We start from the raw sequence: 72,089 nt of genomic DNA on the forward strand, positions 1-72,089 counted from the left end.
CATTCTGCAAGTGAGTGACCTCTCCAGGTCACTTGATTCACTCTCAGAAAAAATTTGCAAATTAATAAATCTAAATGTTGAGATATGTACACCTTTACAAAAAAGTTATATGCAAATACCTTCACCAAAAGTATTTCATTCGAAGGCAAAGATATGAACTGTCACAGCGTGCATGTCACCGAGTTTAGCATCCCCCCGCGGTGGGCGAGGGTCGCCCCTCCAGCGCGGGCTCCGGTACCGCCCCGCACCCAGCGACCCCAGCCGGGCGCGGAGCTGGTCTCACAGGACACGCGCAGGGGGACGAGGCGGGGGCGTGGAGGCTGTTCCCGGAGCAACCAATCAGCAGCGAGGCCCGGCGGTGGCGCCAGTGACGTAGAGCCGCGCTTCCCTCCGCCCCGCTGCGGGCCGACGCTTGGCGCCGTCAGCCGAGCGGGCTCGAGCGCGAGGGGAGAGGGAGTAGGAGGGCTTTGGGGCCGACCGGCTGTCGAGGGCGGCGGGTCGCGGGGAGAGGGGGAGTGGGCATGCGCAGGAGCTCCGCGGAGGGCGGGGGAGGAGGGGCCGGGCGTGGGGAGGCGCGCGCGCGCGCACGAGCGGCCCGCTGGCGGCCGCGGGTGGAGGGGGCGGTTCCTCGAGTGTCGGCGACCCGAGGGCGGGTAGGGGAGCGGCAGGTGCCGCGGCGGCCGCCGCCGCAGTGTCCTGCGGGTCTCGCGTCTCCTTTTCCTCCGGCGGAGATGAGCTGGGCCCCGTCGGGGGCTGCACCTGCCGGCTGCCCATCACCCCGGGCCTCCCGGCGTGACCTCGGCCTCCTCGCGCGTCCGGCCCCCGCGGTGCGGCGCTGCCCCTGAGAGGGAGCGGCGGCGGCCTCCTCCGCCCGAGTCCTCGCTCGGGGGCCGCGCGGGGACAGCGCCCGGCCCCCTCCCCTCCTCCGTCCGCGGTCCTCAATGTCTCCCCGGCGGGGAGGGGGCTGCCCGGGAGACACGCAGAGCGGCCCCCCCACGGAGGCCCGGCGGCGGCGGCGGCAGCAGCAGCGACCGGCCCGGCGCCCCGCAGCCTTCCCCGGCGGCGGCGGCCTGGAGGAGCCGCGCACCCGCCGCCGCCCCCCGAGCCTCGCAGCCGCCGCCCGGCGCCCGAGGAGAGGGCGGCAGGCGCCCCCCGGGGAAGATGAAGGCGGAGGGGGGCGACCACTCCATGATCAACCTGTCGGTGCAGCAGGTCCTCAGCCTCTGGGCCCACGGGACGGTGCTGAGGAACCTCACGGGTAATTGATGCGCGCGCTGGGGACGGGGATGCGGAGCCGCCCCTGCCCCTTTCTCCCTCCGGAGCCGGGGAAGCGCTCCTGGCCGCCCCACCCCCGTGCGCACCGCTCGGGAGCGCCGGGTCCCCGGTCCCGGCGAGGAAAGTGTTAATCGCATCCAGTCCGCGCGTGTTCCGGGGGCGCCGGCGCCCGCCACCGCCTTCCCTGAGTGGCCGGGGTTGCATCCACGACCCCCGCCTCGGCCCGGCGCGGGGGGCCTGCCTCTGGAGTACGCGCGGAGTAGCTTTGGTGCCGAGACTTGAGCACAGTTGGCTTTTATTTCGTTACCCTCCTCCCCTCCCCCTTCCACACACACACCACTTTTTGCTGTTTAGATCTTTATTTATTTATTTATTGTTTTTGGTTTAGCTTTTTTCTTTATGGCAAAACTCAAACCAGATGTAGAACTTGAATTCCTCGTTCACAATGTTCAATCTGCTTCACCGTTAATTTTTTTTGGCAATATAGATGACTAAGTAGATTATAATGGGTCAGGGGCTGGGCCAAGGTCTAGTCTAGTGCATAATGAGCATTCGCTTTATATATCTCCTCTTCTCCCCATTTCCTTTTGTCTGTCTCTCTCTCTCTCCCTCGGCCTCAGCTGCTGCTTCTGTGACATTTGATAATGTGAATTTGCCTTCATTCGTTAAGGCTTGGGACTTAACTACATGTTAATAACTACAATTTCTGATTGTAAAAGTGAGCAATAATACACATAATATTTTAATCTAATCTGTAGGTTTTCTTCCTGAAGAAACTTCTGGTTTTGTTAATGTTATGTTGAAATGCTTATATTAAACTCTGAGTTCTGAATTTTGAAAATACCCCCCAAAGAGTAATATTTGCAAGACAAAGATTAAATTGCAATTTGGTGATTCCTCAGTTCCTGATTTTTAGAGGAAAAAACCTTATACTAAAGATTTAATTCTTAGAAATGTATAAGGCAGTTAATTTTGATTGAACATTAGTATTTCAAAAATGCATTGTGTCAAACTGATTAAGAGTGCTATGAGTATTTTATAAATATAATCTATGTTGACAAGATGTCCAATATAATATATAGGTTGTATATAGATAACATTTCTATAACAATTCTTTATCATACCATACTTTATATAAAGATGTTCATAGAGAAAAATTTTACGGAGTTATGTACCACAAAGGACAACTTTAAGAACATTAGTTTCCTTGAATATGGAAACTATGAAATTAAGGTAGATTCTGGATTGACTTTCGAGGTTTAACTTATAGCAAACTGTCTTTAGATGATGGTTGCAGGTCAGGAACATGTTTTTATAGTTCTGAAAACCTAAATTGACAAAGACCATTTCATGATTCAATTGAATTTAGAGATAAACTGTTTCATCTTATTTATGGCTTTCTTTGCGTTTATGCACTGTTTTAGATTTCAAACATATGAATTCTGTTTATTGGAGTGAAGTGAAAAGTAAGGACTTAATAAGAAAATGTATTTATACAGCATCTCAGAGATATTGATGGTTCAGTTCTAGACCACTACAATATAGCGAATGTTGCAATACAATGAGTCACACATTTTTTGGTTTCCCACTGCATATGAAAGTTACATTTATACTATACTGTAGTCTATTAAGTGTGCAGTAGCATTATGTCTAGAAAAACCAATGTACATATCTTAATTAAAAAATACTTTGATCATATGAACCTTCAGGAGTTATAATCTTATTGCTGGTGGCTGGTTTTGCCTCCATGTTGATGGTTGCTGAAGGTTGGAGTGGCTGTGGCCATTTATTAAAATAAGACAAGAATGAAGTTTGCCCCATTGATCTCTTCATTTCACAAAAGATTTCTCTAGTGTGCAGTGCTGTTTGATAGCATTTAATGCACATTTTAAAACTTTCAAAATTAGAGTCAATACTCTTGAGCCCTCCTGCTACTTTATCAGCTGAGTTTTATGTAAAATTCTTAATCCTTTGTTGTCACTTCAACAGTATTCACATCATCTTTACCAGGAATAAATTCCATCTCAAGGAACCACTTTCTTCTGGTCTTTCCCTTGATCTAAAAAAAAAAAAAAAAAAAAAAGGAGAAACCACTTTTGCTTATCCATAAGAAGCAACTAACTGCTCATCCATTCGAGATTGATCATGAGATTACAGCAATTCAGTCACATATTCAGGCTCCACTTCTAATTCTCTTGCTGTTTTTGCCACATTTGCAGTTATTTCTTCCCCTGAGATCTTGAACCCCTCAAAGTCATCCATGAAGATTGAAATTAACAACTTCCAAACTGCTGTTAATGTTGATATTTTGACCTCCTCCCATGAATCATGAGTATTCTTAATAACATCTAGAATGGTGAATTTCTTTCCTTTCCAGAAGGTTTTGGGTTTACTTTGTCCAGATCCATCAGAAGAATCATTATCTGTAGCAGCTATTACCTTACAAAATGTATTTCTTAAATAGTAAGACTTAAAAGTCAAAATTACTCTGTGATTGATGGACCACATAATGGATGTTGTGTTAGGAGGCAGGAAAACAGTAATCTTCTTGTAGGTACATCTCCATTAGAGCTCTTGGGTGACCACGTGCCTTGTCAATGAGCGGTAATATTTTGAGAAGAATCTTTTTTTCTAAACCGTAGGTATCAACAGTGGGCTTAAAATATTTAGTAAATCATGCTGTAAATAGGTGGGCTATCATCTAGGCTTTGTTGTTACATTGATAAAGTACGGGCAGAGTAGATTTATCATAATTCTTTAGGGCCCTAGGATTTTTGGAATGGTAAATGAGCATTGTCTTCAACTTGAAGTTACCCGCTACATTAGCCCCTGAAAAGAGAGTCAGCCTGTCTTTTGAAGCCAGGCCTTGACTTCTCTCTAACTATGAAAGTCCTAGATGTCATCTTCTATATAAAGCTGTTACATCTACATTTAAAATCTGTTGTTTAGTGTAGCCACCTTCGTCAGTGATCTTAGATCTGTAAAACTTAAAAATTGCTGCTACTTCTACTTCAGTACTTGCTGTTTCACCTTGCACTTAATGTCATGGAGACAGCTTATTTCCTTAAACCTCATGAACCAACCTCTGTTAGCTTTAAACCTTTCTTCCACAGCTTCCTCACCTTTCTCAGCCTTCATAGAATTGAAGATAATTTGGGCCTTGCTCTGGATTAGGCTTTGGCTTAAGGGAATATCATAGCTGGTTTAATCTTTCAATCCAGACCACTCAAGCTTTCTCCATATCAGCAATACGAATGTTTTGCTGTCTTCTCATTTATGTGTTCACTGGAGAAGCACTTTTAATTTCTTTCAAAAACTTTTCCTTTGCATTCACCATTTGGCTGTTTGGCACTAGAAGCCCTACTTTCAGCCTTTCTTATCTTTTGACATGTCTCCCTCACTAAGCTTAATCATTTCTAGCTTTTGACTTGAAGTGAGAGACACTTGACTCTTTCTTTCACTTAACACTTGGAGGCCATCATAGGGTTATTAGCCTAATTTCAATATTGTATCTCACAGAATAGGGAAGCCTGAGGAGAAAGACAGAGGGAATGGCCTATTGGTGGAACATGAGAACACACACGGCATTTATCAATTCAATTTGACATCTTATATGGGCGTGGTTCATGGCACCCCAAAACAGTTACGATAGTTACATCAAAGGTTACTGATCACAGATCACCAAAATAGATATAATAAAAAACTTTGAAATGTTGCAAGAATTTCCAATATGTGACACAGAGATGCAAAGCAAACACATACTGTTGGAAAAATGGCACCGATGGACTTGCTTGATGCAGGGTGCCACAGACTTCACTTTGTAAAAAATGCTGTATCCGTGAAGCACAATAAAAGGCAGTATGCTCGTATATGTTAATAACTAGTTTAGCTCATCAAAGGGTATTTTGAGAAAGTTAGCTTTGGGAGCCATAGAGTAAATGTAACTTACCTCTTGGCCAGATTTAACAATATTTTAAAGTATTTAAGATTCTAATCGTTTTAGCGGCTTCCTGTTCCATCAGTCACCCATTAAGTTGATAATAATAGTCATTAATTCAGGGTTAGCTCCACTGTCTCCCAATATGATCTTAATACTTGTCATTTGCTCATCAGACCTTGCCATTTCATACAGTACTGAACAAACAAAACTGGGATTGAGGTAGGACTGAGGGAATGAGAACCTCTGCTAGGAAGTAACTAGGATCTGAATATGCAGAATTCTGTGTGTCAGGGTAAAAATGAAGGAAACATTAGAAATATGCTTCTTTAGTGGCTTAGTGTACCACATGTTAGGAACCACATCATTCTAAAAAGGGGCAGTGTGAGGCCGGGCACGGTGGCTCACGCCTGTAATCCTAGCTCTCTGGGAGGCCGAGGCGGGCGGATCGCTCGAGGTCGGGAGTTCGAAACCAGCCTGAGCAAGAGCGAGACCCCGTCTCTACTATAAATAGAAAGAAACTAATTGGCCAACTAATATATATAGAAAAAATTAGCCGGGCATGGCGGCGCATGCCTGTAGTCCCAGCTACTTGGGAGGCTGAGACAGAAGGATCGCTTGAGCCAAGGAGTTTGAGGTTGCTGTGAGCTAGCCTGACGCCACGGCACTCACTCTAGCCTAGGCAACAAAGCGAGACTCTGTCTCAAAAAAAAAAAAAAAAAAAAAGGGGCAGTGTGTAAGTGGTAACATTGTGATGTAGTTCATTGTGGCCTTCTCCATGCCAGTGACTTTGGGGATCCCTTATGCATTAATATTTTTAATCATTAGTCAAGAGATGTTACCTACAGTGCCATTTACAACTTAGTCTATTAAAAAGAGGCAAGCAAACAACTCCTAAAGCAAAACAACTACCATTTATCAAGTACCTGCTGTGCATCAGGTACTTCACATGTGTTATTTCTAATCTTCCGAATAGCTCTTCAAAGCACATTTACAAGGAAGCTCAGAAAGGTAAATTAAGTTGCCTCAAATCATATAGCTTGTAAATGGCCAATCTGGGTATTTAGACCCAAGTCTTTGCCTACAGTATTGTCTTTCCCCTTTACCATGCAACTTTAGCTACTTCCTCTTTATACCCTTCAAGCAGAACTAATTTCTTGCTTCATCTTGCTACTTCTGTTCTTTGTACATACTTCTTTTGTATATTTCAATTACATGATAATTTTTTTATGTTTTTTTTAACTTATTTTTATTTTTTATTTCTTTCAGCATATTATGGGGTTACAAATGTTAAGGTTATGTATATTGCCCTTGCCCCTCCTTTCCCCTCGAGTCAGAGCTTCAAGCGTGTCCATCCCCCACTTAGTGTGTATCACGCTCATTATGTATGTATATACCCATCCCTTCCCCCCCACCTGCCCAACACCAGATAAATGTTATTCCTATATGTCCACTTAGGTATTGATCAGTTAATACCAATTTGCTGGTCAGTACATGTAGTGCTTATTTTTCCATTCTTGGGATGGTTCTCTTAGTAGAATGGGTTCCAGGTCTATCCAGGAAAATATAAGAGGTGTTGTATCACCATTGTTTTTTATAGCTGAATAGTACTCCATGGTATACATATACCACATTTTATTAATCCACTCATGTATTGATGGGCACTTCGGTTGTTTCCACATCTTTGCAATTATGAATTGTGCTGCTATAAACATTCGAGTGCAGGTGTCTTTTTCATAAAGTGACTTTCGTTCTTTTGGGTAGATGCCCAGTAATGGAATTGCTGGATCAAATGGTAGATCCACTTGTATTGCTTTAAGGTCTCTCTGTATTGCTTTCCACAGAGATTGAACTAGTTTGCAGTCCCATCAGCAATGTAGGAGTGTTCCTATCTCATCACATCCATGCCAAAATTTATTGTTTTGGGACTTGTTAATAAAGGCCATTCTCACTGGAGATAAGTGATATCTCATTACAGTTTTGATTTGCATTTCCCTGATGGTTAGAGATGTTGAGCATTTTTTCATATGTTTTGTTGGCCATTATTCTGTCTTCTTTTGGAAAGTTTCTGTTCATGTCCTTTGCCCACTTTTTGATAGGGTTGTTTGATTTTTCCTTGCTTACTAATTTTCCTGAATTCTAAATAGATTCTAGTTATCAGCCCTTTATCGGATATGTAGCTTGCAAAAATGTTCTCCCATTCTGTCTGTTGTCTGTTTGCTCTCTTGACTGTTTCTTTGGCTGTGCAGTACATTATAATTTTTATTTGTCTCTTTTGGACTGTGCGGCTTTTAAGGATTGGACCATTATCTTACACATCTTTGAATTCTTATGCCCTAGCAGTATAGTACCCAGCACATAGTATATGCTAAAGACATGTTTATTGAGGTGAGTTTTTAAAATAATTTTTTAAAATGGTTTTTAACAGTTGCATGATTTAAACATTCTACCTTACATTGTTTTTTTTTAGTTACATCTATGAGTAAACATGAGGAATGAGGTATTTAAGCAACTTTTATTGATAACTGTGATATATACCTTTAAAGTATACACATGCTTATTGAATGCAGTTTTTTGGAGGGGGGAGAGCTGGGTACCATGCTTTCATGTATTTTATTCAATCTTTTCAACAATCTTGAGGGGATTATTGTTTATTTTTATTTTATAGATTCAGATATTGAAGCAAAGAGTAACTTGCTTAGAGCTGATAGCTAGTAAGTTTAAAAGTCATTACCTTTTTCACATAACACATACTATTAAATCAGAAGACATTTTTATCATCATAAAAAACTTGTAAATGAAACATAATAGAAAGGAGCATAGTGTAGAGCTAGAGTGATACAGATTTAAGAAATGATTATACAAAGAGTAGGTTAATTAAATACCATACGAAAGGGAAATCTACTTTTATTTCTGTTTTTTTCTGTGTATAAACTAACAGGTGTGATGTTATTCTTCTCTTTGTACCTTATCCCATAGGCAAAATGGGAAAATATATTGACCTTTGGAAGGCAGCTATGCCCACCAATATACTCCCAGCACCTATATTGACCGTTTTATGTTAGAGACTGACCTTTAGAAAGTAGTTTTGTATATGCATTACTTTGATAGAAATAAACTTTTTAAAAAGTAATGATGAAATCTAGAAACATCTTAATGTTTTAGAGCTAGGACTACTTCATTTTAGAAATACTGAAATATCACTCCATTATTGACATGGCATGGCTGGGATCAAGCAGTTATTTAATGACAGAGGCAGGACTGGAGCCAGTGTCTCCTGACCCTTAGCTCTGTGCCTTTCCTTTCTATGCCACATAGTTTCTTAACCCAGGCAGGTCTGAGAAATGGAAGGTCTTGCGGTACAGGGTGAGCATTATTAATCTGAAAATTTGAACTTTGAAATGCTCCAAAATCTGAATCTTTTTGAGTGCCAATGTGACACTCAAAGGAAATGCTTATTGAAGCATGTCAGATTTCATGTTTTCAGATTATCTATATTCAACTGGTAAATATAATGCAAATATTCCAAAATACGAAAGAATTCAAAATCTGAAGCACTTTTGGTCCCAAGCATTTCAGATACGGGGTATTCAACCTATATTTAAGATTAGCCTGGTGAGTATTTGTCTCTTTGAGCCTGAGAATGTATGAATGGAACAAATTTTTGTCCACCAAATAAACTATACTGGAAAATGTAAGATATTACTAAATAATAATACTTTCTAAAATTTTAAGTTGCCATTGCCTTTATAAAAAGTTAGTGATCCATATTTGTTATATATCCAGTTTTAGAAATCTTACCAACTTTGGCCTGGTATTTATTTATTTTAATATTTTTCCCTCTTGGAAGACATAGTATGGGAATTCCATATATAGCATATTAATCCCTGGAGACCCCCATCTCTGTCACTTAATAACCATTGCCACAGTTTTCTTCTATATCACTTCTCCAAGAGTGTATTTCACAGGATTCCTAAATTGTTTTACTGTTTATAGGTTATGTGCTTCTTCAGTTTACTGAAGTAGAGAGATAAATGGCTTCCTTTCTTTCTCAAATAGATTTTCTTCTTTGAATGTGTCCTAAGTCCTTACTTTCTCTCTAAAATTATATTCAATATTGTGTATGCTTTTTCATTTTTATAGTATCTTGACTTTAAAAAAATCTACACTTAATGTATTATTTTGCCTTTTATTTTCTTCAGCTACTTTGGCTTCCAACTTTGTGTCTGACCCAAATTTGGTTGCTAAGGATTTAGAAAAGAATATTTAGAAAAAAGCAGGGTCCCTAAACCCCTCGATGAACACAGAGTTGGGCTTGTGTTGGAAAGGGATAATTGGGCCCTGGGAAAAAAACAAAGCCTTCTTTAGGTTGGTTTGTCAGTGTTTGCAACAAAATGTAGGGGCAGGTACTCCCCTCTTTCTATTGGTAATAAGCACTGGGAGGCTGATAATTCAAACTGGAATAAAAGTTAAAAGGCTTTTGTGTGTGTGTGTGTGTGTGTGCGCGCGCGCGCGCGAGCGCATAGTACTCCCTCTTTATCCAAGGGGGATATGTTCCCAGATCCCCAGTGGATACCCGAAACCATGGATGGTACCAAATCCTATATATACACCACATAATGATATTTTGGTCAACAATGGACTGCATATATGATGCTGGTCTCATAAGATTATAATGGAGCTTAAAAATTCCTATTGCCTAGTGACATCTTAGCTATCATAACACACTTAGCATACATAGCACAACATCTTACATGTTTATGGTGTTGCTGGTTTAAAAAATCCTACAACACTTCCAGTTGTATAAAAGTATAGCACATACAGTTATGTACAGTAAATAGTACTTGATAATGATAATAAATGACTATGTTACTGGTTTATGTGTTTACTATACTTATTATTTTAGAGTATGCTCTTTCTACTTATTAAAAAAAGGTAACTATAAAACTGTCTCAGGCAGGTCCTTAAGAAAGGATTTCAGAAGGCATTGTTGTAGGAGATAAGAGCTCCATGTGTGTTATTACCCCTGAAGACCTTCTAGTGGGAGAAGACGTGGAGGAGGAAGACAATGATACTGATGATTCTGGGCCTGTCTAGGCCTAGGCTAACATGTGTGTTTGTGTCTTAGTTCTTAACAAAAAAGTTTAAGAAGCAGAAACATAAGAAATTTTAAAAATAGAAAACAGTTTATAGAATAAGAATATAAAGAAAGAAAATATATTTCTATGTGCCACCATGCCCGGCTAATTTTTTCTATATATTTTTAGTTGGCCAATTAATTTCTTTCTATTTTTAGTAGAGAAGGAGCCTTGCTCTTGCTCAGGCTGGTTTTGAACTCCTGATCTTGAGCAATCCACCTGCCTTGGCCTCCCATAATGCTAGGATTACAGGCGTGAGCCACTGTGCCCGGCGGGGATAAGGTTAATTTATTAAGAAGAATTTTTTTTATAAATTTAGTGTAGCCTAATTGTGCAGTGTTTATAAAGTCTACAGTAGTGTACAGTAATATCCTAGGCCTTCACATTCACTCACCACTCACTGACTCACCCAGAGCAACTTCAAGTCGTGCAAGCTCCTCTCATGATAAATACCCTATACAAGTGTACCATTTTTTGTCTTCCATATTTTTACTGCACCTTTTCTACATTTAGATATGTTTAGATACACAAATACTATTGTGTTGCAGTTGCCTACAGTATTCAGTACAGTAATATGCTGTATAGCTTTGTAGCCTAGGTCCAATAGGCCATACCATATAGCTGCAGTTCCCAACCACTGGGCCACGGCCCGTACCACCACCGCGCCCACCCACCCAGCTGTCTTAGGAAAAATTTCTTCCTTTAAACTTAGGAACCTGGTGGGCTGCATAGCAGAAGGTGAGTGGATGGCAAGTGAGCGAAGCTTCACCTGTATTTACAGCCACTCCCCATGGCTCGCGCATCACCGCGTGAGCTCCAAGCACCCCCCTCTCCACTTTGTCCAAGGAAGAATTGTCTTCCGTGAAACTATGTGGTGCCTGGTGCTAAAAAGGTTGGGGACTGCTGCCGTATGTGTAGTAGGTTATACCATCTAAGTTTGTGTAAGTACATTCTGAGATTTGCTCAATGACAAAGTCTCCTTACTGATGCATTTCTCAGAATGTATCCTGTCACTAAGCGACATATGACTGTACTGTATTTTTTCCTACATACCTATGATAAAGTTTATAAGTTAAACACAGTAATAGATTTACAGTAATAACTAAAAATAGAACAGTTATAACTATACTGTAATAAAAGTTATGTGAATGTGGTCTCTCTCTCTCAAAATGTCTTATTGTACTGCACTCACCTATTTTCAGACCACAGTTAACATTGAGTAAGCCGAAAGTAAAATTTCAGATAAGCAGGGGGACTATTGTATGCATATATATGTATGTGTTTGCGTATCTATGTATGTATTTGTGTGTATATATGTGCTTATTTAATTTTTAGGATATGCATATACATAACATTTCCTTTTAGACTTTATGATTGCTAAGCCATTTTAGATTTAATATTCAGTATCTGAAAAAACAAAAAATAGGAAAAGAAGTTTGTATCTAGTCTATATATTTGGAATTGTTCACATTCATATTGGCACAGTCATCTCCTTCCTTCAGTAGTACTCACAAGCAGGTATGCTTCTCTTAGTGTTACTTTGTGTCTAGCTTACCATTAGGTTAAGTTCCCATTCCAAATGCTCTACTGGAGGCAAGTTTATGTAGATAAAGGTACAAATGTCTACTTAGAGTTATTTATGTTTTGTAAGTGTAGCCCTAAAGATGTATGCTACTTTTCAGTATTCGTGCCAGACTCCCAAATTTACTTTTCTGCAAAATATGTGAAAAATCCCTTACTCTTTTGTGATGCAAAGACAGTAAGTGCTGGTATGATTGGTACCTTATAGGATTGAACTTTTTATGAGGCTTACCTGTATATCTTATTGAGAATGCAGTTTTATTCTCTTATTGAGAATGCTGCAGTTTTTTAAAAGTCAAGATTGTCTTTAGGTTTTTACTTTTTTAATAACTCATTATCTTTGGATCACAAATCCATATCCTCTGGCAATACCAAGTTCAAGGTCCAGACGACATTTCTTAAACATAAAGCAATTTCTAAATAAGCCTTGGGACCACTTAAGTATGATTTTGATTCTTTAGTAGTTAACTATAAAAGCAAAAATAAATATTTTTTTTAATGATTGAAAGGAAGGGCCAGGAAAATAAAATAATTTATGAAGAGGAGTCATAGTTACTGGGGATATTTTTTTTCTGTAGAAAGGAAGCCTAAACAGAAGATGAGGGAGGAGGGGAGGATGATGGGAAAGAGGAATTGGAACTAGGAAGGAAAGTGGAAGTAAGAATGGTCAGATCTAAGAGGAAAGCGCAGAGAGTACAGTATGTACTATCGTAGCTATAGTAGTATCAGATGAATAATTCCAGTGATGCTGTCTTTATTGGACCACTACTGTGTGCCAGTTACTGTGTAAAGCATTTTGAATGCATCTTACTTCCTATAGTTAAAGTGACCATATAATATTATTTAATGTATATATCATGCATGACAGGCTAATTATGTATTTTTTTTTTTTTGAGACAGAGTCTCGCTTTGTTGCCCAGGCTAGAGTGAGTGCCGTGGCGTCAGCCTAGCTCACAGCAACCTCAAACTCCTGGGCTCAAGGGATCCTCCTGCCTCAGCCTCCCAAGTAGCTGGGACTACAGGCATGTGCCACCATGCCCGGCTAATTTTTTGTATATATTAGTTGGCCAATTAATTTCTTTCTATTTATAGTAGAGACGGGGTCTCGCTCTTGCTCAGGCTGGTTTCGAACTCCTGACCTCGAGCAATCCGCCCGCCTCGGCCTCCCAGAGAGCTAGGATTACAGGCGTGAGCCACCGCGCCCGGCCTAATTATGTATTTTTAAAGACTAAATATTTTAGCATTAAAAAATCATAGAATAGTGGCAGTAGCAACACATTTAAAAGAGGTCTCATGAGACATCAAATTCCATCTAGTGACCTTAGCTAAGTAGATTAAGTCTCAAAAGAAAAAGATTTTTCACCAGTTTCATGCAAATAGGAAGAACAAAATTTTTACCTGGAGTCCAGTTGCTTGTGATAAAATATAAATCTTAGAATATAATCTAGGAGCATATATGCACTTATTGTAGTAGGACTTGAAAAAAATGAAAACAATTTTGAGGAATATAGATTGCTAGATCAATTAACATTAACAGATTCTATTAATACCCTTTATTTGATATGCTAGCTCATGTATTTGAATGTACATCAGTTTTCTAGATTTTTTTCATTCTGTCATATATTTTATAATTCTATTTTTTTTTAACCAACAGTTTACCCTGACAGGTTGTATAATTCTTATATAAGAAAAATCATACTCAGATTTAAGGAAGATTTAAGGAAGGAGAGTGATATGTTTTCTTTTTAGGAATTTTACTTTTAGTAATTAACATTTCTCCAACACTTTTTAATGTGCTGGGCATTGTTAAGAATGGTACATGTATTATTAATCACAATAATCCCCTGAGGTAGGCACCATTATTAACTCTGTTTTTAAAAGTAAGGAAACAGGCACAGAAATATTTGCCCCTTTGTAACAGAGATTGTAAGCCTGACTTGAAAAATTGTCACTGTCAGTCTAATTCAGCAAACACTTGAATAAACTATATTGGATTCAGTGCTGTCAGAGATACAAAGATAAATAACACATGGTGACTGTTTTTGAAAGCTTATATTCTAGTGAGTATTAACTTATCAATCTTTGGATTAGTTATCTATTGCTGAGTAACAAATTACTCCCAAATTTAGCAGCCTAAAACAAGAAACATTTATTTTCCCACACAGTTTCTTATGGTCAGGATTGCTGGTTCTGGCTCTGGGTCTTACAGTGTTCCAGTTGAGTTGTTTGCCAGGACTGCATTTTCTGCAGACTTGACTGGGGCTGGAGGATCAGCTTTCAAGCACTGTCTTGCAGCTGTTGGAAGGAGGCGTAAGTCTCTCCATAGGGCTATATACAACATGGGTTTTTGCAGAGTGAGAGATATGCACACAGAGAACCCAAAACAGAAGCTGCAAAGTCTTTTATAGCCTAATCTTAGAAATGGTATACCATTAATCTGCTATATTCTGTGGGTCATGCAAACCAGCACTAGCACATTGTGGGAGGGGACTGCACAAGGGTGTGGTTGGGGATCTTTGGAGGCCTCCTACAGGCTGGCTAAGACAGTCTTAAAAGTAGGAATGGGGAGAAAGGAATGAGGCTCTGAGAGGGGAGACCAGAGCCAACATAGCAGGTGAGGGGATGAAGTATCTGTAAGGGAAATAGAAGGTGACTAGAACAGCAAAAGGCTATCTTGATGTTTAAAGAATTATATTAAATAGCAGTGTATAGCATTTTCAAGGGCTAATCTTGATATTTCTTGATTATATGGTACGTGCCAGTCTCTGGTAAACACTGATAAACAAAAATGAAAATACCAAACATCACTCGTGAGGAGCTCAGTGGTCTAGAGAAGCTAATGTTTAGAAAAAAATATTAAATAGTTCTTTTATGACTCGTTGAGTTCAGGGAGAACCAGGCAGTAAGATTTTGAACACAATAAAAAAGGTAAAGAGTGGAGGACGAACCTGTTTATGGGAGGGTGGAGAGAGGAGAGGGGAACTGCCTATGGGATTGTACTGCCGGGACTTTATTGAGTTGCTTCTCTTGGATGTCTTCTGTCTAGCAACAGTGAAACTGAATTTTCTTTATAAAATATTCTCCTCTTATCTGCCATCATGAATTATTTTATGGTTTTTAAGCCTTGCTGCATATCAGAATCACCTGGGGCTGGTTGTGCAGATCCAGGGTCCCCAATCCGTAACTACAGAGTTAGGATCTTTGAGAGCAGGGACTAGGAAGCATCATTTTGAACCTGTTATTCAGGGGATCTTGTTACTGAGAGTGTGAGAGTTGGGAACACCTGATTAAAAAAACCTTAATTTTTTTTATGATCAATTTTTAGCTATGTTGTGATGTATAATAAAAGTTGATTTAGGATATTTAGCATAGCTAGACATTAAGATTTCAATATAAATGACTTATTTCCAAGAGGACATGATAACACAGTTTTTTTCTTTAAGTGACTTTTAACATAGCAATTCAAACCTGTATTGTTTAAGGGTTAACTTTATTTTAAAAATTCTAAATGCTTCGGTTATACTAAATCCAAAGTTTATTGGAGAATTAAACATTAAAAATGTTTATGTAAATACATTAAATGAACAGTTATTAGAATTTCCTCCCACTTGGATAATTGTAGTTATACTGGATTTCTATCTACAGATAAAGAGTAAAGAAGCAATAGGATCCTTGAATTTATGTGTCAAGAAACTGAGTTTTATCCTTGACTACTACTGGCTAGCTTTTTTACTTTAGACAAGTCACATATTTCCCCTGCTTCTGTTTCCTCATCTATAATAAAAATCTAATGTCAACAATTTTCATGTTGATGTTAAGGGAAGGCATCATGATCTATAAACTTTATGAGTTAAGAAAAAAAGTTAGATATTTTACTAAGAGTTAAGAAAAAAATGCATTTGCTTATAAACTTGTTTCTTTAATCTTTGAAGTTAACCAACTTTCTTTTTTAAGTGGGGCTTCTTCAGACCTTTAATATGCTTATTTGTAGGATGAGGCTTAGAACCAAGGAAATCTTTGTTCTCTGAACACCTCTGAGCTCTTAGAATTAGGCCTTCTTGAAACTTGATTTGGGAAACTGTATTCAATATTTAAGATCCCTTCCAGTTATGAAATTATCTTTTTTTTTTTTAAATCCCAGTACAGCATGATTGCTTCCTCAGGATTACTGTCAGAATAATATTTAAGGTGTGACCTTGCTTTGCATTACTTGTTAAGTTTTCTTTGTGCTTCTACTTCCTGATCTGTCATTCATTTGGTCCATTATTTATAATAGTTTTAATTTTAGGGATGTGTTATATTGAGAGTTTCATTATAAGTTATACTCATTGATGTAAAAAGTGTATTTTTCAGTATTTAGTGTAAATATCCCTTGGGAATGTTATATCATGAGTACCCTTGAGATTTTTTTTTTAGGTCAGTGATTTTAAAAAACATGTTGTTACTGTATCTTTTTTTATATGATGTATAATTTTAGATGCTTGAGGCATACAAGTAATAATTGAAACTATTATATAATTTACTCTTATAATTTCATAATAGGTTCAGATTTTGACATTTAATCCTTATACTTTTTTATCAGAGTAAAAATTACTTTTATATCGGAGTAAAAATTGATTACTTAATCAATTATGAGGAAGAACAAATTGAATGGCATCTTTTAGTAAGATGGTGCTGTGGCTTACATATAGAGCAATTTTTGAACTATTTTAAATAGCTTTAACCTGGTTTCTTTAAAGCAAATGGATATCCTAGTTATTTTTAATTAAAAACCTGTTTTTCTAGGAATTTTCTTTTACTATTCAATTGTGAGTATATAATTTACAGTTTGAAATTATATAATTAGCAAGCAAAAGGGTAATTTAGTTTAAGTGGGTAATAAATAGTATTGCCATAAGTTTTAAGAGAGGCACTATGTTAAAGCAACTCTTGAAGGTGTCACAATTAACTTTGAAAACCAGTATTTTTCTTTTAAGAAGCAGAAGCAGACAATTATTAAATATCTATAATAGCTTTAACTTATATGTCAAATGAGATTGCAAGTGGACAAATACAGCAATTTATTTTTAATTCTGGTTGAAATGTTAGACTGATTAAAAATAAGAAAAAATGTTTTTTATATTTACCTTCAATTTAGCCTTGTTTGTTGCTCATTTTTTTGAATAAAGTTTCCATCTGGTATCATAATCCTCTGTCTGAAGAGCTTCCTTTAATATGTTTTATAGCATAGGTCTTCTGGCAATTGATTCCCCTAGCTTTTTTCTTTTTGACAAAAAAAGTCTTCATTTCACCTCTGTTTTTGAAAGATATATGCTGGATATAGATTTCTAGCTTTATAGTTTTTTTTCCCTTTAAGTATTTTAAAGATGTCACCCTGTTATCTTCTGGTTTGATAGTTTCTGATGAGAAGTTTCCCTTACTTTTTATCTTTGTTCCTCTGTATGTAATACAGCTTTTTACCTTTGACTATCCACAGTATTTTCCCTCTATCTTTGATTTTCATGAATTTTACTATGATGTGTCTAGGTATATATATGTGGTTTATTTTTGTTTTGTTGGTTTTGGTTCTTGAGGATTGTCGGGTATTTAGGGATTGTCCGGGAGTCTTAGATTTGTGGTTTGATGATTTTCATTATTTTTAAAAAATTTTCAGCCATTACATTTTCAAATATCTTTTCTTCCTGATTCTCTTTTTCTTCTTCTGGGATTCCAAGTATGTATATGTTAAACCATTTGAAATTGTTTCATAGCTCTTGGATGGTCCCTTCTGCTTCTTTTATCCTTCCATTTCAGTTTGAATAAGTTCAGTTGGTCTGTCTTTAAGTTCACTGATTCTTTGCTCACCTATGTCAAGTGTGTTGGTCAGCCCTTTAAAGGAATTCTTTGTTTATGATCTGTCTTTTTTCTTTAATGTCTAGCATTTACATTTGACTCTTAGAATTTCTCTTTGCTGAAATTCCACATCTGTTCATGTGTATTTACCTTTTCACTAGAGCTTTTCACATATTAATGATAATTATTTTAAAGTCTCTGGTTGTTCTATAATCTAGGCCATCTCTGAGTCTGCTTCTGTTGATTGTTTTATCTCTCAACAATGAATTGGTTGTTTTTCCTGTTTTTGAGTGTCTCATAGTTTTGTTTTTTTTTTATTGAATACAGGACTTAGTATGTAGAATAGTAAAGACTGAGGCATGTAGTATTTATGCCTGAAAATGGGCTGCTACTTCTCTTAGACCAGTAGTATGAAAGTTGACTTAATCTACTCAGGAGTTGAGCTGAATTTGAGTTTTTTGTTGCTATGGTTACCTTCAGTGTATCACATGCTTCAAAATCTCTAGAGGTTGCCATTGTTGCCCTGAGCTTAGGGTGGGAGCTGGGTACTGCAGGGTTATTCTCAGTGTTAGTGCTCCACTATCAGCTTTCAGCCATTTCTGTATGCCTGAGCAAAAGAACCCAGGTGGGTCACTGTTGCTTGTTACTTGCTGTGAGGCTCATGAGGGGGCTGTCCTGTTTTTGTCTTGGGAATGCTCTGTGTGCAGTGGTCTCAGAGAGCAGCACTTTGTCAGCATTCCTGCCTTTCTGAACTATGGTGGCCAAAGTCTCCCTTACATGAGGTCTGTCTGGAAAGTATCCAGCCATGTAATGTGAAAAATAGAGACAATTATTGAAGAAGATATAAGAAACATTGTACAAAGGATGATAACACCTAGGTCCCCTTCAAAGTAGGCATCTTGGGAGCTCATATAGTTCTCCCAGCATCTCTTAACCTAACTCGTATACATTCAAAATTCTCACACGTTCTGCTTGTTACAGGACTTCCAGAACATGGTTCACTTTCAAGAGATTCTCTACCATCCTTGAAGCATTTGTACCACACTTTTGTTTGTGCTGCACTCATTGCATTGTCCCTGAAAGCCTTCTGAATCATCCATATAGTTTCCACGGAGGAATGTCCAAGCTTAACGCAAAATTTGATACAGATTTATTGCTCTGCTCTCTCAGAGTGCAGCAGCCACACAGTACACATGCTCACCCAGCTGGGTCTAACCCCACTGACTAGTACAGTGAAGTTGTCATTGTTCATGCATGTGCCTTGCAGTCTACTCTCCTTGGCTGCCAGATGTCGGGCAAACCATTCTTGTTATATTAACAATGGCTGGATACTTTCCAGACAACCCTTGTATAGATGATTGTTCTTGGGCAGAAGTTTCCTGCGTTTCTCTTAGCAATAACAGGTCTCTGCTTGAAATAGGACCCTGGGTCCTGATGGATTTCTGTTCCTCCCTCGTAGAGGTTTTTTTCCTTCTACCTTTCCCTAAACTGGGGCTGTAGTTGAGCTTTGCCTGTCCCTTGAGGGTGACAGGATATGCTGCCCTCCAGCAATGGCTAAGCCATTTGCTTTGAATACGAGAAGGGTGGCAAGAAGCAAGGTTTCCTGTGTTTCCCTGGCAGCAGTGATCACCTCCTGTGGTCTACACCACCAGTGGTTTCTCTCTAAAGAGAGAGCCATAACCCAGTCTTTCTAGGGTGCACCAGTAGAGACACATGAAGTACTCACAAGCAAGTGTGTACTCTCCTGTATCTGTTACTTGTGCCATTACTCAAGAGTGACACCTTATTCCACACTTGGTCTTTACTAATCTGTGAAAATTTTAGCTGATTTCTTCTTGCTCACTTGTATGGTGCCCACTTCCTTTACCTGTGCTTTATCCCAAGTGACACAGTTTGTATGTCCCCTCTCTCCTAGGGGACTTCTTATTTGGAATTCAGGTGACTTTGTTGCCTTGCAGCCTCACCTCACTGAAGGGCTAAAGAAAAGTTACAATTTTTTAATTTATCTTTTCCCATTGTTAGAGTGGCAGTAACATTCTTTGTATCATTTAAATCAAATAACTCTTTTCAGTGGTCATAGATTTAAAATTTGACAAAATAAATCATGCATTTAGGAAAAAATTGGAGATACTACAAATTTGCGATTTACTAATTTTTAAAACATGATCAATAATATAAATGCATAGGTGATCTTCATATTTTTTATTTGATGTTTTCCTGCTTTTCTTTACTCCTTGCTTCTCACCAATGTTGGCACAGTATGTATGATAGATGGACTAAATATACTTTTCCATGCTTCCAAACCTAATGGCATTTTCATCTATTCAGCTGTCCACACCAGAAACCTAGGAGGCCAGATGTCACATCTTCCTCTCCTCCGTCATCCAGACCATCAGCAAGTGCTCCTAAATATTTTGAATTCCTTTCAATCCCAAAGCCAGTGCCTACATCCGGTTCATAATTTCTCTTTGGGTTCTTAAAATATTCTTAGAGTCTCTTACCTCCTTCTAGTCTCACTTTTCCATATTTGCCAGAGTAATCTTTTAAAAAGGTAAATCTGAATAACTTAAAGTCTTTCATTGGTTCCCCATAACCTTCAACCTTCACAATAATTCTTCATCCTTTAGAGTCTATGAGACTTTCCCCTGCCCCCACCAAAAACAACTCTGGCTCCAGCATACCACTATAATTTACAGCCTCTTCTCACCATATTTTTTGGCTTTAACCAAACCAGAGTTCTTACAAGTTCATGTGGTCTATTGTACATAATTTCGTGATTTGAACATCATGTTTTAGAACAGTGGTTTCTCATTCTTGGCTGTACAGGAGGATGAGAAACATTTAAACCTGGGAAACTAAAAAATTCTGATGCCCAAGTTATATCTTAACCTAACCTAACCTAACTAAATCAGAATTTCCAGGGGCGGTATCAAGGCATCATCATTTATTTTAGGTTCTCCCAAGTGACTCCAACATACAGCCAAGGCCCATTCCTCACCCTCACCCATCTCCAACATGACTGTCTCAGTTGTTTAAATACTGTTAATTTTTAAAAATTGAAGTGTAGCAGTGACTCCTCTTGGAATCTTTCTTGACAACCTTCTCCCTTATTCAGATTCTATATCCCCCCTATATAGAATCAGCCTTATAACTGTGCTCTGTAGAAACTGAGGTATTAGAACATATGCCATTGAAGTGTCATTAATTAAACACTCATAGTGTCAACTCCTGATAATATATGAAAGTAGCATGACTGTAATTTTCAGTGACAGACAGGACAGCACCGCCTCTAGGGACATACATCAAAATAATCTAGAGCACGAGCCAGCAAACTTTTTCTGTAAATGTAGTAACTATTCTATTTTTAGTAATAGTAATTTATTTTTAATAAATAGTAAAATATTTTTACATTTATTTGTAGTAAATAGCAAAAGTAAAAAAAATATTTTTAGTAAACAGTAAATAGGATAAATATTTTTGGCTTTGTGGGCCATAGGGTCTTTGACACAACTACTCACTTTGCCACTGTAGCTTGAAAGTAGTCATAGACTACTATGAATGAGCAGGTCTAGTTCCAGTAGAACTTTATAGACACTGAAATTTGAATTTTGCATAATTTTTACGTGTCATGAAATATTATTTTGATTTTTTTTAAACATGTCAAAATGTAAAAACCATTCTTAGCTCATAGACTGTACAGAAACAGGTGGTGGGCTGTCTGTGGCTCATGAGCCATACTTTGCTGACCCCTGATCTAGGATACTTTTTCAAATTATAAATTTATCATCTCCTTGAGAGTCTAATAAGCCCCCTATGTGGGATATCTCTCCAAATTCAGACGTCATTGCTGTTAAAAACTCAGTGGGAGCGGGTTCTATACCTTAGATTTGCTGGAGTAGCAAAAAGTTTGAAATAAACTAATTTGAACACAGATTATTTAACTATATAACATAGACCATTTCTGTAAAGAAGGTAGAAAATTATGAACAGCTCCAAAATATAGTATTTTAGAGGTATGGTGCTTTCATCTTGAGGTATGGAGTCTGTTGAGTATACAGTGAGTTTTCAGTATCAACTTGCTAATAACATTATTAGAAGAGTTGGATGCTCTGTATGTTCAGGACTGTATTTTTAGGGATTAAAAAATATAGTTAGTCTTTGTCTTAAGAGATAGGTTTTGTTTTATGTCTTTTAGATTTTTTAGTAAATACCACTTATGTAACTTTATCCTAGAGTGGTAATTTCCCTTTCTACTTCATATCCCCATTATTTGAGAGATTTGATAAAATTACAGTTATGTAGGTTCTACCCCAGAGGTTATTTTAGTTGCTCATAGTTAATTCTCATGAGCAGCCCAGTGAATTAAGGTGATTGTATGCATAAGATGGTTCAAAGTTTCAGTTTTTTGTTGTTTTTTTTTTTGAGACAGAGTCTCGCTTTGTTACCCAGGCTAGAGTGAGTGCCGTGGCGTCAGCCTAGCTCACAGCAACCTCAATCTCCTGGGCTCAAGCGATCCTCCTGCCTCAGCCTCCCGAGTAGCTGGGACTACAGGCATGCGCCACCATGCCCGGCTAATTTTTTATATATATATCAGTTGGCCAATTAATTTCTTTCTATTTATAGTAGAGACGGGGTCTTGCTCTTGCTCAGGCTGGTTTTGAACTCCTGACCTTGAGCAATCCGCCCGCCTCGGCCTCCCAAGAGCTAGGATTACAGGCGTGAGCAAAGTTTCAGTTTTGTATATTATATTTTTTAAATGTTTGCTTTGTATTTTGTTCGGCACTAGCAAAGTCTCCCTCTGGCTTCCTCCCTTCGTTGTTACCCAAGTGCTAGAAGCTTGGATTAGGTGAGATACCAGTAGAAAGTGTGAACTAAAATAAAATCTTAAGGCTCACCCCCTACCAGCTGATTGAATGGGACCCCCTTGTGGCCAAAGGAATATCCTAAAACTAAATTGTCTGCCAGGAGGAGAGAGATCAGACATGCCTCATCATGCCCCCCTCCCTTCTTGGGGACATCCTTTTTAACCCATTAACAGGCCTAAGAGTATGCAAGACAAACTTGCAGGTCCTCAATTTACATAACAAATCTATATCCAGGTGGTTTATCTCTGATAAACCAGCTCCTTATCTTAAAACATTCTAAGCCCCTAGACAAAACTTCATGTCTAATTTAATCAATTACAAGTCAAAGAATTTTTAAACCAACCTATAACCTGTTAGCAACCCCCCACCACCACTTCGAATGGCCCACTTTTTCAGGCCAACCAATCTATACCTCCCATGTATTGATTTATCACTTTTCCTTTAATCCCTGTCTCCCTGAAATGTATAAAACCAGACTGTAACCTAGCCACACCAAGTTCAAGAAGTCTTGAGCATGGCTCCGGGTCATGGTCCTCAAATTTGGCTCAGAGTAAATCTCTTTATAATTATTTTACAGAGTTTGACTTTTTTCCCCGTTGACAAAAGAGAAAACTGTGGGCCTCTAGGTGTACAGCATAGACAGTTTAAGAAAAGGCTGGGACATTCCACTCTAGTACTCTTAGACTATTCTTCCTCTAAGGTCTTGGGCATCTGTTTTTCCTCTAGTCTTTAGGTTCCTGCAGTTCTTTTCACTTGAACTAATCCAGTAGGTTTCTTGTGTTTGCCAGTAGCAATTGAGACCTGAGACAGACTTGCTTATCCAGAGTGGATCAACTCCTTAGAAGCAGGCCCTGTTCACTCACAAGCTTATGTTGATCTATCAGGTAGTTCACAATAATAGTAATAACACGAAAACTAGAAAAGCACTAAATATTCTCAGCAGAGGTCAGTTTTTTCCATGATAGGTAGAATGGTTTTTAAAAAGAGAAAGAAAGATAAAAGTAAATTTGAGTGTGGAGTACTTTGTTTATGTTCAGTCTGCTGAAGGAGTACTCCTGGACTGGCCATTAGAGAAGCACTTGAGATTCTGTTTTAGTTGTATGGTTATTTTGATATCTTAAGGCTTTATAAAACATCAAACTTAAAATTTAAAAGTCCCAAAACAATGAATGTTGGCTTGGATGCGGAGAGATAGGAACACTCCTACGTTGTTGGTGGGATTGCAAACTAGTTCAACCTCTGTAGAAAGCAATATGGAGATACCTTAAAGCGATACAAGTAGATCTATCATTTGATCCAGCAATCCCATTGCTGGGCATCTACCCAAAAGAACAAAAGACACTCTATAAAAAAGACACCTGCACTTGAATGTTTATAGCAGCACAATCCACAATTGCAAAGATGTGGGAACAACTGAAGTGCCCATCAATACATGAGTGAATTAATAAAATGTGGTATATGTATACCATGGAGTACTATTCAGCTCTAAGAAACAACGATGATATAGCACCTATTGTATTTTCCTGGATAGAGTTGGAATCCATTCTACTAAGTGAAGTATCCCAAGAATGGAAAAATGAGCACCACATGTACTCACTAGCAAATTGGTATTAACTGATCAACACCTAAGTGGACATATAGGAATAATATTTATTATAGGAATAACATTTTCCAGTATACCAACTGGGTGTTGGGCAGATGGGAGGGGGAAGGGGGGAATGGGTACATACATACATAATGAGTTCCATGCGCACTGTCTGGGAGATGGACACGCTTGAAGCTCTGACTGGGGAGGGAGGAAGGTAACACACGTAAACCTCAACATTTGTACCCGCATAATATGCTGAAATAAAAAAAAATTCACTTTCCCTTATGTTAGGTAAATTTATTGTGTTGAGGCCAATAGCTATATATTCAGGAGGTAAGCGACACTACTTTTTATAATGTCAGATAATCTCTTGTTTATAGTGTTAAATACAGTCAAGGAATTACTTCCTCTAATTATATTACAAGGACTACAAAGAAAAGTACTTTTTGAGAAGTAGATCAGATAAAAGCTGCTGTGAATGAGCTTGGGATCAAGGCAAATTGTTGACTTCTCTTCTTTGAAGAGTATATGGTTGTTGCAGGGCTTTCCTTGTCTCAGAGTAAGTTGCGAAAAGAGCTCTCTTGATGAAAATATGCACCTTCCATGTTATTACTCCCTTATAATCTCATTTTATTAAGTTCACTTTGGAAAATTATATCTTTTAATATATAAATATCTTCTGAGCAAGTGAAGCTTTTTTTTTTTAACCTTTAATTCATGTATTATAAATTGAAGCCATTTGTTTTGGAGTGACAGTGTGAAGCCACTCTTTTTCCCTGAAAGCTGGAAGAGAAGAGCCTCTAAAAGGCAAGCTTTGTCTACTTTCCCCTAATCACCAGCATCTGTCTTACGCTGTCGAGAAGCATGCATGGTATTTTAACACACATTGTAGAATATATCAGATATTTTTTCCTTGAAATGATTTCAAATTGCCTCATTCCATTTTATATGCCAATTCTTAAGAGTTTGGCAGGATAAAGCTGATTTTTTTTAAAAATCTATTTTCTATATATCCCCCTTTCTTTTTTAAAAAAAATTAAACTTTTTATTTTGAGGTAATTGTAGATTCACATGCAGTTGTAAAACCCAATAACTAAGAGGGCTTATATACCCTTTATCCAGTTTACCCAATGGGAACATCTTGGAAAATTACAGTATAATATCACAGCCAGGATACTGACATTGATATAATCCACCGACCTTATTCAGATTTCACCAGTCTTACTTGTATACTTGTACTCTTCTGTGTATGTCTGTGTGTATTTATTTCTATACAGTTTTATTACTTACATATATATATATCACAGTCAAAATATGGAACAGTTCCATTGCCACAAATATCCCTTATGGCTCTTTTATAACCATACTCTTCCTTTCTTTTTAAGAGTGTTTTGGGGGCTAGGCACAGTGGCTCACACCTGTAATCCTAGCACTCTAGGAGGCCAAGGTGGGCGGATCATTTGAGCTCAGGAGTTTGAGACCAGTCTGAGCAAGAGCGTGACCCTGTCTACCAAAAACAGGAAAAATTATCTGGGCTTGGTGGCGCATGCCTGTAGTTTCAGCTACTCGGGAGGCTGAGGCAGGAGGATCACTTGAGCCCAGGAGTTTGAGGTTGCTGTGAGCTAGGCTGATGCCATGGCACTCTAGCCCAGGCAACGGAGTGAGACTCTGTCTCAAAAAAAAAAAAAAAAAAACAAGAGCGTTTTTGTTTTGTTTTGAAATTTTTAGTCATTTATGGTCTTGACTTAAAATAATTATCTTTTAAATGTATATTCATACTTCAAATTTTTTTATTTTTTAAAAATTATAGTAACAAACATATCTGACAGTTTCCTCTACCCTCACACAGATCACTTCTTTGACCAGATTTGTGGGTTTTTTCCACACCAAGCAATTTTCCAGGACACCAACTGGGTGTTCCACAATTCAATTCAGTTTGGACACTATTTACCTGGAGTTAGCGTTTGATCCCACAAGTTAAGGGCTCAGTCCCATAAACTGCTCCTCCCATTTCAGACATCAATAGAAGGTCTGGGCTTCCCATATTTCTGACTGGCTATAAGTCAGGGTTCCCATAACCCCCACCTCAGGTTCTATAATTTGCTAGAATGGCTAGTACAGTTCAGGGAGACACTTTACTTATGTTTACTGGTTTATGATAAAGGTTACAACGTGAGAACAGCCAGATGGGAGACACACAGGGCAAGGTTTGTGTGGTGGTGTTGGGGGGGGTGGGGTGGGAGGCTCAGAACTTCCACATCCTCTCCAAATTTGTCACTCTCGCAGCATCTCCAGTGTTCAGCAGCCCAGAAGCTCATCAAATTTAGTAATTCAAAAGTTTTTACAGAGCTTGCTCTCCAGCCTTCCACCCACCTTCCTAGAGGCCAGTGAGTAGAGCTAGAAGTTCCAGCCCTGTTATCACTTGGTTTTCTGCTGAGCAGTCCCATCCTGAGGCTATGTAGGAATCCCACCAAAAGTTACATCCTGAGCATAAACTCAGGTGTGATCCCCAGGGGCTTATTACGAATAACAAAAGACACTCCTGTCACTCAAAAAATTCCAAGGATTTTAGGAGCTCTGTGCCAGGAACTAGGGACAAAGACTAAATATATTTCTTACAGCACAAAATATAAAATTTACCATTTTTAAGGTACAGTTCAGTAATGTTAAATATAGTCACAGTGTTGTGCAACAGATATCCAGATCTTTTTCATCTTGCCAAACTGTCTGTATCTTCATTAAACTCTCCCTTTTTGCCTCCCCCAGTCCCTGGCAACACTGTTTTACTTTCTGTTTCTATGAATTTGACTACTTTAAATACCTTGCATAGATGGAATCATATAGTATTTATCCTTTGTCCTTTCGTGATTGGCTTATTTTACTTACCATAATGTCCTCAAGGTTCGTTCATGTTGTAGCATGTGACAAGATTTCCTTTTCTTTTTTAAACTGAATGATTTTCCGTTGCATGTACGTGTTTTGTTTATCCATTTCACCCATTGACGGACACTTGGATTGCTTCCACCTCTTGGCTATTCTGAATAATACTGCTATGAACATTGATAAGCCAGTATCTCTTCAAGATTCTGCTTTTAATTCTTTTGGGTCTATAGCTAAAAGAATTAGATCATATTGGATCATATTTTTAATCTTTTTAAGAGCTACCATACTGTTTTCCATAGCAGCTGTGCCATTTTACATTCACGCCAACAGTGTATATCCATACTTTAATGATGTTTGGAGAAATAGCTTTTAATTCATCCATTTTTGTTCTCTTTATTTAATGGCTATTTTATTAACTTTTACACTTGATAGAGAGTAGATACCTAGCACAAATCCCAGATGAGAACCTTGCATTATAGAATGTTTGCGTGTCAAGGATGATTCTCACTCAAGGTAACATCTAAACATTGTAGAGTCATCTCTTTCAGCTCTAAGTAACAGAATCCTTACCTGAACTAGTTTAAATTAAAAGGGGGGTTTTATTATAAGGAAACTAGGATGTTACATTGAATCCAAGGATGATAATGTGTCAGGGCCATATAAATTACTGGTAAGGGACTTGGTTGTCTCTTGTCCTTTGATAGATCGGTCTATTTTATTAATATTATACTTTCTTCCTGTATTGTGGCTTTCACTGTGTGATGATGAAATGGCTTCAGAAATCCCGAACCTTTCAGTATCAGCTGCCTAAAGATTGAGGAGGATCAGGCCGGGCATGGTGGCTCAGGCTGGTAATCCTAGCACTCTGGGAGGCTGAGCTAGGAGGATCGCTCAAGGTCAGGAGTTCGAAACCAGCGTGAGCAAGAGCAAGACCCCCATTTCTACTAAAAATAGAAAGAAATTAATTGGCCAACTAAAAATATATAGAAAAAATTAGCCGGGCATGGTGGCACATGCCTGTAGTCCCAGCTACTTGGGAGGCTGAGGCAGGAGGATCGCTTGAGCCCAGGAGTTTGAGAGGTTGCTGTGAGGTAGGCTGATGCCACAGCACTCTAGCCAGGGCAACAGAGTGAGACTCTATCTCAAAAGCAAAACAAAACAAAACAAAAAGATCGAGGGGAAGAATCTGTTGATCCCAATCCAGAATTCCCAAGGGAGAGGAACCACTGGCACAGCTCTGATCAATTGCCATACCCACAGTACCTTACCACAAGTCTGGTCAGGGAGATGGAGTAATGCAAGGACACCTGTGGGTACTGTGTGGCTTGACTGGGAGGCAGTAGGTAGCCAGAAGGAAAGGTAACAAATGGAAGACAGAATGAAAGGTGTGCTCGTTCATTATCTATAAACTGAGATGTCAATTAGCGATTAAGGACACACATTGAAGAAAGAATAACGGAGCTTGAGGAGCTTGAGAAGTTCTGGATTAGGAGTATTGGGATGACAGGAGGCAGAGAACTGAAAAAAAAATGCTGACTGATTTTTTTCATATACAAAGCTGAGGACCATAAGAGGAATTTCCTGAAATTCTTAAGTCATAAAGGTAAAATCAATGACTGATTTCTGGAAAGATTTGTATTAGGAGATAGTTTTAAAAAATATTTTAACACTGCTATTTAGTGTAGAAAATAGAAAATTATGTATCAAACAGCAATTAATTAACTTTTATAATATATTCTAAGACATTTACAAATACATTAGGTGTTTATTATAAAAGTGATGAATGATAGCTATATAATAGGGACATTTAGAGAAAATTAGAGCAGACTTTAGCCTTTTGAAGTCGTGGAGGGAATTGTTTCCCCATCAAGCATTAGTGATGATGATAATGCTTATGATTTATTATTACTGTATGTCAGGTACTGTGCAAGGCATTTGTATATATTATCTCATTTAACATCCCCCTAAACCGTATGTGCTTACTATTTGTTAAACCAGATTTTCTAAGCTGTATTTCAACAGAATGATTGACATTTTGCTTTTTCTTTCAGAGATGTGGTACTGGATCTTTCTCTGGGCTCTCTTCTCCTCTCTGTTTGTCCATGGTGCTGCAGGCGTGTTGATGTTTGTGATGCTGCAGAGGCATAGGCAGGGAAGAGTAATCTCCCTCATTGCAGTCAGCATCGGATTTCTGGCTTCTGTAACTGGAGCAATGATTACCAGTAAGTCGATTTTGTTTTGTTTAAAGACATAATTTTATATGCACTTATCATTTTGGTAGCTATTCTTATTGCAAATGTAACATTAGTGTAATCTTTTATGTAGAATATTTTCCAGCATTTTACAGACTCTACCTAGAAGGTAAAGATGAGTTTATTTATTCATTGAACAGATAGTTGTACTTCCACTATGTGAAGTCTCATTTTGCATGGTTTTGTGGGAAATAGAAAGATCCATAAAGATTGGCAAGGGGCAAAGCAGTTTAATGGGAAAATTTATCTTATAGTGATTGTAGTTTCTTCTTTAAAGTTGCTCACTATCTAGTAAAAAAGAAAGACACAAAAATAAGACAGTGATAATTGTCATTAAAAAAGTGAACATATAGCCCTTAAGTCCTTGATGTCTTCTTCCTGTGACTATAAAATAAAATTGCACTTTCTTATTATACACAAATTATTATGACACAGATCTCCTCAGCCCACTAGAAATAAGCCACTTTAGTGTGTCCTCTAGTGATTTGCAAGTTTCTGCCCTGCTGCCTCATGAGCATTTTCATGTAAGTCCTCAGGGTCATTTTCTCTGGCCTTCTCCTCTTGACACTGTACTTAGGCCCCAAATCCAGCTTTGGCTTCAAAGCATTAGTTACGGTTTCTACTCCTTCTAGTTGAGCAGAACTTCGATGCATCCTGTTGAAACTGGCGAGTGCCACAGCTGCTTCCTTAATATGATTGCGCCAGAAATTGGCTGCTTCTCTGTGCTGCTGTTGATTCTGTCACTGCCAGTGAATAGTAGAGGCTTATATTGCCCTTCACTTCTGGCCTACTCCAATATGTCTGGGTCAGCTCACTGCTACCACTAGGTTTGTTTCAGGACTCTTAGAGAGGGCCTTCTTCCTTTCTAGTTGATTTTTGCCTCGGAGATAAGACCTTATCTTCATAGTTCAAAGGCCTCCCTTTTTCATCTTTTCCAGAGTGATTGGCATCCCTTGTCTTGAGAGGAAAGTCTGTTCACATGTCTTAGGTGTCCTGTGGCATTAGTAGGACAATCATAAAATACTTGTGGGAAACAGGGAGTAGGCTGTTTTCTTATCCTTCAATTACTATTTGGTTTTTCTATGTTACATTGTGTTAAGTTTTTATAGTTTATTTTGTTGTTTCTCCATTTAACCTATATCTTTATCATATTGTACCTTATCCATTTTGCCATAGATATAGTTTTTTTTTTTTTTTTTTGAGACAGAGTCTCACTTTGTTGCCCAGGCTAGAGTGAGTGCCGTGGCGTCAGCCTAGCTCACAGCAACCTCAAACTCCTGGGCTCAAGCAATCCTCCTACCTCAGCCTCCCGAGTAGCTGGGACTACAGGCATGAGCCACCATGCCTGGCTAATTTTTTCTATATATTTTATAGAAATATATATATATATATTAGTTGGCCAATTAATTTCTTTCTATTTATAGTAGAGACGGGGGTCTTGCTCTTGCTCAGGCTGGTTTTGAACTCCTGACCTCAAGCAATCTGCCTGCCTCCCAGAGTGCTAGGATTACAGGCGTGAGCCACCGGGCCCGGCCAGATACAGTTTTAAACAGGTACTCAGGTTTAGCTGAAGCCAAGTGTCTGCATAATGCAGGTAGTAGCAGATTTAGCTGGAAAGATAGAATGGAGGGTCTTGGAAAGCCAGCTGGAAAGTTTGGACTTTATCTTGCAGGCTATGGAAAACAAGTGGATATTTTTAAATGGGGTTGGCAAGGGACAAAGCAGTTCAATGGGAAATTTTGTTTTATAGTTGAATGTAGAACATATGTAAAGAACCAAGAGAAAACCCTGAAAGCGCAGGGACCTTGTCTGTCATTATCACTGCTGTTTCCTCAACAATAGAACAGTGCCTCTGGGACATAATAGAGACTCAGAAAATACCAGTGAGATAGATGGAAGCAGTGAGAGAGGAGGAGGAAGAGGCAGGAAGGAAGAGGGGATAGTCAGGGAGATAGAATAAAGGAGAAAGAAAAGGAATTAACAGGTGTTAACATTACTAAGCTTGAGGCCAGAATTTGAGTAATGGCTGTGGGTTAGGAAGGGAGAAGTGGATGTGAGAACTGTGGCAGAGGACAATAAATCCAAATTAATTGCTATTCACGGCAGTGGCATACAAAGATGTGACGGGGGCTGCCAGTGGTTTTGATGTGGGCCACTGTTGTAATTGTAGAACTATGAACAGAGGAGGAAGGAAGAAGGAACAGCTTGTTTAGAAGTTGTTAAATAGTGTATGTTATATGTATTGATTGGCATACATTATTGTAAAACTTGAAAAGAGCATGAGAAATATAATTCTGCTTCCATTTGTCTCTAATGTTATGTATCTATGTGTACTTTCAATCAAGAATAAAATAAGCCAATTATTTTAGAAACTGCAGGATTATATTTTAAAATCCTTAAAAATATGTCAAACAAAATTTCAAGTAAAAATTTGTGTTCAGATTAGCAAGAAAACATTTCAATTCATTCTGGCTGATTTTCTGACCTGCAAACACTTGAATTAAAAAAAAAAGCTAGTTAATATGAATATTTAGCTATATTTATTTTCTTAACATATGTTATGAATGCTAGTGCACTCATAGCTATATATTCAGTTCAGCTAATGATTGCTGAATATCTCTATTCAGTAAGATGCTGACCGAATATAAATACATATCTATTGTATTTTGCTTCTTAGATTTTATTTCCAGAGTAGAGTGATTTTTCATTTCGGATTGTTAGTTGATACCATAATCAGGAGAAACTGGGTTTCCAAATAATGCCTAAGTTTAGCTATTTAATTTTAGCCAGTCTAAAGGTGTAAAGTGACATCTTATTGTTGGTTTAATTTGCAGTTCTCTGATTAACTGATGTGTTTGAGCAGCTCTTCTTATGTGTACTGTATATTTAGGTTTTCTTTTCTGCAGATTGCTTCTTTAAATTTTGTGCTTTTCTTTTGGTATTCTTGTTTTCCTTTTGTTTAAATTACAGGTGTTTCTATATTAGAGATATTGGTTTCTTATTAGTTTTGGACTTTGCAAATAACTTCTTTCGGTCTTTTATCAGTTACTTTTATCCATGATGTCATTTACTGAGCAGAAATCCTTAATTTCAATGTAATCAGATTCAAGAGTTTTTTTGCCGTATTGTTTATAATTAAGGGTTTTGTTTTATTTAAGAAGTTCTCCCCCACACCAAGGTCAAAAGATATTCTGATTTATTTTCCTTTATAGATTTACCTTTTGTATTAAGATCTTCTTCTATAACAGGAGTCAGAAAACATTTTCTTAAAAATTTTCTTAAAATTTTCAAAAATTTTCTTAAAACATTTTCTTAAATAAATGTTTTAGACTTTGCAATCCAGTGGTCTCTGTCACACTATTCATTTCTGCCATTGTAGTGCCAAAGCAGCCATAGAGATACATAAATGCACGGGCATGGCTTGTTTCTATAAAACTTTCTTTACAAACACAGGCATCTGCCATTCAGGTCTAGAGTCTACCTTTGTTTTTGGTATTAGATGAGATTCCAGGTGTTTGTTTTCCCCTCCCATATACTAAGTCAGTTTTTATGCTATCATCCACTAAAAAATACATTATTTCCTTATTGATTTGTAGTGTCACCTTTCTTGTGTATTACTTCTCAAGTTACTGGGATCTGTTTCTGACCTCTATTCTGATTCACTGGTCTTTTTATCTGTTTTTGTAGCAGGGCCACATTTCTTTTATCCCTATGGTTTTGTAGTATGTCTTAGTATCTGTTAAGAATAGGTCTCTCTCATTACTTTTCTTTCTCAGAGTTAACCGAGCTAGCTATTCGTGGACCTTTATTCTTTCATATAAATTTGAGAATATGTCTACTGAATCCTTCAAGAAGTATGAGAGTGATTTTCAGTAGGATTTAATTAAATATAGAGGTTAATTTGGGAAGAATTGGCATATTAAATTGCATCATGCAAGGACATAATATTTCCCCATTTATTGAGATCATGATCTTTGTCTTTTTTTGAATTAAAAAATGTTTTTCCTCAATAGGAGGCTTGTATATTTTTGATTAAGTTAATTCCTAAACACTTATTATCTTATGGCTATAGTGTATGGCTATTTTTTTTATTATATTGTTTGGTTTTGTTGATGTGGAGAAATAGTAAGTTATGTTTTTGAAAGATTAACAAAAACTGGTTCTTCTGAAAGATGAGATGAATAAATTGCTGTCTAATAAAGAAAAAGGGTTGAGGCAGAAAAGTAAAATCTAGAACATACTAGAATAAATAATTTTATCTCAATAATAAAGGCTAAATAAAAAAATTATAAAAATAAAAGTTCTAGGAATAGATATATATTCCTAAATATAAAATGTCAAAATTGGCATAAGAAGAAATAGAAAATGTGAATAGGATGATAATTATTTTAAACAATTGAAATATTAAAAATCCCTTCTCCTCAAAATTTCTAGGTCCAAAAGGAGTTTACAGGTGAGTTCTATAAAATTTTCAAGGAATAGTTAGTTCCTATTTTATCCAAATTATTGAAGAAAATAGAATAAAAGCTGAGCGTAGCTTATTTTCTGAGGCCAATGTAATCCTGTTGCTAAATAAGATAAAGACCACCAGAAGAGAAAAGTGTAGACTCATTTACCTTATGAATGTTATTCTTGAAATGTAAAGATAGTTTAATATCAGAAATGAGCACAGCTGTATTCCAATAAAACATTTTGAACACTAAAATAGAATTGTGTTTAATTTTTATGTGTCACAAAATATTCTTCTTTGGATTTTTTAAAATCATTTAAAAATATAAAAACCATTCTTAGCCCACATGCTATACAAAAACAGGTGGATGGGCCCAGTTTGTCGTGTAAATTGTAGTTTGCCAACTCCTGGTATAATAGGAGTGATAGAATCAACCAACACCTGTTAAAAATAATTCTTTCCTTACCTTTATTATTTGCTTTCTATTAAGAAATATACAGGACAAGTTATATCACTTTCCATTGGCATACTTTTCTCAATCACTTTATGTTGCTGTTTATTGACATTTTCTGTCCACTGATGACTCTTATCCCATTCTCCTTTGTCCTTGTAGGTTTATATATCTTACACACCTTCAGATCAACTCAGTTGTATTGCTTTCTCCACTTCATATTCACCGTGCCCATCTTCTTTAGCCTTTTAATACTCTTTGGGTTGTTCCTTATTTCTAATTTATTATGTTTGCCATTATTAGCATTGGCAGTTTCACACATGTCATTTATTTTAAGCTCTCTATCCCACTTCTGTCCTCTTCATGCTTTAGAGTGAAAACTAAAGCACAAATTGGAGCAAGATATTTGTTAACATAAATAAATGTAAGAATATTAATGTCCAAACTATATATTTTTAAAAACTTTCAAATCAAATGATAAAATGATAATAGAAAAAATGGACAAGAATTTCATAGAAGTAGAAACCCTAATGGCCAATCATATGTGAAGAAAAGCTCCATCACATTAATTATCAGGGAATTGTAAATTAATCAGAGTGATAACATGTCTTACCCACCAGATTGGCAAAAATTAAAAAAAAAAGTTATCACCTGCTTTTGAGGATATGGTGTAACTGGAAAATACATTGGTACAACTAAATTGGAAAAACAATATGGCATTATCTAGTAAAGTTAAAATGCCCATACTGTAGGGCCAGGCAATTCCACTTTTACCTACAGATCATGAAGAAACACTGGCATATGTGTGCCAGGGGTTGTGAACAAGAATGTTCACAGGAACAGTGTTTGTGATCATAAAGGATTGGAAACAAAGAAATGTCATCAACAGTAGAATGGATAAATAAGTTGTGATGTATTCATACTTGGAATTCTATACAGCAGTGAAAATAAGCTACAAGAGAATATATTTATTCTCTGCTATAAATATATTTATGCCCTGCTATTTTTTCTTTTTTTTTTTTTTTTGAGACAGAGTCTCGCTTTGTTGCCCAGGCTAGAGTGAGTGCCGTGGCGTCAGCCTAGCTCACAGCAACCTCAAACTCCTGGGCTCGAGTGATCCTTCTGCCTCAGCCTCCCAAGTAGCTGGGACTACAGGCATGCGCCACCGTGCCCGGCTAATTTTTTATATATATATCAGTTGGCCAATTAATTTCTTTCTATTTATAGTAGAGACGGGGTCTCGCTCTTGCTCAGGCTGGTTTTGAACTCCTGACCTTGAGCAATCCGCCCGCCTCGGCCTCCCAAGAGCTAGGATTACAGGCGTGAGCCACAGCGCCCGGCCTATGCCCTGCTATTTTAAGTCAAAAATTTATTGAACTTCATCATTGGATACAAATATTTTTTGTTTGAAAAATAGGATTGAAAGATATCTTGGCCTTTAAAATGAAAGTTTCTTGGAATCGTAGGGAAGCTTAGGCAAGTAAGATGAAACAAAGTTAGATTTTTAAAATTAGTTTTAATTATGTAAGTAATATATGACTATATTCATCATGTAAAACTTAAAAAACATATGGAAAAGCAAAGTCTTTTTTGATTAGTACTTCCAAACCAGTGCTTTTCTCCAAAGTAATCGCTATTTTCAGTTTGGGATGTAGCCCCAAGATTTTTGTTTATGCATTACATTCATAAATACATACATACATATGTACAAATGTACTAGTAGTGAATATATATTATTTTATGCTTTTTTGTTGTATAAATGTCTTAAGTTCTTTATATGTCAGTTTATATAGATGTATATTTTCCTTTTGAAATTGTATGTATTCCATGGTATGGACTTTGTATAGATTAGCCATTACCCAACTGATGAACATTTATTTTGTTTTTGTTTGATTACAAAAATATACTACATTGATTATTATATGTGTGTTTATGCATTTATATATAGATGTCTATATTATGGATACTAATCAGTTTGTTATAAACATAGCAAATATTTTTCTAGTCTGTTTCTTGACATCAAACTGTATGGCTTTTGCTCTTTTTTTGTCATCATAAGATCTCTTTTCCTACCATCCTAAATAGTTCAGTTTAGTTATTTTAGACAGAATCTTGCTTTGTTGCCCAGGCTGCAGTGGTACGAATATAACTCACTGGGTTCAAGTGATCCTCCTGCCTCAGCATCATGAGTAGCTGGGACTACAGGCATGCTCCACCACGCCTAGCCAATTTTTAAATTTTTTGTAAAGATGGGTTCTTGCTGTTTTGCCCGGTCTTGTCTTAAACTCCTGACTTCAAGTGATCCTCCTACCTTGGCCTCCCAAAGTGCTAAGATACAGGTGTGAGCCACCTGCCTGGTCTATATTCTCTTACATTTTAAAGTTTCCATTTGTAGTTTTGTTTTTAGTATTTAGTTCTTTAATCCATCTGAAACTTATAACACTTTGGGGAATGGTTTGAAGTAGGGACCTAAATGTATTTCTTTCGAATGGCTACAGATTATTCCAACATCATTTAGTGAATGGGTAATCACTGATTGGAATTATCTTTATCATTTACTGCTACTACAACTACTAGCCAAAATTTGTTGGGTACATACTAGGACCATTCACTCTTCTAAGCACTTTACTAGTATTATCTCTTAAGTTTTACACCGTGCATTGTACAATTGGAGAAGTGAGACAGGAAAGTTTAAATGATTGTCCAGTGTAACACAGTAACTAAGTAACAGAGCATGGATTTTCATCCACAAATCTAGCTCCAAAACCCATGCTCTTAACCTTAGGGAAATGTGGGAAGTTGGAATTGACAAATTTATTTGCCATTTTCCAGGCAGCCTGAGCTAGTACCGTGTTTTCCTGCAATAAGACAGGGTCTTATATTTATTTTTCCTCAAGAAGACACCCTAGGGCTTATTTTCAGGGAATGTGTTATTTTTTTTAAGTATGGTACAACAATCTACATTTATTCAAATATAGTTAAGTCGTCTTCTTCTGGAACATCATAATAACTCTCCAAACCCCGAATTCCATCCTGAATTTATTGCGACTCTATTTCCTTTAGAACCATTGGCCCCAATCTCTCATGTTGAGCAATAGAGCTCTCATGGGGCAGATGACAAGGGCTGCTCATCTTCTTTACCGCTCCGCGACGAAATGCATGGGTTGTGCAGATACGCTGTGTAGCCACGCCCATCACTAGGTCTTATTTTCAGGGTAGGGCTTATATTGCTCAAATGCTTAGAAATCCTGCTAGGGCTTATTTTATGGGTAGGTCTTATTTTCAGGGAAACACGTTAATTGCTTTGATTTTCCCCTTCTTGATTGAAGAATCATGATTGAAAACTTAGTGTCAGAGAGGTGGAGGCCAAATTGCGGTTTTTAAAATTGAAGATAGTCATAGAAATCCAAAGAAAAACAGTGTTTTTCAGGTTTATTTTAATATAGTTTTGATAACAAACAAGGTATAATATTTTAAAAGATTTTAAGATATTTTAAATTTGGATATATGACCAAGTGAGAACTTGGTCAATATATGATACAAGTGAGTTTATTACTTGATTAAGTAAATGTTAGTGCCATTTGATGTTTAATATTGAGATTATTCCCTTTATTATTTTCTGAATTTCTTGTTCTCCTTTGCACTTAGTATACACCTGAAATGGTAGAATGATTTTGGGATTTATAGTCAGGGTAGCCTGGATTGAGATCCCAGCTCTTATACTTTAACTGTGTTTCTTTGAGCTAGTTATTGAACATCTCTGAACCTATTGTTTTTTCATCTTTAAATTAGATGATAATACTGAGGGATAGGGTGATATGATGTTTAAATAAGATAATATTTGTAAAGATACATACTATATGGTAAGTATACTATTTTAATTTCCTTTTATTTTAAAACATGTATATGAAAGTCCGTGGCTTAGGTTAATAATTTGCTTTTCCTGTTTATATCTCTCACAGAGGAATACAGTAATTTTTATTTGGGAGATTTTGAGTAAAGTACAAAGAGTTCATTGTTAGCTAATTTTTTAAAATTAACAAGTGAAAATTATAAACTTAGTAAAAATGAACTATCTCAAATAATTGTCAATTTAGTATCTTTGGATAACTTATTTCTGTTGTTTTTCTTAAGTTCTTTCCTAAATTATATGATTTCTAAATTGTTAACAAAAATATTAACATTAAAAGTATGTTTTTGAGTAAAATGAATTCTTAAATGTCATGTAAAATATGAGACTATTTGACTTATTCATTTCACGTCTATCATATAAAATAGTTAATTGAAATTTTTTTTATTTCAACATATTATGGGGGTACAAATGTTAAAGTTATGTATATTGCCCATGCCCACCTATCCCCCCTCGAGTCAGAGCTTCAAGTGTGTCCATCCCCCAGATGGTGAGCATCACACTCATTATGTATGTATATACCCGTCCCCTCCTCCCCCCCCACCTGCCCAACACCTGATAAATGTTATTCCTGTATGTCCACTTAGGTGTTGATCTGTGAAACCAGTTTGCTGGTGAGTACATATGGTGCTTATTTTTCATTCTTGGGATACTTCACTTAGTAGCTCTATTCAGGAAAATACAAGAGGTGCTATATCACCATTGTTTTTTTTTTTTTTTATTTCGGCATATTATAGGGGAACAGATTTTAAGATTTCAATAAATGCCCTCCCCCCCCCACAAGTCTGAGTTTCCAGCATGACCATCCCCCAGATGGTGCACATCTCACTCCTTATGTATATATATATACCCGCCCCCCTCCCCCCTTCCACCTGCCCAATACCCTGTTACTGTAGTACCTATGTGTCCACTTAGGTGCTACTCAGTTAATACCAGTTTGCTGGAGAATATATCTGGTGCTTGTTTTTCCATTCTTGGGATACTTCACTTAGTAGTATGGGTTCCAGCTCTAACCAGGAAAATATAAGATGTGCTATATCACCGTTGTTTCTTAGAGCTGAATAGTACTCCATGGTATACATATACCACATTTTATTAATCCATTCTTGGATTGATGGGCACTTGGGCTGTTTCTACAGCCTTGCAATTATGAATTGTGCTGCTATAAACATTCGAGTACAGGTGTCTTTTTTATAGAGTGTCATTGGATCATTTGGTTAGATGCCCAGCAATGGGATTGCTGGATCAAATGGTAGATTCACTTGTATCGCTTTAAGGTATCTCCATATTGCTTTCCACAGAGGTTGAACTAGTTTGCAGTCCCACCAGCAGTGTAGGAGTGTTCCTCTCTCTCCACATCCACGCCAGCATTTGTTATTTGGAGACTTTTTGATAAAGGCCATTCTCACTGGAGTTAAGTGATATCTCATTGTAGTTTTGGTTTTTTTTTTTTTTTTTGCCACATTCTTCACATTTGTATTCATTGTAGTTTTGATTTGCATTTCCCTGATGATTAGAGATGATGAGCATTTTTTCATATGTTTGTTGGCCATTCTTCTGTCTTCTTTAGAAAAGTTTCTGTTCAAGTCCTTTGCCCACTTTTTAATAGGGTTATTTGATTTTTTCTTGCTGATTTTCGTGAGTTCTAAGTATATTCTAGTTATCAGCCCTTTATCGGAAACGTAGGATGCAAAAATTTTCTCCCATTCTGTAGGTTGTCTGTTTACTTTCATGACTATTTCTTTGGCTGTGCAGAAGCGTTGTAATTTCATCATGTCCCATTTATTTATTTTTGTTGCTGCTTTGATTACCTTTGGGGACTTCATAAACTCTTTGCCTAGGCCGATGTCTTACCATTGTTTCTTATAGCTGAATAGTACTCCATGGTATACATATACCACATTTTATTAATACACTCATGTATTGATAGGCACTTCGATTGACTAACCATTCTAGGATAGGTAGAGAGTTTTTCTAGGGAAATGATTTTAAGGCTGTCTCAGTCTGTGAGGTGGCATAGTATAATTTAGATGTTTCCTCTAAGATTATGAATGTCTTTTTAAAATTTGCCGCTTAAATACCACATCATTATGTCTACTGTATTAAGATGAAGTGTTGCATGAAATGGTCTCTGAGATTCCTCATATTTCTGAGATTCTCTCATTCCAGGAAGTACCCATTATCTAAAAATTTTTCCTAGAATAGATGTCAAGTTCATCTTCCATTTTTATTAAATGTCAAGACACTAGTCTCGAAATAGCTTAGAGTTATATGCTTTATTTAAAAATTTAATTAACTATTTTATATGATAGACCATGAGATCAATTAGTCAAATATTCTAGTTTACACTACATTTAAGAATGAATTCATTTTACTAAAAAAATACACCTTTAGGCCGGGCGCGGTGACTCATGCCTGTAAATCCTAGCACTCTGGGAATCTGGGGCAGGCAGATGGTTTGAGCTCAGGAGTTTGAGACCAGCCGTCCAAGACTGAGCAAGACCGAGGCCGAGTCTCTACTAAAAATAGAAAGAAATTAATTGGACAACTAAAAATATATAGAAAAAATTAGCGGGGCATGGTGGCGAATGCCTATAGTCCTAGCTACTTGGGAGGCTGAGGCAGGAGGATCGCTTGAGCCCAGGAGTTTGAGGTTGCTGTGAGCTAGGCTGACACCACGGCACTCTAGCCTGGGCAACAGAGTGAGACTCTGTCTCAAAAAAAAAAAAATTCCTTTAATGTTAAGATTTTTGTTAATAATTTAGAAATTACATTAAATTGTGTCATTTTTCTGCATCATCACTGATAATTATCAATGTGTTATATTGTTTATAAAAATGCTGATGAGGTCTAGTTAGTTGAATGCCCAGGTGAGAGAGGACAATAAGGAATTGCCATTTTTATGAACATACTCGGTATAAAGCATGCAGTATATACTGCATGTATCTTTTGATTGACTAGAAAAGTCTGTTTTTCAGTTAAGTGGTGAAACGTGTAAGGCCAAGCATAACGTTTGTCAGTCGCGCGGAAGCGCTTTCGTGGAGAACTCAGAATGCGAATGAATGACCGCGTTCGCGCGCTGCTGTCTCGCGTGTCTCCTAGGTGCCGCGGTGGCGGGCATTTACCGAGTGGCCGGCAAGAACATGGCCCCGCTGGAAGCGCTGGTGTGGGGCGTCGGACAGACCGTCCTCACGATCGTCATCTCCTTCTCAAGGATCCTGGCCACGCTTTGAGGTTTCCGTGGGAACGTCCTGCCTCACCCAAGGAAACAGATGTACAGATTCCCTGAAAGCGGCATTGTTAACGAGCAGAAACGACGTTGTGCAAGAACGCGGACCGAGCGGGTCAGAGCTCGAGGAGGAGCTCGAGCGGTGGCGGAAGGTCGCCCTCTGGTGTTCACGCGATTGCACTACCGCACTGCACCTTACGTGCCTCCGTCCCAGGCAAGGTGCGTTAAGACACTCCGTGAAGCTACACGAAAAAGCACCTTGTTTAGCTGCCTATCAGGTTAACATTGGTGTTGAAATCATCGTTCTTAACAGTGTTGTGTTAAGTTACAGGGACGTTTTGAGGGATTGATATATGTGCCAAACTCTTTTCTTTTTGTTAACATTGATCATGTGACAATTTGCAAGCATAGCTGTAGATGAGTGCTGTGAACATCTTTGACATGAATTCAAGTAATGTAGTAAGATTTTTGTTTTGTAACGCTAAATCCCCTATGAGTGCTAAATATGGCATCATTTACTATGAGAGACATTATTTGATTTTTAATGTTGAGTGTTCTGGGATTTAGGGCTTTAATATGTTTAGGCATTATTGTTACTTAATTTGTGTGGAAAATAATAGTCTTCTTCATGGAAGACTAGCTAAAACTGTTTTAAGGACTCAAAGTAGATCTATAGGGTGCATACTTTTCACTAACTTAAATAACACCCTTTTAATAGTTTCCCTCATGCATATTCCATTTATATGAATTCAAAAACTTTATGGGTTACACACATTGATTGTAGTTTGTGTGCCATGAAAATATAATTTGGAAATTTTCTTATAAATTTTGTAAGAAAAAAGTCTGAAATGCATGTTGCATCTTTGACCCTTCTAAAGAAAGTTTTGGCCTTGTATCTCATCGAGAAAACATCTTTATAACTAGTATCTCAATGGGATTATATTACTTGTTGCATATATCTTGATTTTTGATGAAACATAAACGATCTTTCATTCTGGAGTATTAACTATTTTTAGAGAGTGGCCTAAATTAGGCTCTGGAAATAAAAAACCTCATTTGTAGAAAAGTAATAAGTAAATTATATTGGAACAATAATAAACAATTTTACTATGGATATGTAGTAACATAATTTTGCTAAGTAAAAATTGGGAATATAGTAAATAATTTTAAAATTTGGCAGTTAGTCTCAACATATCAATATAGTACTGAACATGTATTTGAATGATTTGTTTCAGTTCAGTTCTTGATTTATGCTATTAAGTTATGATTTAAGTTTATTTAAGTTTATAAGTTATGATTTAAGTTTACTAGAAGAATCTATGAGGACATTAATTAAAATGGAAATGTCCTTTGTATAAAACATTTTCAGAGGTTTTGGCAATATAGTTGTTTGTAAGAGTACAGGAAGGATAGGGGAAACACACTGCCTGGCCGACTTGGTCTCCTAATGAGATTTTTTTGTTACCAGGTGCAGTTATGAATGTGCTAACTCAAGCAAAGAGCTATTGCAGAGAATATGAAATTCAGGACAATCCAAAAAACAATCTGGCAACCTAGCCTCGCTGTTTAACCTAATTTGGTATAATAGTGGGCTTCTGTTAGGTCTCATTCAAATTTTAGATCTTTGTTACCCACACTACTTTTTCTCCACCCAAAATAGGAAATATCAACAACTTACCAATGAGGAGTTGGGAAGGGGGTACTTTTATAAGTATAGAAGCCAATTTGGGGCAATTTACTAACACTGAGGCTTGGAAAATTTGTTTTTCTTAAAAAAAAATAAGCAACTATGTGTGACTCTTTGAAGTAAATCTTAAAATTGATTCTTTTTATGATGTACAAGTCTGAAATTATTTTCATGTGTTCTTTATATTCCAGATGTTTTTACAAATTAAATTTAGGCATAACTTTTCCATGTTAATTTGATTTCTCCTTTTCTATTAGACTTGAATTGTGTTTTCCTTTATTTTGGCTACTCTGTCAATAATTTAAAGCATTGATATTCTTGCAGAGGAATTGCCAGTAATATTTAGAAATTGTTTCAGATCTACAGAATGAATATTTGTTTTAAAATACAGTTATTTTATGATTTAAGAAAGTTATCATGGTAAGGCAGTATGGAACACGTGGTTTATAATTCAAAATTAATCAGAAAATCACTTGTTTGCATTAAATACATGAATGTGTGGACCAAAGAGATTTAAACTCTTGTTTTTACTCTAGAATGAAAGTATAATTGAATGGTTAATAGTGTGTAGGGTGTCCTGCAGTTGTCTTAATTATCAAATTACTTTACATTATGAATTGGGTATGTGTGTGTGTACTTGTAATTTTAGGGAGTATTTTTGGTTTCTCTGTGTTTTCAATTATTTCCATTGGGATTTTGTGCAACTGTCACTCTTGATGTTTTGAAATGCAGTTGAATAGTGTGAATTTATGAAATTGTCTTAATAGCTATTTATATGCTGAGATTTTTTAAAAAGTTAGTGGTTTTCCTATAGAGACAAGAAATGTTTAATGATATATATATATACATACACATATATATATCATTATATACATATATGTAGAGCTGCTGTATAGGAATTCAGTCTAACTGGAAAGCTTTTGTTCAATGAACACTTTCATGTTCGTAGTGGAGAATTTGATATATATGTTCAGTTGAATGATTTTTTAGATAGGTTTGAGGATGTTTGAGAATTTTGAATTTAGGGAAAATTTTCTTGGCTTAATAGTTAGCTGGAGACCCTTGTTTAGGATATAACAAAAACTCTTATTGATGTATCTAAGTTAAACTATCTTAAATTTGTATGTGATGTAGCAGTAAATTTTTTTTGTGACAGTGCAGGAAGGAAGGGGGAAATCCTCTACGGTTGATATACCTTTATTTTAAAAATGTTCAGTGAAATATTGCTGATAGTGAAATCTGGTTTCCAAAGAAGGAGCTCCTCCTATATGCCCAAACTAATTATTATTTAATATACTGGTTAGATAAGTCCATAGATCAGAGTTAGTCAGGGGGCCTCCTATGAACTACAGATGTGACTGCCCAGTGGAACAGTTCCATTGGTTGCCTAGAATAAAGACAGTCCTAAATGATAGCTATGTTCAGTGCTTGCAGCTTAGTATTATTTTAGGTCTTAATGTTTACCAAACAGTGTTATAGTTTGTTACCCGATATACTTCCTTAGTATTTCTTACCCAATATACTACTACCCAAAACCATATAAAGGTCTTGTTTATACTTTAAATGAGAGAAATAAACAAGTAGGTCTGCATAACTTAAATATTTGTGACTTACATAAGGAAAAGGGGTAATTTAAAAATCAAAGAATGTTGTCAGAAAAGGTCTTTAGTGAACCTCCAATTAAGAGGAAGAGAGTGGGGCTGCCACATCAGTGTGCCCACGCTGACACTCACATACTAATTCGATTTGGTAAACATTTTTTGTGGCTCTACTATATACAAAATGCTAAACCAAATATTCCTATAGTATGTACAAGAATGATCAAGAGATTCCTGCCTTTGAGTCCTTTGAGAACTAGCAAGATGATTTTAAATCTTAAAATGGTTGGGATAACACTTTGCTTCCTGATTCTAGTTGAAAGTTCAAATCCTGGGTTTTACTCTCAAATTCTGATTTTCCTTGTTCATTTACTAATGGATTTTCTTTTTCTTTTTTTTTAAATGGATTTTCAACAACTGAGATACCATTACTGTGGCATAGTGAAGAGAATATTAGACTCTAAGCCAGCAGTGCAGATTTGATTCAGGCTCTGTCACTTGTCAGCTTTTTGATCTTGAGCAAATTATTTAACCTCTTTGATCTTCAGTTCATACTTTACAAAATGTGATTAATACTTTATGTAGTTATTGTGAGGATTATGAGAGAAGTTTTGGGAATGGCAAAGCAGTATCTGACAGTAAATGATCAATAGATGGTCACTAGAATTTTTCTAAAAATTTCAATTTGCAGTACCAATTGAATATATTGTCTTGTAAAATTCTCCTATTTTCTTCCATTTCCATATTTTCTCTACATATATTTTAAGAAGGAAATAAAACAATTCTCTATAGTCTTGCTTCCTTCACCCCCTCTCCACCCCTTTATTTTTAAGATCAGCAGATGTTTATTGAAGAACCCTTTTGGGAGTTGGTGGTGGTGGAAACGGCCAGGGCAAACAGGATTAAGTTACGAGTTCTGTTTACCACTGGTTAAAGTAGGAAAATGATAGAGGTGGTTAGTGTTTACTAACCTTTACCTCGTGGTACTTCCCTTGGATTTATTCACGTACCATTCATTGACTCGCCACTGTGCGCAGATTATCCTCCTTGTGTTATGGAGGATAATCCTCCTTTCTTCTCCACCCCTGGGCATCTGGCTCCACAGTGTGGGGCCAACACTGTAGCAAAATAGATCTGGGCTCCAGTGTCTACCAAGTCCCTTTCATGGACCAAAGGCACATAAGCCCTAGTCCTTATTTTGTTTGCTTTTTTAATTTAAAAAGAAGTACTACTATTCTTAATTTAAATCTGTTTTATAATTCAGGAAGTAACAAGATGCTAAGAGCACTTTCTGAAATAATTTCATACTACTTCACTCTTGATATTACATATTTTTCTTCCAGAAAGTCTTAATCAAAATCTCTTCAGTCATTACTTAAGATGAGAAGAATGTGGAAAATTACTGAAGAAATTCTAGTGGATTTAGATTGCAGAGAAATTTGCTAACACCCATTGGGAATCTAGGTAAATTACTGTTGCTTTTAATAATCAGGGGTGAGATTCTCAGTGGTAAAAATGGACTAGTAATCAAATGATCTCATAATCTTCCTTAACTTTCGGTCCTTTTTATAATATTTTGGAAGAACACTCCTCAGGGTAAAAAGGACATCATTTGATTAAAAATTATAACATTTCTTAAATACATGGTACCATTTTGTAGCAGAGGGAAGTTTAAAGACAGGAAGAAATGTTGGAGAGGTAACGCACAAAAAACAAACACATTTGATGAAGTACTGATGTTATATGAGCACAGTTTCCCCCTTCTGTTAAGACTATAAACTGTACCGTATGAGTATGTGCAATGCATGTTTACAGAAAGCTGTGTTTCTTTATATGTGAGATTTCACTGACCATAATGCATTCTGAAATCATATTACATTTTTGCATGTGTGTGGTTTGCTCTGCTAACTTAATGATCTCCGTTCCAAGTAGATAATACAATGTTGTTAAAGAGGCTGCTGAATTAGTTATCTAAAAGTGTACCTGTGAATTTGTTTGGGGGAAGTAATACTTAATGTATCAAATTTTCAGTAAATGTGGAGATGTACCAGTTAATACTTTATTAAATTAGTGGAAGCACTCAAATTTCTGAGTGAACTGAGCTATGAACTATAATCACCTCTTCCCCTAAGTTTAGGGGACTCACATTAACGTTCTCTACATTCATTGCACGTGTTGAACTTACATAATAATTCTTTCTTGATTTTGAGAACTAATTTAGTAATTTCTTAAAAATCTTCCTCCACCTTCCATACAGATGTCATACGTTAAAAACATATGTACAGTTTGTTGATAGAAGCCAAAGTGCTGGTTTAGAAGAGAGTATTCTTAACACCCATGGTTATGCAGCTGTAGTCTTATGGAAAAATAAATACTGTAGGCAAGTCAGGAAAGCATGAAGCTCTTAAATTTTTTTTAGATTATATACTGTACCCAAATATATCTACCCTCAATAGTAACATGTTTATTTCCTTTTTCAGAATGTATTTAGGTATGTAACTGAAACTGGAAAGTAGTTTGAAATATAGAAAGAGGAACTATAATACATTATCATCTGGATCCCACAACTGTAACACTTTTTCTCTTAAATATAAACTGGTTATTACTAAAAATCATCACTTTTTTTTATAGTCCTGTTTAAATGAATGTTAACTTGAGTATACTAGTGATGATGAAAAGTTTCCATTGTTTTTAAAGTATTTACACATCATTATTTAATATCTTTGAGATGGAAAATTTTTAAGATTTCTCCATAGAAAGCAAAATAGAGGCACTTGTTTGAATAGTGATAAAAATGATTTACTTTCAATGCTGGATGAGTTGGTAGTCTAATTGTTGACACTTAGTATTTGTGATAATGGATGCATTTACTATGGAGGAATTTTTTAAAGTTTTGGCCCTCCCCAATACATATATTCAGACATGAGCTCTATACACTTAAATGAAAAGATATGAAATTCCACAGTATTTTTCATTTTAGCCATATAACTTGGTAAAATTCATATGATTCTACCATAAGTATTAGCCCCTGACCTTAGTCATCCTTGGACAAGGGGATCAACTTTATCTTAAAGTTAACTAGCAAAATATGTGGTTATTTTGATAGGAAAAATCGTTTTTCTGATAGGTTTTTAAGACTCAATTTCAAATTGTGTTAACTCTCAGACCACTGATGAATCATTTAGTAAATCACAGGACAGTTTTTCAAAGCTAAATGATGCCTTAGTGCCTTGAAAGTTAAGATACTTTTGCAAAGTGGATTTAGTGAGATTCAGGATTGGCACCATGAGTCAACTTGGCGCATGTCACCTGTTACTGGGAATTCAGAGTTTAGGAAGAGCATGACTGAAACAAATCTTAGCTATTAGCTTCTTATGGTTCAGTGTAAATCAGTTATTTAACCATTGACTATGACAGATGACAGCTACTTTTGTTATATTTTCATGATGTGGTATGTATTCTTTTTCTCTCTTTTCTCTTTCCAAGTAAGTATGAAATGGGGAAAATGTAGTCAAGAAAATTAAATGTAGAATTTTAAATTTTAGTTTTGTTGTATACTAGAGATTCTAGTGTGAAAGTGTTAGTTTTATACTGTAGTACAAGGGCAGATGCTTTATGTAACCTTTAGAAATATGTTTACCATCAGGGATTTATTTTTACTATAGAAATACTAAATGTACTGTGAAGCTTAAAGACAGGAAGAATAAACATTGAAGGGGTCATCCACAAAAACAAAGGCATATTTGATGAAATACCCTACATTATGTGAACACAATTTTCCCGCTTCTGTTACAACTATAAACTACACTGTATGAGTATGTGTACTGCATGTTTACATAATACAGTTTAATTTCAAAGGATTATTTAAAAAAAACTATGTTTATATATAATGCCTAACAAGCTGTAAATATTGTATACTATTGATTTTTAATTTTATATAAGCAATTTTTTATTTCCCAATTCATGTACAAATCTCATTGTGTATATAGCATAATTTCCTGGAGAACACAAATTTTGCAGTGAATTTTAAGTATTTTAATTGCAGTAAGCATCAGGTTAGCCTTAGAGATATTGATGTTTATTTTAAATTATTTTTCACCATTCTCATTTTCTTCAAAGGGCAGCAATAAACATACGCAAGTTATTTTTGATTATAGAAAGTTGGTCTACAAAGATAAGATCTAGGTTCCAATACATTGCTTTAACGAAAAGATGCACAATCAATATGATCCAGTGTCTACTCACAGGCCCTTCTCTGAGGGCCACATGTGGCTCTCCTCTTTGTAATATACAGGGTGAACTCTCTACTGATACACACAAAACAGCTGTTAAAAGTGAATCCAGCACTGAATTGTCATTACACAGAATTTATTGGATTAAAAATTTGTAATATACAGTATTTTAATAAAGTTTCTGTATTCAATTTCATGCACTTATATATAAATAAACCTGTCTTTAAAAGCTTTATGGGGTGTTTGACTCTTGGTGACATATCTTTTCAACTCATTCAGCGTGGACTTGAATGTCTTCTCATGCCCTTCTGTCAGTTTTTCTGGATTTCCCTGTGGGTTTTGGAGGTAGTGCTGAAAAGGTAAGCAAAAACCTAAGGACAAATTTGGCCTAGTTTATAGCTTGCCTAGCAACAGTCTCAGGCCACATGAGCGTCAACTTCTGAGAAGTATTGTTTTAAGAAGCATGCTATCACTTTAGTAATAAGGAACAACCATTGAGGGTTTGTTGCCTGGTAGACACTTCATATATACTCTAACACTTAAGGTAACCCCTCAAGTGATGTGTTTTATCACCGTTTTATAGGCGTGGAAATTGAGGTTAACAGAAGGTGAGAAACTTCTCAGGGTCATGCAGCGAATGGTTGCTGGGCTGGGGATTTCTTGCTCTATTACTGTGTTTTTTCCCCACTAGGTGATGTTGATTTCTGCCGGGCACTCTGGGAGTTCTTACCTGTGATGAGATAATATCTCATTACTGACAAAGACCAAATGACATTATGGGATTTTGAAAAACTACCAACTCAGAAATTGAATGGTAAAATTTATGCTAGGGATTTCTGAGGGAAGTGTCAGGTATACAACGAGGCTCAACTACTGTCCTGCCTGAGGAGAGATTGGTGCCAACAAAGCCAGTCACTGAGAATGTCACAAACCCTGCTGAAATAAAAACTAGCTTAGCTTTAAAAATTGTGCAACATAATGGAAGTAAACGTTGTTTTCACATACATTGACATTTATTTCACATACTTAATAAATTGAAATGTGCTTTCTTTTTCCTTGTTAACTTTTTCACTCAACAATAAGAATTATAAAATTATTATAATAAATACATTTCCTCCCTGACCATGAATGTTAAAACGTTCTTGGACAAAATACAAATCTTGAGATCACAAAAAAGTTTTCTAATTTGATTGTATTATCTTTGGCTCTTGAAGTAATATTCTTGTAATGTTTTTGTGATAGGTAAGCTATCTTTGGGTATCTTGCTATTTGCTGAGCATTGAAAGAAGGCATTAAATTTCAGATTTATCACCACCTAAGTTGGATAAGACCAGAGGGAAAGATAATCTAGAAGAAAGACATGCAGGTCTTACACTGAGCCTTGCAATGAGTCCTACTCATTCCTCTTGGTGGAGGAAGAACATCTTGGATTTGCTGAATAGATACTTATGTCACATGTGTTTTGCAGTTGAACCTTTATTTATTTGGGGGGAAGAAGGTCTCTCTATGTTGCTTAGGCTGGTCTTGAACTCCTGGGCTCAAGAAATCCTCTTGCCTTAGCCTCCCAGGTAGCTAGGATTACAGGTACATGTCACCACACCCAGCATTGAACCCTTATATATAAAATAATACCTAAAGATTTAGGGTACAGAGAGAAAAGTAAACCCATGGCATATCTTCAGGGAGTAGAGATTGGATTTTACTTCTAGCTTCTAAATGGCACCTTAACAGAACATTCTATCCTGCACTACTGCTCCTGTATATTTGCTCTAAATTTTCTTAATTCATTGTTTCTAGACATTCTTCTTTTGGCCAATTTTATGAACATTTTTCAGGCCCAGAAAGTTCTTGGGATTGATTTGCAATAATTGCATCAGGTGGTTTTCTTGCAAAGCAAGACTTCCATCACTAGATGGTGCAGTGGTTCTATTTTATTTTTCTTGCTTTTGGCTTGGACGTTAGTTCTTACCTATGAGCCCAAATAAACTCGGGCTGTACTTTTGGTTTCATTTACACATTATACAGCTAATGTTAATTTTTTTTCTCAAACAAATACACATGGTTAAATTAATTAAATAGAAGAATCAAGGTTTCTACATTTCATCACTAGCCAATTTAACTTCCCTAAGAGTGTTAAGATAGAGTATTCAGGGTTATTTGCAAGTCAGTAAGTCATGTAGGTTGTATGATTTGGTAAGTCATTAATCTGGACCTTGATTTATGTATTTTTCTTAAATTCCAAGTCTTAATGCATAATGGTTTTATCTAATAGTTTTCACTCTTTTAGTTTACTTTTTTAGTTTGCACGTTTACTCACATAATCTACTTGCTTGGGTAAAAGAGAATACACAAATGTAACACAGTTGGCCTTGTTGTAGCATGAGGCTTGGTTTTAAATTCCTGCTCTACCATTTAGTATTTGAATGTGACTAAGTTATTTTAACTTCTGCGATCTGCAGTTTTCATGTTAGTAAAATGAAAATAACATTTTGTGTTGCATAAAGTGAGAGCTCAGCAAATATTCTACTTGGTCCCCTTGGCCTCTTTCATGTGTTTGCACATAGAGGGATGATGTCGTTCTAGACTTTGCTACACGTTTTGGTAGTAAGTTCAGATACCTCTGTTTCAAAGTCAGAGCCGGATTCTGTGTCCTGACAGAGCACAGTGGATGTTTTAGGGAGGATTTGGTTCAGATTTAAACTGTCCCACTCAACGCTGCTGCTTTTGCAACCAAGCCCGCTGAGGGAATTTTTTAGAAACCTACCTCAGTGGGAAAGAGCCTGGTTAGAAAGCAGAGTGGATAAACTTGCTCAGCTAGCAAATTCCTTGCATTCCGTAAACCAAATATGTACAAGATGAGGAAGCCAAGGCAGCCAACATAAATGAAGTCCTCCTGAAGGGTGGTCATGACGCATCTGTCAGCTGTGCATGCAGTCACCGGCCACCTCAGATCCTGTTGCACAACAGCTCATTGACTTTGTTGTTTTACAGAGACAAACTGTAGTTCAAACTCGGAGGAGAAGGGTTGGTCTTTTCAGCTGCAGAGTTTATAATTTTAAGAGCACCGGTTTCATTACATAGCGTGATCTGTAGAAGCAGGCCATGAAGATAAACATGCCCTGTACTCAGGGTTTTAAATCAGGACTGAACTTAGACCAGAGAAAAGAACCAAACAAATTTCCATAAAACTACACCTTTCCTGCCCCTTTGGCTTACTTTTTGTGGGAATTGGTGTTGGTGGGTGACTCCAAAATGTGACATGAGTAAACGCTTGTGTTACCTTGGATGTGGAAAATAGGAGAAGGTGCAGAAGGGTGGGAGACAATGAGGGGTTGAGGGAGCTACAGTTTTGAGAGACTTGACTTTTTAAAAACCTGCACATGTTGTTACCTGAGTGGTCATGGTATGAGACCTGGGTCTTCTCCCTGGTTCTTACCCCTTGTGCACATGTGACCTCATATTAGGCTTAATCTCTCTGTGCCAATTTCTTTTCCAATAAACATGAAAATAGATGAACTCCCTTTGTCTTCTCATAAATGCAGGTTGACACGTTTAATAGGACAACATCAGTGTAGGCCTGTTATTCTTGGACTTCCATAGACCAGGCCCAGTTTGTGCATCATACATTTGACATTTAATATGTCCATTATAGCTCTAAGCTTTAGTTCATCTCCAGATTTCTTATTTCAAACTATTTTAACTTGGCGATTTTTTGCAAGATGAACAAGAAGGGCTGAGAATTTCAAATCTAAACCATAACTTCTATATGAATTTTTTTTATAAGTTCTTGGAGGAAATATGTAAAGCCTATATTATTGATCAGGTGGATAATCATTGTAATGTTGGAGTGCAACTTTTACTCAAGCCATTTTCACATCTGTGATCTCATTTTACCCTCACAATCTGTTCTTATTTTGGGAAAAGGTAAAATGCTTTTTTATGAAAATCATTTACTTGGTTAAACTCAGGTCTCTTATGAGACCTGGATAGCTGTTGGACAAATTCCTACTCTAAGAGCAGAACTGAGGTTGCCACGGCAATCTAGCTGCCTGGACTCAGGTAACCCACAAAGGCATCCCCTTGCAAACTGATCACTTCCTAGATACATGAGTAGCCAGCTCATTCTCCTGCCACAATACTTTGGCTGAAGGCTTTTTAAAGAAAAGATATGCAAAGACCCAAATATTCACATGAGATCTTATTGGGGGGTTAATTTTTGTTTTCTTCTATCAGGATTATCTTACTTGGGATGGAAATCTTCAGTCATAATACATGCCAGGGTCAATAGATGGCTCATAGGTATAGAAGTGCCACCATGTTTTATAAGGTTTTTTCAAGATTTAGCTTAACCAAGCAGACTATTTCATAAATAAAGCAGCATGGTTTCCAGACTCTTGTTTTATCTTAACTGGTTCAATGCATACTGCCAATTACCTGGTCAGGAAAAGTTGCCAAGTCAAGGCAAAACATTGAGGCTTTCTGGACATTTTGAGTCCAAAATGGATGGAGGAAAAAATGTACTTGTGTCATCATACAAATGGGAAGCAGTGTTTTAGGGACCTCTGTAGACTGGAGCCTGAAGTTTGTTAGCAGCAGGTTGGTTGGTTGTGATGGAAAAAATGAACAGTGTGCTGATTAACCTCAGAACGAGGACCAAGTCTGAACACACCCACCCCTGACATCAGGAATCTGTTTGTGGTCTTTGAGATTGTATTGGGGAAACTATTAAAAGCTTGAAGAGAAATTTAGATTCACAATGGTGTCCATAAATAAAGACTAGCTCAACAGTATGTCACCTCCACAATGGAAGAGACAAGAGACAGAGATAAACTAGTGAATAACCACAAAAGACTTACTGCTTGGCATTGACATTTGTGTTGCTTTACAAGTATCACTTTCTATTTTAAATCATCTCTATCTCAAATATATATGGCCTTTGTTTTTACTCACCAGCTCTGGCAGAGCACAGAGGGGGCCAAGTGTCAGAGGATTTCTCTACATGCATAGATGGACAATTAAGACAGGGATAAAGGAGATAATGTTTCTTCCCCAAAAGAACTGTCCCAAAAGTTAACAAAATAAACCATTGAAAATAGGTTTTGTCATGAAAGCAGGGCTTTTTCATAAGCTAAAATTAGGACTATCAAGATGAAAATAACTAAGAATTGGTTTATTCTTATATATCCATTCAGAGTTTTTAATTCTGGAAAATATCAGATGTCAGCTTGAGAAATGTATCACATCATTTGGTAGGATTCCAGTCTGATGATGCACATCTCAAAGCATTCTATGGTTATCTTGGCTGTTACTAATCCAGTCTGGTCTCATTCTGTTCTTCAAAACTACCCAAAACTCTGGCTTTTAATACAGTGATAAATTTGGTAAAATAAAACCTGATATCTCTCTCTTTCTTTCTGTCATTTCTCTCTCTCGAATTTCCCAATCTTCTCATTTTTTATGCCACAATGAAACATGTGTCATACTAAATGTAAATAGCAGTTAGTAAGTGTGTTTCAAAGAACACTGGTTGGGACAGGCTCTTGAGAAAAAGAATTCCCTGGCCAAATAAATTTGATAAAACTTGACTTCTATACTCCTGTCTTAGAGATTCACAATCACACACCCACATTGAAGAGTTTGGAAAACTCTGAGTTAAAAGCCTATTTGGCTTTAATTTCCATGAATTCCCTGGGGGCGGGGGGAGGAGGCAACAGCAGTAGGAGGAACTTTACTAATTGATTTTGTGGCTCCTGGAAAACAATGCAAGCATGCTTTTGAAGTTCAACCTGATGTCCCCATCCCAAAGGTCTCTGGCCTATCACACTAAGCCTGAACTTGGTTTCAATATCTAAGTTTAAACCTAAGCCTCAAACGCCCACTGTCCCCTCTAGCCCTCCAATGTGTGCTGACCTAGTTCCTCATGCTCTGCTTGGCTACTGCACATCAGTACCTTCCTGGCCCTCAGATGGCATGTCTGGCAGATTTCTGCCTGGAATTTCCTAACTTTCATGTTCTTCTGTGATTTTGCAGACCCAACCCCCTGGCTGGCACTTGCTGCCAGCCCAGGCTCAAGGCAGTCTATGAAGGTGGGACCCTCATGTAAAATCCAAGGTTGTTGCATCCAGCAAATGTCCAATGAGAGGTGGGTCAGATGTCACAGCATTTCAGGGAAGGGAGCTGCCCAGGGACTGGGTAGGCCGGGGACAGCTTCCCAGATGACGTGGCAGTAGGACAGGACTTGGAGGACGAGTTTCTAAATGTAGAAATCTGCAGTAAGAGGAAAAGTCCAGATGCGGATACTTCCAATAGAAGATTATGAGAAACCTGCCCATGGGATCAGGGCGTGTGGAGTGAGTTACATGCAGCAGGGGCTGAAGTGAGAAACAGCAGAGAGCAGGAGCAAAGTGCGGACAGGTGCAAGGTGGGAGCCCTGCATACCAGGAGAAGGAACTTGAATTTGACCTTATAGGCAGAAGAAAGCTGTTGAAACCTTTTGAGAAAGAAAACTACACCTCCATGTGAAATTAGAGGGCAGGCCAGGGACGTGCTACTGATGTCGGCTTAATGCCATTTTGGTGCTTGTTTTCTAGGTATTGTGGGAAAGAACGGACAGGTGCAAGGTGGGAGCCCTGCATACCAGGAGAAGGAACTTGAATTTGACCTTATAGGCAGAAGAAAGCTGTTGAAACCTTTTGAGAAAGAAAACTACACCTCCATGTGAAATTAGAGGGCAGGCCAGGGACGTGCTACTGATGTCGGCTTAATGCCATTTTGGTGCTTGTTTTCTAGGTATTGTGGGAAAGAACAAGGGCTTCCCAGCCAGCATCGTCCAGGGAATCCCACCCTTGCCACTCATATGTATGATCTTAAGAACATTACTTCATCTGTCAGACCACAGTTTCCTCATGCATGAAATGATTTCAAAAGCTACCTCATCCAGTTGTTGTGAGGCTTAAACCGCCCAACACGTGTAACTGTGATGCTGGAATAGAACACCGCCACAGGCCTTTGGAAGGAACCGTGTGCTTACTTGGGGATTGTTCTAATGTGCACTGCAAATGGCACTGCCCCCCAGTGACACCGGCAGGCACTAGTTGCCTGGTCATCCGTTTGCCTTCTCTAAAATCCCTGACTGCCCGCCACAGAGAGAAGGGTGCTGCAAAAGTATTTTTCCTTCTGCATTTGAGTCTCTGAGACCCTCATCACTCTGGTGTTCTTCATTAGCGTTAGGGTTGGCTGCCCGACAGAAGCCGCCACCTGGCCTTGCTGTGGGAGTGTGACTTCTTGAAACCCGATCTGCCCAATTACCTCCTGTGCAAAAAAGTGGGTCAGAAGGAGGTGAAACCAATTACCTGGCAGGTTTTGCCTAGAGCCCCAAAACAAAAATTCCCTTTGTAAAGTCTTTCTTCTTTTTAAAGTTAGTTAATTGGGGGGAGAGAATGCCTGATGGGAATTCTCTGTAATGTCTCTTATCTTAACACTAGCTGGGACCCAGGGAGTTGCAAAAAGTAAAAGTAAACTCTTACATATGTGAGAGTTTATTTTAAACTCTAAGACACTTTGCTAGTGGTTATTATAAGTCAAAAAATTTTTTATGTTCCTCAGCCCATTTTCTTCTCTCCTTACCCTATTTCTTTTATAAATTTAATTTTAAAGCACAAGTATCTAAAGGATGGAACACTAAACACCGCATGTACTTGCTATTAAATTGTAACTAACCGATGAGCACACGTGTGCACAGAGGGAAGTAAAACTCAGTGGAGATCAAGCAGGGGGACGGGAGAGGAGGGAATGGGCGAACACCTACCTAACAGGTATGATGAACACTGTCTGGGTGACAGGCACGCTTTAACTCTGACTCAAGCATTATAAACTCTATCCGTTCGACCAAAAACATTTGTATCCCGTAATACTTTGAAATTAAAAAAAAAAAAAAAGCCTACTACCCCACACCCCACCAATGCCCACCCAGCGTCTTTCTTTCTGGACTGATGGCATCGTTGTTTCCTTTTATCCTCCATCGTGTGTCCATCGGGCTTCTAGTCCCTGAACCTGCAGGTGCACCTTCCCCCAGGCGCCGCACCCAGCACGGCCCCTGCTGCGGCTCAGGCTGCACCTGGCCTTGCTCCGTGGGAAAGACTCGAATAGGTTCTGAGTCACAAGGGAAGAAGCCAATGGAGAGGGAGGAAAGAAGCCGGGGGCGGGCCGAGGAGACGTAGGTGGTGTCAATATGATATCCATATTGCATTTTTGGGATTCACTGCACACACGCACACGCCCCTGCGCACACGCCCCTGCGCACGCGCAGTGACCAGCACGGTCCCCTGCACCTGCCCAGCGAGAGTGCTGGCGGCCGGGGCTCCTCTGCTGGCGGCGAGGCTCTTGCTGTTGGCTCCTGGTGTGGCTGCTGGTTGCCAGTTTCCTTTCTGTGGGATCTGGGGTAATTTTCATAAACAGCATTTCCAGTCCCACATTTCATTAATAATTCTCATCTGTCCCCAGAAGCCCAAATCCCGCTCAGATCACGTATGGCTGTATTTTCCCCGGACCCTCCCCCCGGCCTACTGCGATCATCGCGACCTCTCGGCCCTTTCCCATCAGCCCAGGAGCTGCGGGATGGTGAGAGTGCCTTCCTGGATTCACACGCTGTGTTTGGAGGCCTTACGTGCCGAGCAAGAAGCAAACTAAAAGTATCTAGATCAATAAATAATTTATGGAACAAATAATTAGTTCTTATAAATTGGTGAGAAGGTTCTCACAAACTGTCTCTGCAGTAAAGAAAACATTTTTCTTTGTTTTATTAAAAACATTAAATAGCTTTAAGCTGCACTAAGACTTTCGGGATACACCATTGCCATACTTTATGAACTGCAGATTACAGAACCATTTCGTGCCAGTGCTAAGTTTCCTGAATTTGAATAACTGTGGTTATTATCCTATTATTATTATCATAATAACTATGGTTATCACCTAACCACCTAACTGTGGTTAGGTGAGGGGCTTCCCGGGTTCCTAGGCAAACACTAGTGTACTTAGCAAGAAAGAGGAATGGTGTATGCAACTTGCTCTCAAATGGTTTAGGGCAGGGGTCCTCAAACTTTTTAAACAGGGGGCCAGTTCACTGTCCCTCAGACCATTGGAGGGCCGTTGGAGAGTGCGGCTCGAATTCCACACATGCGCACTGTGGGCCTGGGACGAATTGGCTGCTAAGCAGGACAGGCAGTGTGGCAAAAACACCTGGAGGGCCGGATAAATGTCCTTGGCAGGACGCACGTGGCCCGTGGGCTGTAGTTTGAGGACCCCTGGTTTAGGGAAATAAAAAGATCCATCTACCTACAGAAAATGATAAGGTAAATGTAGCCCCATGTTAAAATTTGGCTTATCTGGGTGAAGAGATCTGTATTATTTAACAACTTTCCTGTAATTGCAAAATTATTTCAAATAAAACATTAAAATATATATGTGTGTATATATACATACATATATATTTATAACATACATATATGGTATGGCTACATATTATACATTTACATAGATATACTTATAATACAGGTGTAATAATATATCCGTATTTTGAATTGAACCTCAGATTGAAATAGCTCCAGCTGGCATTTTGCAGTCACAAAGCTGAACGAGCTATGAGATTCTAGTTGTGGGCTTACTTGAAATCTGCCTTATGTATTGGGGTGGTGCCTCCTCACAGGCGTCCGGTAACTGCTGGAGCCTTGGGAGAGATCCCTGCATTTCCCACGGTGACCTTAGGCTTGGTTTCTGTCACTCACTGTGCTACCCAATTATTGTGAGTGAGAACCAGCAGGAGCTCCCTCTCCCTACCTCTACCCAATGCAAGCTAAGTCGCTTATTTGCAATTGCCAGAGACAGCTACTAGGGTATTTTTTCATAAAAGCTCCCACGTAAACAAATGTTCAGAACCTCAGGATTCACGTGAGTGAACCGACATCAAAGTCATCTGGAAAGGTGACAGCTTGCTATTCCCGCCATGTCAGGGGGTGCTTGGCAGTGGGCCAAGATTTGGAGATTCTTTTTTTTTAAATTTTTTCAAATGGACAAATATGTATTTGTGGAACACAACATGATGTTTTGATATGTGTATGCACTTGCAATGGCTAAATCAAGTTAATTAAAATATGTATTACCTCACCTACTGTCGTGTGTCCCTTAACGACAGGGGTGCTTCCTGAGAAATGCATTGTCGGCGATTTCGTCTTTGTGGGAGTATCATAGAGTGAACTTGCACAAATCTAGATGGCACAGCCCTCTGCACACCTAGCCTGCTGCTCCTGGGCTGCAAACCTGTTTGGTGTGGTACTGCACTGCATACTGTAGGCAGTTGGAACACAGTGGTACACATATGCAAACATAGAAAAGGTACAGTAAAAATACAGTATAGAAGATTTAAAAATGGTACACCTGTACAGGGCACTTACCATGAATGGAGCTTGCAGGACTGGATGTTCCTCTGGGTGAGTCAGTGAGTGAATGTGAAGGCCTAAGTCAGGACATTCCTGTGCACTGCTGTAGACTTTATAAACACTGTGCACTTAGGCTACACTAAATTTATAAAAATATTTTTTATTTTTTTAGCCAGGTGCGGTGGCTCACGCCTGTAATCCTAGCACTCTGGGAGGCTGAGGTCGGCGGATTGCTCGAGGTCAGGAGTTCGAAACCAGCCTGAGCAAGAGTGAGACCCCATCTCTACTATAAATAGAAAGAAATTAATTGGCCAACTAATATATATAGAAAATTAGCCGGGCATGGTGGCGCATGCCTGTAGTCCTAGCTACTCGGGAGGCTGAGGCAGAAGGATTGCTTGAGCCCAGGAGTTTGAGGTTGCTGTGAGCTAGGCTGACGCCACGGCACTCACTCTAGCCTGGTCAAACAAGCGAGACTCTGTCTCAAAAAAAAAAAAAAAAAATTTATTTTTTAATAATAAATTAACCTTAGCTTACTGTGACATTTTTACCTTATAAACTTAAAAAAAGTTTGATCTTTTAAATTCTTTTGTAATAATACTTACAATACAAATACCTTGTATACCTGTATAAAAATATTTCTTTATATTCTTATAAAGAATATTTTCTTTATATTCTTAAGCTTTTTCTGTTTTAAATTTTTTTCTTTTTTCTTTTCCTTATATTTTCTTTATATTCTTTATATTCCTTATATTTTCTTTGTATTCTTAAGCTTTTTTCTGTTTTAAAATTTTTTCTTTTTTCTTTTCCTTTTTCAACTTATTTTTAAAAGACTAAGACACAAACACCCACATTAGCCTAGGCCTATACAGGGTCAGGATCATTGATATCACTGCCTTCCACCTCCACATCTTGTCCCACTGGAAGGTCTTTTGGGGCAATAACATGTATGCAGCATCTCCTGTGATAACAATGCCTTCTTCTGGAATCCCTCCTGAAGGACCTGCCTGAGGCTGTTTTACAGTTAACTTTTTTTTTTTAGTAAGTATAAAGAGTATACCCTAAACTAGTGGTAAAAAGTGTAGCATAGTAAGTACATTAACCATAACAAACCTTTATTATCGTTATTTAGTGTCATGTACATCACAGCACATACATCATTGTATGTGCTGTAACATACATCATTGTATGTGCTATAACATACATCATTGTATGTGCTGTACTTTTAAATGACTGGTAGCACAGTAGGTTTGTTTACTCTGGCATCACTACAATCATGTAATGCGTTATTCTACAGCATCACTAGGGGATAGAAATTTTTCAGCTCCATGATAATCTTAAGAGACCTTGTCATATATGTAGGCTATCATTAACCAAAACATCGTTATTTGATGCATAACTGTACTCATTTATTTGTGGTGGTAAGAACACTTAAAATCTACTCTCAGCAGTTTTCAAGTATACGATATATTGTTATTAACTATAGTCACCATGTTATGCAATAGATCTCTTGAGCTTACTTCTCCTGCCTAATTGAAGTTTTATATCCTTTGACCAACATCTCCCCAACCACCTCCCTTCCCCCCAACCACCATTCTACTCTCTGCTCTTATGAGTTCTACTGTTTTTCGATTCCATACATATCTGAAATCATGTGACATGTGTCTTTCTGTGCCTGGTTTATCACCCCACATAATGTCCTCCAGGTTTATCCATGTTGTCGCAAATGACAAGATTTCCTTCTTTTTAAAGGCTCAATAGGATTCCCTTGAGTATATATATATATATATACATATATATATCACATTTTCTTTCTCCATATATCTGTCCATGAGCACTTAGGTTGATTCCGTATCTTGGCCATTGTGAATAGTGCTGCAGTGAAAATGAGAGTTCAGATACCTCTTTGATGAGCTGATTTCATTTCCTTTGGATGTATACCTACAAGTGGAATTGCTGGATCGCATACTAGTTCTGTATTTAATTGCTCGACACATCTTCATACTGTTTTTCATTGTACATGGCTGTACAACGCTACCTTCCTACCAACGGTGCAAGGGTTCCCTTGTGAGATGTGGAGACCCTTGTCCTGTCCCTCCAGAGGGTTGGGACGCTCAGCAAATGTCTTCACTTCCTTATCTCAGCCTCTGTGCTTTTCCTTCCCTTCCTATCCCTTCTCTTCTCTTTTCTTTTTTCTTTCCAGGCTTTGGCATGTCAGGGATGGTTCAGATCATCTCTACCCAGTTCTGAAGACTCCGCGGAGAGTAGCATCATGCTAGCAGGAAGCTCTTTATGAAAGGAGAGGACCCTGAGAAAAACAGGTTAAAAACAAGCAGAACTCATCTTTTACTTTCACCCGCCCCTGGGCACGTACGTCTACTTTCTACCACTCACTCCTGGTTTTTCAAGTTTTATAATCTTAAAAAAAATTCCCATGGGGACTTTTTTGGGCTGGAGGATGTTCTTGAAACATTAAAGACCTGGAACAAAAAAGGCAGGCTGCTTTTTATGTTTAAATTGAATTGTTTTTAACGGCAAAAGTAAAGAAAAAGAAACTTCCTTAACTAGGAAGTAGCAACAAGTTGAAAGTTTAATTAGATATGAGGAAAATTGGGTGTCTTGAGGGCAAGTTTAGCTGCAGGCACAATTGTGATGTAGGTTAGTTTGGTCTTTGGGGACCCACCCTACTTCGAAGCTTCTCATGGCCCTCAGGGACCCGCAGCCTCAGTCTGCCCACAATGACCCCACCTGAGCCCTGTCAATGCCCTGGGACGCAGCTTGCCCTCCAGCCAGGTTTGAAGAAAGACTGTATTCAAGGAAAAACTATTCATGACATGTGTTAAAGAGCAGGAGGCAGCCTTTATTCAGGGGGATGATTGAACTAGGCAGAGGGAACACTGCCATGGGTTTTGCACTGGGGGAGAGAGATTGGGCTCAACTCTGAGTACGACAAGGTCAGTGGATGGAAAACTAGGAGAGGAAACAGCAGGGTAAAGGGGGATTCCGGCCAAACACAGGCCAGGTGGCCAGGCATCACCTGGGAGGGTGGGTTAGGCACTCGACCCCACATCCAGGGTGTGGGATTCTGGCTAACCTGACTTGTCAGGATTCTTGCTAAATTGGGTGACGCAAAGACTAACAGAGACATCCTAAAGTCAGGGCCTAGTTGAGAAGACAGTTCAGAGGATCCTTCTGACTAGAGTTTGGCCAAAGAGAGAACTATGGTCAAATGTCCAAATGGTTTAAAGAGAGTATAATGTGGATAGGGTTGAATAGTAAGAGTGAGTTACTTCTTACAGAATAGATCCTTTTATTCTATAAACTCCTCGGTATTGACAGAGCCACTCCTTGACCAAACTTTAATCAGGCTCCCCTAAGCCTTCTTTTCCATTAGGCCTTGACTTGGCCCCTGTCTTGTCTTTGGTCAGCCCAGCCCAATTTCAGCAAAGAATCTGCTAAGTCAGTTTAGCCAGAATCCCTCTCCCCTTAATGTCTCCTCTTAGTAATTTTCCATTCACTGACCTCCTCACTCTGCTCCATGGCCTTAAATCCACTTATCTTTGCCATAACTGAAGCTGAGCTCAATCTCTCTCCTTGTTGCAATGCTCTTATGCAGTAGTCTTGGATGTAGCCTTCCTTACCACTTTAACATGTGTCAGAATTAACAGTTCCCATTAGGTTCCAGGCCTTATTTATATAGAGATAATCATACTGGAAGTGTGTAAGGATCTATAGGAAGAGGGGTGCACTGTGGAAGACAGGCCTGCAAACAAACACAAGTCAAGCACCATGACAGTGGTAGGAGCCAGCTGCTGTGAGACTCTAGAAGACAGAACAATTAACCCTGAGCAGATGAACTCTGAGCTGTGTATTAAAGAATGAGTAGAATTTCACCTTGCAGAGAAATAGATGAAAGGGCATTCCAGAAAGAGAACGATGAACAGAGATCTTCCATCATTTGGCCCAAACAAATGATTCTGCTAATAGGAATTCCAGGTACCCCTCAAATCACTGTACATGGTGCACAGCTGCTATGCCTACCCATGGGCAACCAGGTGCTCCATGGCACCTGGGTGCCTGTCACACCCCAAACTCTCATTTCCCAAACTCATGTGCATGGTGCTCTGCCTCTGCTGTCCTAAAGGGATATACTGAAAAGGAACTTTGGCACTTTGGCTTAAAATGTCAAAGAAACGTTTGACTCCTTCTTTGTAAATAAAATCTTTCTTTTGGTGCTTCTGAAGGTTACTGATAAAACCAAACAGGGTGAAGCAGGGCAGGAAGAGGTAGAAGACAAACACTGGCACCACCATCTGGAAAGTAATTCCCTGTGGGTGGAAAATGCTTCAGTCATTTCTCCCAGGCGAGACTAGCAGCAAAGAAACCATGAAGAAAAGTGCATGGAAAGTCCGAGCAAAATATTTTTAGCTGGTTGACCTTTTCGTAAGAGTAGTATCTCCTTTAAAAGGAAAAATTGTCAGAAGAATGTTATGTTGCTGATAATTGGAAGGGAGGCAGGAGGGGGATAAGTCAGAAGTCAAAATATCCAAGCTTGCGGTGCACATTGCTGGGGCGTAGTTGTCTAGGACTCATCCTTTGAACCGGTGGCATCTTGCATCTGGCACGAGCATCTCCTGCCCTTCCTCCTGCCTCCCTGACTTGCCTCTGTTGTACTTGGGTGGGTCGCTTTGCCAGAAGCAACTCAGAGCTGATGCCACTCTGTGATCCACAAAATTCTCTAATAATAGTCCTTTCTCAGAATATTCCACTGTATCCCAAAGAAAGCCAACTCCAAGTAAAATTATGGCCCATACAAGGTTCTGTTTTGTTTATTTCCTGGGATAGCTGATGTTGGCTAAATTTTAGAAACAGGCCCGAAAAAAAAAAGAAAAAAAAAAAAAAAGAAAAGAAACAGGCCCGGGGGTTAAGCCAATCCACAAATGACCATCGTGACTCACTTCTCATTGCTGTGCTTGTCTTACGGTCTTGGTACCTCCCCCAGCTTTACTGAGGTATGATGGACAAATAAAAATTGTACATGGCCGATTTAAGGTGTGCAATGTGATGTTTAGTTAGATATGCGTATACACTGTGAAATGATTACTGCCATCAAGCTACCACGTGTCACTCACCTGGTTACCACTTTTTCTCATTTTCATTTTAAAGGCATATTTCTAATAATGAATAGGAAGTTCCAAAGTGACGACACTTTCTCAGCACACACTCAGTTATATCCATCCTGTAGGGAATTCCCTGCTGTTCCTTTCTGTGGCCGGCTCCAGGTGGGCCTGGAGGCGTGACTCCCAGGAGATTCACAGGGCTGGATGGGGGGGGGGGGGCAGGCCGCAGGGTTGAACGCAGGACAGGGGACCAGGGACCCAGTCACAAAGGGGAGCTGGAGAGTGGGCAGGCGTCCCTGCGGGGGACAACCTGGTGGCCTGACTTTGCTGCTTGGTCCAGCTCTTGGAATGGATACAAAGTATTTTCCTTTTCTCGGAAGGTCATATTGACCTCACTCTTCCCTGGACACTCAGGTTGGGCTGTTAGAGACCAGTGGGCCTCCAGGGACGCGTGCTTTTTATTCGAAGGGCTCCTCAGGGACCAGATCTCCTGTGTCTATTGAGCTTCTTGCCTGTTTAGCCAGAGAGGGGTTTCCAACCTGTTCTCACTCTTGCCAAGAACCAGCCCCACCCCCACCGCCCCCCTCCCACCTCCTTACTCGGCTAATGACTTTGCCTCATCCAGGCCCCTCAGCGTCTCTCGCCACTTTGAACTCCCCTGTTTTGACCTGCCCTTTCCTCTCTCACCTTTTAGAAAATCACATAGTCCTTCTCCTCTTGGAAGTGAGCACCCCCAGAGCTCCTTGAGCCTCCTACTGGTACTTCTCCACTGACCTCGTCCCATCCTCACAGCTTCTCTTTCTTGTGCTGTGAATCTCTCCCTGGAGGCTGTGTACCCTCTGTCTCCCTTTCCCCCAAACTCCCAGACTGGAAAAGAAAATCCAAGCCCTACTCTTGCTTTGAGTGGCCATCACGTCTTCCTCTTCCCGCCCAGGGCCACACTTCCCCCCATCCTCCCACGCCAGCTCCTGCTGCCCAGCCTTCTTGGGTGCCCTGTCCAGAACAGGTCCCCTTGACTGTGATCCTGGCCCTCCCTGCTCCGCCTTAGCGCCCCTTTCTTCAAACTCTCTGTCTTCCCCCATTTCGGTGGCACTTCTCTGTCTTGATTTTCCTCCTTCCCTTGAAATCATTCCACTTCCTTTTCTGTGTCCTTGTCACCCCTCTTCCCACCCTTCTCCTCTCCTTCCTTTCCAAATGCACAGGTTCTGCCTGTGGTCCGTTCTCTCTATAAACTCTCTCTCGCCTTATTTTTCTTTCTTCTACTGGCTTCATCAGGCGCCTCTGTGAACCACATCTAAATTGGCACGTGTAGACTTTACCTCTCCTCCAAACTCCAGGATTTTCTTCCCTCCTTCCTTTTTTCCTTCCTTCTTTCCTCTTCCCCTCCCCTCCCCTCTACTCACTAGGTATTGGCCGAGTGTCTTCTGCGGGCCAGCTCCCGTGCCAAAGACTTGAAGGACCAATTGCAGTGAAGCCTGGCCATCAAGGCTTCCTGCGCCTTCCTGGCCTGGCCATCAAGGCTTCCTGCCCGGCATGGGAGGCGCAGGATATTATGGGAGCACCTGGAAGGGACACCCCAATTTGAATGGGGGCGGGAGATGAGGAAAGTCTTTCCCTAAGAAAGTAGCATTTAGAAGGAGATCTGAGGAGGAGGAGGAGGACTGAGGGTGCAAAGAGTGTTCTGGGTGGAATTTGGAGACCGAGGCAAAGGAGCCTGGTGAATTTCTGCTGCCTCCTCACCTCTCGCTCATTCTTGTCACCAGATCCCCAACTTACCAGGTGTCCCTAGCGACAGACGCTTCAAACTAGACAGGTCTCAAACTGAACTCATTACCTCCTCCCACCTTCCCACGCTGCCTTCTCAGGAAAAGCCACAGCGTGTCGTCTGCCTAAGGTCCCAGAGCATTCTATCCGACTCGCCTCTCGCCCTGGCCCTGCCTTTGCAACACCTCCCCAGCCTCCCCTCTGCCTTTCCCACCAGAAAGTGTCCTGTTCTTCCAGCCCTTCACTCTCGGCCGAGACCCCAAGCCCGTTCTTCATCCGATGCATCCACATGCTTCTGCTCAGCTGTGGCTTCCTGAGGCCCACCTGGAATCCTACCACTCCCGTCCTCAAAAACCACTCAACACTAGACAACGACCTGCCCAGCTCTGATGTCACGCACTCCCACTGCTCAACCCAACCAAAATTTCGAACTTTCCCTCTCACGGTCTGTTTCCAAGGGCACCTGCCATGGCAGGGCAGACACACGCTCGCTTCCCGCTCGCAGGCTCTGCACAAGCCATGCCCACCCTGGCACGTCCTTCTCCTCCAGGGTGATAAAATACACGACACATAAAATTGACCATTTAAATAGTTTTTTTTTTCTTTTTTTTAGAGATGGGGTCTTGCTATGTTGCCCAGACTGGAGTGCAGTGGCACTATCAATCATAGCTCACTGCAGCCTCATACTCCTGGGCTCAAGTGATCCTCCTGCTTCAGCCTCCTGAGTAGCTGGGACTACAGGTGTGCACCACCATGCCCGGCTTAAACTGTTTTTCAGTGTACAGTTCAGTGGCATTAAGTACCTGTACATTGTTGTGCTACCATCACCACCATCCACCTGCAGGCCTTTTTCATGTTCCCAAATGGAAACTCTGTCCCTTTTAAATATTAACTCCCCATTTCCCTTCCATCCAGTCCCTGGCAACCCCCATTCTTCTTTCTGTCTCTATAAATATGACTACTTTAGATATCTCATATAAGTGGAATCATACAGTATTTGTCCTTTTGCGTCTGACTTATTGCACTTAGCATAATGTCCTCAAGGTTTATCTGTGTTGTGGCATGTATCAGAAGTTCTTGTCTTATTAATGTTGTATGATAGTCCATGGTACGTATAGACCACGTTTTGTTCACTCATTGTTGATTATCACTTGGGTTGTTTCCACTTTTTTGCTATTGTGAAAAATGCTGCTATGATCACCAGTGTACAAATATCTCTTCAAGTCTCTGCTTTCAATTCTTTTGGGCAAAACCCAGAGGTGGAATTGCTGGATCATATGGTAGTTCTAGTTTTAATTTTTTGAGGAATCTCCATGGAGTTTTCCACAGCAGCTGCACCATTTTGCATTCCCACCAACAGTGCCCAAGAGTTCCAATTTCTCCACACCCTCACCAACACTTGTTATTTTCTGTTTTGTTTGGGTTTTTTTTGGTTTTTGGGGGATAGTAGCCTCCTAATGGGTATGAGGTGATTCCATGATTTTATTTTGAAGCCTTTATATTCTTTTAAAATCAGTAGTGATTTTTGTATCTTTATGGCTTATGGTAAAAACAAGACATAGTCATTAGAACAAATTGAAAGACTTCCTTAAAAACAGAAACAAAAAACAAAACCAGCAGGCACCCGAGTGGTTGTAACATTGCCATGACCCAGTTCCCCCAAACTTTTCCTGCCCCCAAACCTCTCTGACATCTCGCTCTCAACTTCCCCACCTGCTGCCCCCAGAAATGGGGGTGATACCGTGGGCCTGCACCAGCCCCCCTGCCCCAGGGCTTGTAGTGTGTCCATCCCTATGGGTTATTGCCTGTGCCCTACTGGCTGTTTGATATTTAGAACATCAGTCCTGCCTAGGAGCCTGTCCTCCTGGATGCCTGGAAATCTATAATAATCCAAGAGAAGGGAGGTTCTAGGGCAGCAGGCATGAGCCGGGGGGAAACAGCGCCCCCTAGCGCCCCCAAAGGACTTTTCATTCGGTTCGTTCAGTAAGAATCCCTTCCTCCAGACCTGCTCACAAGGCCTAGGTGAGAGACGCCCACCTCCCACCCACCTCCTACTCGCCCTCCCCACGGAAGTCACTTCTTCCTGCTTTGTGCTCCCACAGAACTTTATTTGGGTCTGTAATTATGCATTATTATTAATAATACACACTCTGCCCTTTTGTGTAGCTCTTTATGTATGCCTGTCTTCAACACTGCAGTGGCTGGTTTTTCAGTCCCTGTAGTGATGATCAAAATACGTAGCAGGCATGGGCTGCACGTTTACTGAATTCACGGACTCAGGGAGGCGTCGGTCCTGCTTCATTCCCATACTCGCCCGGGCTCACGGGCAGCGTCAAGCCACCCGAGGATCCCTGCGTGAGTTCCACCGGCAGCCGCCACACAGCTAATCATCTGTTTTCCTGTGTCAGCAAAGGTTCCCTAAGTGGGACCCTGGATCTGGTCCTGTCATTTAGGAATGACAGAGGCCTGCTTCCTGGGGTCTCTCTGCTGCCAAAGGCGCTTCTTGGGATTGGGCCTTCCCGTGGAGGGACTCCTTCTATCAGAAAGACAGTGAGGAGGAGGAATCTGGTTTCCCTTCTGAGCTCATTCCCAAGTCCCATTGTAAAGGCTTCACTGAGGCTGAGACCCACGAATCCTGATTAGAATTCAAAGCCACCTGGTTCCAATGTGTGCCACCCATCCATGGTGTCAGTGGGATTGTAACAGCCAGGCCCTAAATCTCCAAAGTCCTGGGCTGTCCTATCCAGGGAGTTGTCGGAGAGATGTAGGATGAGGATCCTACCTTAGAAGGCTGGGCCAGGGCACGTGTCAGTCGATCAGGATTGCAGACTGTGAGGAGATAGAGAAAAATAACAGGATAATCAAGAAGTGGCCCTCCTATGGCAGGTGTGGTGGCTCGCACCTGTAACCCTAGCACTCTGGTAGGCCGAGGCAGGCGGATTGGTTGAGCTCTGAAGTTTGAGACCAGCCTGAGCAAGAGTGAGACCCCGTCTCTACTAAAACTAGAAAAATTAGCCGGGCATGGTGGCGCATGCCTGTAGTCTCAGCTACTTGGGAGGCTGAGGCAGGAGTATCGCTTGATCCCAAGAGTTGGAGGTTGCAGTGAGCTATGATGACGCCACTGCACTCTACCGGGGTGACAGAACAACAACAACAAAGCATAGCCCTCCTAAATTGGAGCAGGGGCCAAAGGCCCTGTGGAGTATGACGGCAGACCTGAATGTGTGGGGCGCCCTCGCTGGGGCTGGGGCTGGGTGGGCTGACCACACAAAGGTGGGGGAGCTGTGGACACAGGACAGTTGGTGACTCAGCTCCAGGACGGCGGGCAGTGGGCAGGGGACTGCCCAGACAGTTGGGATGGGCGCCTTCTCTCGGGGTAGCTGTGAGAGGGAACGTTTTTATTTGTAGTGAAAAATTTAATCCACTGGCAAGAGCAATAGCAGCAGGATGACGTCAGTCAGCTGGTAAGGATGGGAAGAGAGGGACGGGGTGGGGGTGGGGGGGCAGATGGCTCGGAATCTGTGTTTTGGGTGCTTCATACAATCGCATGGTGGTCAGAGGCAGGGGGGGTCCCAGCAGCTTTTCACTATGACAGTCCCTAGACATTGCCTTTGCCTTTTAACATTTGATCATAAATATGTAAACAACTCTAGGGGAGAATACAATGGCCAAAAAAAAAAAAATTCTGCCTATGAGTATAAAACAGTCAATTTTTATCAGCTTCCAGAAGCTTCTTTTCTGAATATTCTATTCAGTGATGTGTCACCTTTATTTTAGGAACATGGAAGGGGTAACAGACTACAAAGAACTCACCAGAACGCACCGATAGGACTTACCCACGGAACCACTGCCTCCAGGGCATCCCTCCCCCCTCCCCTCACCCCCGGGGCAGAGGTCTCATTTTGGGGCCTTCAGTGACTAATCATCTCCTGTTCTTGGCCTGGCTGCCCCCAAGGGTGGGGCGCATGAAGAGACCTGAGAAAGGAAGAAAACAGGATTGCGACACCGTGTGTTTTGTTTCTTTTAACACCCTCCTTTTCCCCCTGTTCTCGCATGGGCACTTACGGGCACCACTTGTTCTGAAACAAAGGAAGAAAAATACATCTGCTGTGAGTTCCCTTAAGTGCTTGACTCAGTTACCTGGCGTTGGCATGATTTGTTTTCTGGGATGCCGAGAGCTGTGCACGTTCCTCTGTGGGGCGAATGCTCTGTGTAGGTAGACGTAAACAGCCAACCAGGCTGCAGGGAATAAACCCGGTAGGTGACTTTTCTTGCTTTGGAACTACGTTCCTGCAGAGATAAACATACAGAAAGACAGACACATTATAAAGGAGGAAGGACACCGTGTCAGCAAGAGGGCTCCCAAGAGAACAAAAGGGTTATCATGTGCAGAGACTGAAAATAGAATTTAAAGCTCTCAGGATTGGGGAAACAGTTGAAGCTTCCCAGGGAACAATGTGCAAAGTAAACTTAAACCTCCCAGGAAAATAAGCTCTGGGTGGAGTTGGGTGAAACCAAAACCTGCAAATCTACTGGGCAGAGCGGAGGGAAGCCACCACTGTCAAGTTTTTCCTCTGAGCAAGTTACCCTGGCCTTGGGCAAAGAGGCTGAGTGGAAACTGCCCTCTGTTGAATGCAGTGGAGCTGGAAGAGGGTGGGAGGTAGGGTGGGTCTTCCAAATGAGCCACCCTACCCTTTCAGACAGAAAGATTGCTGTATGGCTGCTGTGGGGTGCATGTTTCCCAAACAAGATCTGGTGCATTAATTTTACATTTAAGTCTCACTTTTTAAAAAGCAGATGTTCTCACCCATCCCTTCAGTTTTTTGGCAAGCTTGTTAAAATCCAACGGCCCAAGTCAAGGCTGTGCGCTAGCTGCATGCCTTTGTCTTGTATGGTATCTCCGTTCCCGTGCGGATCCAGCATCAGATGAAATCCATGCCGAAGAAAGGTCACTGCTCATTTTAGATTCCATTTCAATGGGTAGTTAACCTTTTAGTTAACTGATTCTGTACCCATGTTGTGCTTTCTCCCCCTGGAGGGCTCTTCCATTTTACCTCCTTTGTAATTAGAGTATGTCTTGTTTACAGTCACAAAGCTGGTTCAAGATCCAGTTGGCCACTTGCCCCCTCGTAACAGAATTGTGCTCAGAACAGTCAGCTGTGAGTGTAGCCAACTGGATGAACAAAATTAAGGGAAGGAAGCTGCCCTTTACGAAACCCCAGCCTTCTGATTAAAGTAATAATGAAGCCATTATGTCTCTTAGGAAGGTCTTCGGGCTCGCCTGCTTTTGCAAACAAAAGCCCTCAACTAGAGAGCCCAGGCCAGCACCTCAACATCAGTGTGCCAGACTTGCATGGCAAGATCGGCACAGGCCTCGGGCAAAATGGTTTAAATTTTAAACACCTGTCATCTACCTGCATCTGCATAACATTCAATTTCAAGGTGGAAGGAGCCCCCAACAGGAATTGGAGCTGCCTGATTCCGAATTTGCCTTTGAAAGCCAGAAATGACCCTTCTCCTCAAATTCTATTTCAAATTGAATTCCAGGCTATCTCTGACTATAAATAGATTTGCATTGGCTTCTCTTGTTGCAGTTGGTGAGGGTGGCAATTTATGATTTAATTAAGAGTGGTCCTCATTCTTAACAAGATCACTGTTAAAGATAACACATATATAGCATGTTCTAACACCCTATTTCCCCCGAAAACAAAAAAGGTCCTTGCATGCACATGTGTTCTTCTAACATGCAAAATCCAAACCTACAACTCCAGGACAGACATCCATGTAGAGAACCCAAAGGTAGTTGGAGGATCTCACTGGCCACTTGCTTTCTTAAAACAGAGACAACCATAGAATGGAGAGGG

At 39.3% G+C, this 72,089-nt stretch overlaps 1 protein-coding gene across 1 annotated transcript; it reads left to right on the forward strand.

The window, feature by feature from the left end:
• The first annotated feature begins 745 nt into the window (after positions 1-745).
• TMEM170B (transmembrane protein 170B) lies at positions 746-49,143 on the forward strand. The gene is made up of 3 exons (XM_012753623.2): positions 746-1,258; positions 29,151-29,321; positions 41,265-49,143. Exons 1-3 carry the CDS (start codon positions 1,162-1,164, stop codon positions 41,393-41,395), a joined length of 399 nt encoding a protein of 132 aa, XP_012609077.2. The 5' UTR covers positions 746-1,161; the 3' UTR covers positions 41,396-49,143.
• The last annotated feature ends 22,946 nt before the right edge of the window (positions 49,144-72,089 follow it).

The sequence above is a fragment of the Microcebus murinus genome, chromosome 15, assembly GCF_040939455.1.
Source record: "Microcebus murinus isolate Inina chromosome 15, M.murinus_Inina_mat1.0, whole genome shotgun sequence".
Taxonomy (NCBI): Eukaryota; Metazoa; Chordata; class Mammalia; order Primates; family Cheirogaleidae; genus Microcebus; species Microcebus murinus.

Bases quoted from the DNA above. Each gene is read 5' to 3' on its own strand.
- TMEM170B (XM_012753623.2), top strand. From the start codon at position 1,162: ATGAAGGCGGAGGGGGGCGACCACTCCATGATCAACCTGTCGGTGCAG. The intron at 1,259-29,150 runs GTAATTGATGCG...TTTTTCTTTCAG, and splicing joins GGTGCTGAGGAACCTCACGG to AGATGTGGTACTGGATCTTT. The intron at 29,322-41,264 runs GTAAGTCGATTT...CGTGTCTCCTAG, and splicing joins AACTGGAGCAATGATTACCA to GTGCCGCGGTGGCGGGCATT.